General features: G+C 45.4%; 2 protein-coding genes and 3 non-coding genes across 11 annotated transcripts in view; 1 reads left to right on the forward strand and 4 right to left on the reverse strand.

The window, feature by feature from the left end:
- Positions 1–26,457: 26,457 nt before the first annotated feature.
- Positions 26,458–57,782, reverse strand: Etf1 (eukaryotic translation termination factor 1). Of its 5 annotated transcripts, XM_059245986.1 has the most exons (13): positions 50,750–50,828; positions 49,745–49,842; positions 45,732–45,894; positions 43,733–43,753; positions 35,914–36,089; positions 35,500–35,639; positions 32,101–32,239; positions 31,719–31,909; positions 31,257–31,386; positions 29,827–29,982; positions 29,414–29,478; positions 28,178–28,325; positions 26,458–27,056 (listed from the first exon to the last, which is right to left on the reverse strand). In XM_059245986.1, the coding sequence occupies exons 5-13, from the start codon at positions 36,074–36,076 to the stop codon at positions 26,974–26,976; spliced, it is 1,215 nt and encodes a 404-aa protein (XP_059101969.1). In that variant the 5' UTR covers positions 36,077–36,089; positions 43,733–43,753; positions 45,732–45,894; positions 49,745–49,842; positions 50,750–50,828; the 3' UTR covers positions 26,458–26,973. The 5 variants fall into 5 exon arrangements, with proteins under 5 accessions (XP_059101969.1, XP_059101970.1, XP_059101968.1 ...); XM_059245987.1 differs by lacking the exon at positions 43,733–43,753; XM_059245985.1 differs by lacking the exons at positions 43,733–43,753; positions 45,732–45,894; positions 49,745–49,842; positions 50,750–50,828 and adding exons at positions 57,330–57,433; positions 57,594–57,782.
- Positions 30,486–30,603, forward strand: LOC131896222 (small nucleolar RNA SNORA26). Its single transcript, XR_009375388.1, has one exon. It is a non-coding gene; the product is annotated as a small nucleolar RNA SNORA26 (small nucleolar RNA).
- A 5,605-nt stretch (positions 57,783–63,387) lies between the features above and the next one.
- Positions 63,388–70,948, reverse strand: part of Hspa9 (heat shock protein family A (Hsp70) member 9) — a 19,946-nt gene continuing 12,385 nt past the window's right edge. For all 3 annotated transcript variants that reach the window (XM_059245960.1, XM_059245961.1, XM_059245962.1), the window contains exons 10-17: positions 70,796–70,948; positions 69,202–69,429; positions 68,117–68,221; positions 67,197–67,314; positions 66,158–66,252; positions 65,595–65,687; positions 65,245–65,385; positions 63,388–65,085 (exon numbers count right to left, since the gene is read on the reverse strand). The exon at positions 70,796–70,948 is cut by the window's right edge and continues 57 nt beyond it. In XM_059245960.1, the coding sequence (XP_059101943.1) occupies positions 65,008–65,085; positions 65,245–65,385; positions 65,595–65,687; positions 66,158–66,252; positions 67,197–67,314; positions 68,117–68,221; positions 69,202–69,429; positions 70,796–70,948 (1,011 nt within the window). In that variant the 3' untranslated portion in view covers positions 63,388–65,007. The remainder of the gene's footprint in view (positions 65,086–65,244; positions 65,386–65,594; positions 65,688–66,157; positions 66,253–67,196; positions 67,315–68,116; positions 68,222–69,201; positions 69,430–70,795) is intronic.
- LOC131896261 (small nucleolar RNA SNORD63) lies at positions 68,512–68,584 on the reverse strand. The gene has a single exon (XR_009375420.1). It is a non-coding gene; the product is annotated as a small nucleolar RNA SNORD63 (small nucleolar RNA).
- On the reverse strand, positions 70,135–70,199 carry LOC131896262 (small nucleolar RNA SNORD63). The gene has a single exon (XR_009375421.1). It is a non-coding gene; the product is annotated as a small nucleolar RNA SNORD63 (small nucleolar RNA).

Genomic DNA, 70,948 nt, shown 5'->3' on the forward strand with positions numbered 1-70,948 from the left:
GTCCAACCCTGAGCACAGAAAGAGAAACAAGATAAGTAGTCCGGGGAAGCACAGAATCGGGTGGGGGGGATATTTGGAAAGAAATAATTACCAGACAGTGTGTGTATGAAAGGTGTGTACAGGACAAGGAGTGACTAATTCTGTCCAGGAGGAGGGATGCAGGAACAGGGTGGAGAAGGAAGCTTGGCGAGTGCACAGGAGAAGGTCCCACAGGCCAGGGAACAGTAAGAACACGGCAGGGCACCTCCAACTATGATGTTCAGTGAGTTAATGGTGGTGTGGCCAGCCAGGAAACAAGCGGAGGAGGGCAGGGAATGCAGCTGGAAAGGCAGGTTGGGGCCAGATTCGGAAGAGCCTCGTGATGCTCCAGTACAAGCAGGCGCTTCGTGTGTGTGAAAGGCTGCCTGCTTCCGGCCTTCTCAGAAGAGCCCAAGTGTCCGCCCTTGACCCAACAATTACAATAATGACAATAATTTAGACTAATCACTCCAGATTTCATGCATGCCTTTTATGTTATGAGTTCTAGGCCAGCCATGCTGAGGCTGAGATGCCTTTGCGTCTCAAGTGCTGGGATTTCAGCTGGGAGCCACTGGTTTAGTTTGCTTTCTATCAATGTGATAAAAGACCATGACCAAAAGCAGCTTGAGGAGGAAAGGGTTTATTTCATTGTACAGCTTGACGTCCATCATCCAGAGAAGTCAGGGCAGGAGCTCAAGACAGGGACGTAGAGGCAAGAACTGAAGCTGAGACCATGGAGGAATACTGCTGACTGGCTTGCTCCGCATGACTTGCTCAGACTACTGTCTTCTATACCCAGGACCCCCTGCCTCGGGGAGACATCATCACAATGGGCTGGGCCCTCCCACATCAACCATTAGTCAGGAAAATACTCTACAGACTTGCCCACAGGCCAATCTGGTGGAGGCATCTTCTCAATGGAGGTTCCTCTTCCCAGATGACTCTAGCTTGTGTCAAGTTGACAGAAAACTAACCAGGACTGGCTCTTTCATTCCTTTTAATATTTAGGTTTTGGTCAGTGAGAACCACTTTAGACTCAGTTATTCAACTTTTACTCGATTTTCTCTAAGTAAGATAGAATGTTTATGCATCTAACAAGCCAGGTGTGGTGGTGCAGGTCTTTCATCCCAGCACTTGGGAGGCAGAGACAAGCAGGTCTCTGTGAGTTCGAGGATAGCCTTCTCTACATAGTGAATTCCAGGACAGCCAGGGCTATATAGACAGACCCTGTCTCAAAACAAAACCAAAACCAAAACCAAACAAGAATATCTCTGCATTTAAATACACCCTAATTTCATGGACAGGTCAAGTCTCGAATCATAACACACACAGAGACATCATACACACACACACACACACACACACACACACACACACACACACACACACAGACATACACACTGTTCTCCTCAGTGTCAGGGATGGAAACTCCAAATGCCCCACCTCAGCCCAAAGCTTCATACTTTCTCTCTCTCTCCCTCTCTCTCTGGTTTTTTTTGAGACAAGGTTTCTCTGTGTAGCTTTGGAGCCCTTCCTGGAACTCACTCTGTAGACCAGGCTAGCCTCAAACTCACAGAGATCCACCTGCCTCTGTCTCCCAGGTGCTGGGATTAAAGGTATGGGCCGCCACCATCCGGGCCTTCATATGCTTTTTTATTTTATTTTTTTATTTTATTTTAAAGATTTATTTATTTATTATGTATACAGAAGAGGGTGCCAGATCTCATTACAGATGGTTGTGAGCCACCATGTGGTTGCTGGGAATTGAACTCAGGACCCCTGGAAGAGCAGTCAGTGCTCTTAACCTCTGAGCCATCTCTCCAGCCCTCATATGCCTTTTTAATCTCACAACTTTCCTATGAACTGGCTGTGTGACCCAAAGGCTGGGTCAGATCAATGTTTAGCCATGCTTTGTGCTTTCTAGTACAATGTAAGGAGTACATAATTTCTGGTTTTTCCTTTTTTTAATTTCCCAGATATGATTCCTAAAAGCTACAACGTAATTCATAAAACATTTTATTTTATTTTTTTAAAGATTTATCTATTTTACTTTATGTGCATAAGTGTTTGCCTGCATGTATGTATATGCAGCATGTGGTCTTGGTGCTCATGTCAGAAAAGGGTGTCAGACCCCCTGGAACTGGAGTTACAGAGTTGTGAGCCACCATGTGGGTGCTGGGAACCTACCCCAGGTTGTCTGCAGGGCAGTGAGCACTATTTAGACTCTGGAGCCATCTCTCATTTTAAATTGTTCTGTTGGTGGCGCATGCCTTTAGTCCCAGCACTGGGGAGGGAGGCAGAGGCAGGCGGATCTCTGTGAGTTCGAGGCCAGCCTGGTCTACAGGGTGAGATCCAGGACAGCCAGGCTGTTGCACAGAGAAATTGTTCTGTCGGGACATGGATGGGCTGAGTTGGCACAGTGCCCACTGAGCAGGCACAGGAAGTCCTGGGTTGGTCCTCAGTGATGCAGATGTGGTGGTGCACACTTGTAATAACCTGGCACTTGGGGGTAGAAGAGGGTGAGAAGTTCAAGGTCATATTCAACTATATCCTGAGTTCAAGGTCAGTCTATGCTATAAGAGACTGACTCAAAAAGCCTTACTGATGTAAAGAGCGCACACTCTACTGATTTTCAGTATATTTACAGTCTTGTAAGGTGACTGTCACTATCTAGAACACTAAAACCATCCTGAAGCTTTGTACCAGGTAGCTGTCCTGTCACGACCATTCCTTATCACCCACCAGCACCTGCCAACTGCTAACCTCATTTTCTGTCTCTCTAGATTTCCTTGTTCTGGAGCTTCCCTACAGAAGGAATCATACAGTATGTCCCATTTTGTCTGGTTTCGTTCACTTAGCATGAGGTTTTTCAGGCATCAGCCCGTACCTCAGTTCCTTCTTCTGGCTGAGTAATATTCCAGTAAATGATTATATCCCATCTTAATTATCCCATCATCAATTGGCGGGCATTTGGCTTGGTACCACTTTGGGCTATCATGAATAATACTGGTACTGTGAGCATCATATCCAGGCTTTCTCGTGAACATACGATTTCAATTCTCTTGCTGCTTGTCTATTTTTGTGGTGTTACAATTGTCGGGTTCAAGCACCACCAGATTATAGTGGTATAAAGAGCCTTTCTGCTCGCTTCTCCCTGATGGCTAAGGAACCTCCCCCGACCTAGCTTTTGTTGTTGTTATTGTTTTGTTTTTAGGGTTGGCTCTTCCTGTGTTGCATAGTTTGGTCTTGACTATCAGGGCTGAAATGATCCTCACCTCAGGTGCCCGAGTGCAGGTACTGGCTTCCCATTATTGAGGATTCTTGTCTAACCATGATCTCATTAGGTGTTGCAATGGTTCTTGTAGTTCTACCACTCTATTTGCATAATTAGTCAGGATTTTTCTAGACTGAGTCATAGATGGAAGAAGGTAAACTAAATGCTTTTTAAACATTCATCCTTTTCACTCATATTTATTGGTACTATTTTTAGTTCATTCTTTGAGAATTTCATGAATGCATACAGTGTATTTTGATCATATTCACTCCCCTTCCAATCCCTCCTGGATTGCTCTGCACCCACCTTTTTTTTTAAAAAAGACAGGGTCTCCTGTAGTCCGGGATGGCTTTGGACTGGTTGTGTAGCTGAGGTTGATCTTGAACTCCTGATCCTTCTGCCTCAGCATCCCAAGTGCTGGGATTACAGGCATGCATGACCATCCTCAGGAAGATAAATATCTGATTTTTTTTTTTCATTTATAAAATATTGAAGCTGGGCGGTGGTGGTGGTGGCGCAGGCCTTTAATCCCAGCACTTGGGAGGCAGAGCCAGGCGGATCTCTGTGAGTTCGAGGCCAGCCTGGGCTACAGAGCGAGATCCAGGACAGGCACCAAAACTACACAGGGAAACCCTGTCTCGAAAAAAAAAAAACAAAAAACAAAAAACAAAAAAACAACAACAACAACAACAACAACAAAAACCAACAAAACTCTATATAACTTTTAGGTATCTAAATGGCCAGGGCTCTCTATGGAGTTGCAAATCAAAGTTATGGGCTGTTGCAGCAATGTTCTAGCCATTGCTCAGCTGACTATCTCTTGTGGTGGACTCAAGACTCAATAAACCTGCTTTCTAAAAAAAAAAAAAAAAAAAGCCAGGCGGTGGTGGCACACGCCTTTAATGCCAGCGCCCAGGAGACAGAGGCAGGTGGATCTCTGTGAGTTTGAGGCCTGCCTGGTCTACAGAGCGAGCTTCAGGACAACCAGAGATACACAGAGAAACCCTGTCTCAAAAAACAAAACAACAGAGGTTGAAGAAAAAGAAATTCTTTCCCTTCTCTGCAGCCCTCACGTTTTTCTCACACAGGTGAGTGCCTCTCTCTGCTGAAGCCGCTCTCTTCCAATCGATCAGGCTCCTCATACCATTCTTTCACACTACACCCCAAGTACCCCTTATTCTGCACTATAACAGATCCAGGACTGAGGCCCCAAAGGCCAAACTCCAAGTGGGTGAGTGGGCACGGATTCTGAGCTGGACATCTTTTATGGATGGGTGAGAGATATTTTTTTTTAATGGAGAAACATAGTAACAATCTCATTGGCAGCACCGTGTTCTCTGCAATGAACATGCATTACCCACAGTGGAATAAAAAGTAAGTGTTTCAAAACTAAACAAAAGAGCCAGCCGGGAAGGAAGGAAACCGGGTATTCTCGCTCTCCAGTGCCCTTTCCTCTCCACAGACTGCATCCTTGACTTTCTGTTCCAGGGAGAATGGAACCTTTTCCCTGACTCAGAGTTTCAAGTGTTTCCCACCCCCTCAGGCTGCAGCAGGCGCGGGAGCAATGGAATCATGCCCCTGCACCAGTGCAGAGCAGTCTGCAAGAGCTCTGGGAACCAGTCCACCGACCTGCCTGAAGACGGGAATGTTAACTAGCAGTTGTGGTTAGTCTCTCGCAGACTAAACTCACCAGGCTTCCCATCGGGTCCCAAGAAACACTACTGTTCGGCTTAAACATATCTTATCTCTCAGGGAACTCTCAAGGGTGGGAGAGATAGTGGAGTCATCTCAAGGCTCCTTCCAGTCTCGGGGATCCGTGACTAACCGCAGCTCTTCAGGCCCAGGCGTCCAGTAAGGGTTCTGATGATGAAGCCGAGTGGATGCTGGTTAGATACTTACCTGTGTGGTAAGCACTATGAAGAGACTTGTGTCGTGCCCGCCTTCCAGAGCAGGCACCTCAGAAGAAGGAAGAAGCCTTCCTGAGGCAGAGCAGTCCCCCGCAGGTGCTCCGGAGTCCCACAGACCCGAATCTAACCTCTACTCTGCCACTTCTGGATTTGGTGATGGCAGGCATATTCTCTGAGACTTGTACATGAAAACAAGCTCTCTTCTATACTGGACGATGTCCCCATCTGAGCCTCATTTTAAAAAGTTTCACGTTACAGTTATTTCTTTGGTGTAGGTAGGTGTGCTACAGTGAACACATAGAGGTCAACTTGTGAGACTCGGTAGCAGGCTTGTCATTTTGGGAGGGAGACATACTTACAGTTGAATGCCATCAAGAGAGAGCAGCAGGAGGAGGAGATCTGGGGGCCTCTCCTTCCTGAGTCTCCACTCTTCAACCCAGGGACTTCCCACTAGCCCCTGCTGAGCCAGGCTCCGCCTCAGGCTCATTTTAGAGACTCCTGTATTCCCATGCGGATCAGCATCCATCTTCCCCCACCTACACTGGTGGCAGCCTGACACCAAGTTCTTCCTAGCCATTGAGAGAAGAAATGGAAGTTTCCTCCCTTCCTCGGGAGACTCTCTTCCCCTCCCTTTTGCGGGGGAGCCGACTGCGCTCTCTGGAGGGACTGAGGGAAGCCGGGCTAGCTCTAATGTGATTTTGCCTAGATGGAGCTGGCCGCTGGGAACCACTTTCCCCAGGCTTGCCCTCTGCTGGGGAAACTCCATGACAAGGCAGCTGGCTTGAGGGTGCTTTGGAGCCAGAAGGGACCACACAGGAACATTCAGGCCAGAGATAAATGCTGAGGCTACCTTTCTTTCCTGAGCGTTCCCTGGAAAGTCAGTGCTTTGGGGAAAAGGTGCGCTTGCTCAAAGCACAAAAGGAAATACAAAGGAGAAATAATAGGAGAGAGAGAGAGAGAGAGAGAGAGAGAGAGAGAGAGAGAGAGAGAGAGCGCAAATACAACAGAGCATAAGACTTCACTGGGCTCTGAAAGTTAAAGTCCTAACGCTGTGGTTAGGCCATGTGATTTTTTTTGGTCATGCCATTTATGATGTTTGCCCAATTTCTAAAACAAGTGTTCTAAGACCTCATAGAACTGCACACGGCCTTAGTTGATATACTCTGTGGAAAATTAGAATGCAGGAGAGAGTCGATTTTCATTTATTCCACAGATGTTTGAAGAGAAACAAAAATCACTGAATTCTGGAGTCTTTGTGAGTGATCAGTTTTATTCTTCAGCAATGGAAACCATAAGTGCCACTCAATTTGTTGGGTGCCTGATTGTGCAGTCAAATGTTTATCATTCACCAATGACACCCCAAAAAGGCTTCAGAACTGGTTTCTCTGGGTAGTTGAGGACTGACACATGATCCAATCTGCATCTCCTATGAGCCCCGGGCTCTCTGGGAACCAGTCTCTGGGAACTACAGCACCACATTTCTGTTCCCGGGGAGGCCTGGATGACAAGCTACATGTCACTCTGTGGCCCACAGAAGGAGCTGTGTCCCCGCTGGAATTGAAAATCATCCTTGAAAGCTGCAACTTTTACAGGGAAGGTTACCATGCCAACCACAGCCTCCTTGCCCAACAGGGATGAAAGGAAACAAGGCCCTGGGTGACAGGCAGCCATTGTGTGTTCACAGACTTGCCTGGAATCTATCAGTGGCTGCTAACTGCTGCTCAGCAGGACAGGGCAGGGAAATTCAGGTTAGATTTCAATGGGACTCCAGGACAGGCTGGCCTGGGAAATGCGCTTCTGAGAGTGATACCCATCTCTTGGTGAAATGTGTGGGTGTGGTACTGACAGCAGGTGTGGACGGGAGGGTGTCCTACATACCAGGATCAGGCTGTGGTGGGAACTCAGTTTCCTCTGGGTTCATTTTTGCCACCTTTGTCCTCTGGAGGAAGTACAGGACAGTAGGGCAGGTCACTGAAGCGGTGGCCGGAGAGAGTCAGGGCCACACACACACCTCAGCTAAAAGCAATACAATCTAACTGGGCCTGGTGGCACAGGCCTGTATCTCAGCTTCTCTGGAGACCGAGGCAGGAAGATGGCAAGTCTGTACTGCAGGAGTTCAAGGCCATCCTGTGCCACTGAGTGAGACCCTGTTTTAAAATGAAAAATACAAAAAGAGCTGGGGTTATAGGTCTGCGGGAGAGCCTTTGCCTAGCATGTACAAGACCTTGAGTTCCAGTTTAATATTTAAAGGACGCCGGAGTGGGGCAGCCTCACCACAACACACACACACACACACACACACACACACACACACTCTCTCTCTCTCTCTCTCTTTCATTTGATTACCACAAACCTGCAAAGCAGGACCCTAGCCCCCTTTCACAGAAGACCTGGAGCCTCTGAGAAGGTTTCTTTTCCAACATTAACCAGCGGGTAAGGAGAGAAGCTGGGATTAGACTTTCTCTGAGCCCTGGAGGGGAAACCCCACACCTTAGGGACGCTTTATTTTCTTCTAAGCATGTCTTCCGAAGCAGCTCCCTGTTCCATCTTTTAACCGGAGGAAGTTATGGGGACTCAGTCAGCAGACATCTGGGAAAACCTCTCAGCTCACAACAACCGGGTGGCCACTCTGGGCTGTGCCCGCGCCCAGGCATGCTTCACCCGCAAAACAGAGAAGGCGGGTTGCTCAAGGTTGCAGAGCGTGCGTGGTCACACTGGGATTCCGCGCCGGCTGGGGAATCCACCAGGCCCCGCGTCCCGGGACGAAGTGTGTGCAGTTCCTACGGGGAACTGCATGCTGCCCCCTCGGGGCCCCCGCGTCCCGGGATGGCGTGCACGCTGCTCCCTCCGGGCCCCGCGTCCTGGGACGGAGTGCATGCTGCTCCCTCCGGGCCCCCTGTCCCGGGATGGCCTGCATGCTGCTCCCTCCGGGCCCCGCGTCCTGGAACGGAGTGCATGCTGCCCCATCCGGGCCCCGCGTTCCGGGATGGCCTGCATGCTGCCCCCTCCGGGCCCCGCGTCTCGGGACGGCGTGCACGCTGCCCCCTCCGGGCCCCGCGTCCCGGGACGGAGTGCACGCTGCCCCCTCCGGGCCCCGCGTCCCGGGACGGAGTGCACGCTGCCCCCTCCGGGCCCCCTGTCCCGGGACGGAGTGTACGCTGCCCCCTCCGGGCCCCCTGTCCCGGGACGGAGTGCATGCTGCCCCCTCCGGGTCCCGCGTCCCGGGACGGAGTGCATGCTGCTCCCTCCGGGCCCCGCGTCCTGGAACGGAGTGCATGCTGCCCCCTCCGGGCCCCGCGTCCTGGGACCGGGGGCACGGCGCGGGCTCGGCGGCGGAAGTGCCTCGGTCCCGGGCTCCCCGCCCCCGCCCCGCCCCCGCCCCGCCCCCCGCCTCCCCGCGCCATGTATGGCGCTTCCTTCCCGAGCCCTACAAGGAGTTTCCTTTCCTGTCACCAGCCCATACATGGCGCTTCCTTCCCGGCGCAGCTGGCAGGCTGCCCGCGGGCTCGAGCACGGCCTCGGCGAGCAGCCCGCGGCGCCGTGACCCTGCCAAGGAGGGGAACGCCAGACAGGCCGGCCTCCGGAGCCCCTCGGGACAGCGCCGCCTGCCACCCCCGTCAGGTCAGAGGCGCCCACCGTCGCCGGCCGTTTCATCCGCCCCGCTCTTCTCCCCCTCGCGCGCACGCAGCACCCCATCGCTGGACATCCTTTAGCAGCTCGCAGCTCCTAAGCCGCCGCCACCCTCCGCCCTACCCCCGTCTCGCTGGGCGACTTGGTCTTTCGGGAGCATCTGGCTGCTCCCCGCTGCTCCTCGCCTTTACTCAAATGCCTTCCTCGCACCCCTGCGGTGGAGCGAAGGAAGGCTCCCAGCTCCCCCTAAGGTGGTTCAGGCTGATGGCCCGAGGGAAACCGTTCCTGTGCTCATCCCACAGGTCGGCTGACCATGCACCCAGCAGCTCTACGCCCCTTGGTTTGTCCAGACTGCAGTCTCGGTCTTCCTTGTTGTCGCGTTCCTAGTTCCCACCTCACATAACGATGCTATTTTTTGAGTGAAAGTAAAGCAGGAAAGGACCCTCTTATCAGGCCTCCGCAGCCCTCTTAGGTTTCCTGTGGCGTGGAGGCTCAGGAGCTCCAGACCCTGGCAGAGTGATCCAATATTGTAAGATGGAGGAGGGGTGGGGCGCGGGAGTAGCAACAGTACCCACGAGGTGTCCCCGACCCCCCTCCGGAGTGGCCTCTCTTCCTCTGCCTGACAGCTCTTCATGCTCTGTTGCAAGCACGGACGAGCCCCTGCAGGCCCTGCTACAGCAGCTGCCGGACTTAAACCTGGGCCAGACACGCAGGTACCCTGAGGTGATCTGCACTAAGGAGAGGTCAGAGAGAGAGAGAGACAGGCACCACAGTCATTGAAGTCCAGGCTTAGTGCTGGGTGGAGACAAGCAAGCCTCCATGTTGCCCGGTATCCATCTTGAGAGCCTTGCCGCCAGAGAAGGGGGTTTCTAGTGCCAGGCAGCCTGTGGGCTGTTGTTGTGTTTGTTTATTTTTACATTACATCTTATTTATTTATTTGTGTGTGTGTGTGTGTGTCTGTGTGCCGCAGCACGCATGTGGAGATCAGGGGACAATATGTAGGCGTCTGATCTACCATGGGTGTCCCAGGGCGCAAGCTCAGGTCATCGTGGGTCGGCAGCAGGTGCTTTCTGCAGAACTATCTTTTCGTCAGTGTTTCTTCCTCTTCCTCCTTCCAGACTTCCTTTTTCTGGTTTCGCTCTAGAAGGAACTGATTTTCAGGCTGCCAGTCTCCACCAGCTACCAAACACCCATGCCCTGTGGCTATAACTAAGGCCTTTCAGTTTCCCGTGTGTGCCCGGGTCATCTTGAGTGCCGGTGAATAGGGTGCTTGGAGAGGCTCTCCAAGGTCCAGGAGTTAGGTGCCCACACCCCTGTCCTGGGGTTCTCTTGCCTGGTTTCCCACCGCGGCTGCGGGCCCTGAGCATTGTCCTTAGCTTGGCTACCGTCTCTAGTGGGAGATCCGGGAAGACCAGGCTTCCTGCCATCCTTCCCGCCGGCCCCTCGCTACCTTTCGCCCTCTGCTGGCCGACGCCTCCCGGGCGAGGGCAGGGCAGGGTGTGGAGGCGGCGACTGCTGGTGAGGCTGAGAGATCCCGGGCTGGAAACCAGAGAGCTATTTATAACAGCCTGGTGGAGGACCGTGTCGAAGGTGTTGAACTCCGCTAGGATGCTACAGGCTTCGCGGGAACCCCATGCTTCTGCTTGGGCAGACCCAATTCTCGGTGAGGGAGCTGTGGGTCTCAGAAAACCCTACGAATTGGTAGCGGTCCTGAGTCCGCTATGAAAGCTCTGATGCCAGCTCTTCGGTTCCTTTCGAGGGTTGGATATTTGATCTGGGTTGAGAAGGTGAACCTTTTTGAAGAAATAAAAAAGCCACGTGACACTCAGTGTAACCGTCACCTGGGACTTCCAAGATCTTGTTTTGAGACAGGAACTGTGTGTGTGTGTGTGTGTGTGTGTGTGTGTGTGTGTGTTTTTCCGTCCATAGCACTGGCTGTCCTGAAACGCACTATGTAGACCAGCCTGGCCTCTGGAATCCCCAGAGATCTAGCTGTCTTAGCCTCCCAAGTGCTGAGATTAAAGGTATGTGCCACCACACCCGGCTCGTGCTTTTTTCTTACCTCAACCAAATCTCCACAGGAGAGAAAGAAAAAAAAAAGCCACCCACTGCTAATAGTACCAACCTCTCCCTACCTCAGCTGGATTGGATGCCTTTTTCTTTCTTTTTGAAGCAATATTAGAGTTTATTAGGATATTTTAGAGGTTTAAAATTACATTTATTTTGTGTGTGTGGGGGTGGAAATCTGACAGTGTACACATATGGATCCCTCTTGGGAGTTCCACCTTCTACCATGTGGGTCCCAGGGATTAAATTTAGACCATCAGGCTTGGCTAGTGCTTTTAACCCATTCATCCATGTCCACAACCCTTCGTAAGAAATTTTTAATATACATAATTTTCATGTGTACGAGTGCTGGCCTGCATGTATGTATGTGCACTGTGGGTGTGCCTGGTGTCACTGGAGGTCAGATGGGGTGTTGGAGTCTCTGGAATTGGCGTTATGGACAATTGTAAGCCACCCATGTGGGTACAGGGAACCAAATCCTGGTTAAGAGCAGTAAGAGCTTTCAACTGCTGGGCCATCTCTCCAGCCCCCCCCCCCCCGCAGATTTTAAAGAACATTTTATTGTTTTTAAATTCCGTGTTTATGTGTGTCTGTGTGAACATGTGAATGCAGGTGCCTGCAGAATCCAGAAGAGAGTGTCGGATCCCCTGGAGCTGGAGACATAGATGTGTGAGTTCTGGGAACGGAACTTGGGTCCTCTGCAAGAGCAGTGTGTGCTCTTTAACTGCCAAGCCTCCCTCCAGCTTTTATTAGAGATTTGTAATCACTGGGGTTGGGAGGAAGAAGGGTCTCGGGAAGAAAGTCCAGTGCTTTTGTCTGCCTCGTCCCGTGGACTCCTCTGCCCAGGGCCTTGTGCCTGTCGTTTGTCTGGGTTTTACTTCTAGAGCAGGCGTTCTTATTGACGTGTCTGCCGAGGTGACTGCTAGAGTCCCGCTGTCACATGAATACATTGAATAGATGGTTGCCAGCACTGTTTGTGGAATGATGGTTCATGCATACTTCATCACCATGCTGGCTTATGGTTTGGAAAGCAGCTTGGGGTGTTTCAGTCTTTCCCCCAAAGCTGTGACAAGTCCTGGCATCTGGCTGGCTTCTCAGTACTGTTCAGCCCTGACAGAACACGACAACACAAAGGACAGTCTGGCTAGCTGGGAACTCTGCAGTGTAGACCAGGCTAGCTTTAAACTTGGGGCCATCCTCGTGCCTCTGCCTCATAAGCGCTTTTATCTTTTCTTCTTCTCCCTGCCCGCACCCCTGGGATCAAAGCCATTGTCTTTCCCACACTGGGCAGCCATTCTGCAATGGAACCATATCTCCAGCACTTCCATATATGGTGCACTTCTGTATCTTTTTTTTTTATTTAAAGATTGATTTATTTATTATGTGTACAGTGTTCTGTGTGCATGTATCCCTGCAGGCCAGAAGAGGGCGCCAGATCTCATTACAGATGGTTATGAGCCACCATGTGGGTGCTGGGAATTGAACTCAGGACCTCTGGAAGAGCAGTCGGTGCTCTTAACCACTGAGCCATCTCTCCAGCCCCCACTTCTGTATCTTTAAAAAAAAATTATTTTTGGTTGGTTGTGGCACACATCTTTAATCCTAGGACTCGGGAGACAGAGGCAGGTGGATCTCTGTGAGTTAGAGGTCAGCCTGGTCTACAAAGCAAGTTTCAGGACAGCTAGGGCTGTTACACAGAGAAACCCTGCCTTGAAAAAACAAACAAAAAGCGTTTATTTTTCATTATGTGCATATGCATGTGATGGGTGTGTGCACTGGCCTGCAGGTGCTCTGAGAGGCCAGAAGAGGGTGTCAGACCCCCTGGAGCTGGGGTTGCAGGCAGCTTTGAGCCTGGGTCCTGGAAACTGAACTGGGGTCGTGTAAGAGCAGTATACACTCTTTGCTCTTCCACGTGCTTCGAATCTTCTCCAATTTCACACTCACAGGCTCGCTCTGTAGGTATCCTCTCCTTGGGTATGAAGTAGCTTTGGAGCTTCCTGATAATGGTCCAGCCTCTTTCTCCAAACTGCATTGTGCGCATAAGGACCTTTTGAAAAAGAGGTTTGAATTTATCACCTCCCTGCTTAAAGTACCTCAGCAGTTTTTCTTCAAATGAGTTGTAATCTTCGCCCCACTTTTCACACTCAGCTGGATCTGCTCCCTGGCTTGCTCCCCCCCCTCCCTCTCCCCCTCCCTCCCTCCCTCCCTCCCTCCCTTCTTCCTACTCTCCCTCTCTTCCTTTTGCAGTAAGTAGGGTCTCACATAGCTCAGGCAATCCTCAGATTTGCTCTGTATCTGAAACTGACCTGGTCCTCCTTCCACCTCCCACATGCTGGGAGGACAGAAGTGCATCCCAGGGCTCATCTTCCTGGTTTCTGGAGGTTCACCTTTTGTTACACTCCCCCTAGCTCAAAAGATTCCATTCACATCGGCCTCCTCAATGAGTTGTTCCGGACTAGGGATCCCTTTTCTCTGTCAGGTCAGGTTGCCCCATGATTTCACACATGGTCTCCTTCAGGATGTCACATCAGTTAGAGTGATTCACTAGTCCGAAAGTCTAGGGTTGTCTCTTTTGTTCATGAAATATTCCTGGAGCTGGCCCTTTGCTTGTCTAGAGTGTGTGAGAAACAACTTAGTACATTTAATAAAACCTTATTTCAAACTTGAGCCTGAGAGAAAGGCTAAGTAACATGTTCAAAGCCACCAAGCCTTTAAGTGGAATGCCACTGTTACCCTGGACAGCTGACTCCAATGTCCACCCCACAGCTGTTAAGTTCTTCTTGAAAGTAAACCTGCAGAGAAGGGGCTGGGCCTCAGGTTCGATCCCCAGCACCCACACACATGGCCACTCACAACTGTCTGTGACTCCACCAGTCCCAGGGGATCCAGTGTCCTTTTTGACCTATGGTGCACAGACATAAGGCAGGCAAATACCCATTCATTGAAAAAAAAAAACTTTTAAAAAAAGAATGAAAGAAAAGAAAAACCAGGGAAGAGGAGAAGGGAAGACGGAATCAGGGAAGAAAGCCAAGGAGCTGTTCTCTGTGATCACAAAATGCTGCAGAGTTGAGGTTAAGATCAGGGAAGACATTTGAATGGCTGATAAGCATATGAAAAGATGCTCCCCGCTATTAGTCATCAGAAAATGCAAATCAAAACCGTAGTGACACCAGCAATGAACAATCTGAAAAAGAAATTAAGAAGACAATTAATTCCATTTTCAACCACGAAGAAATGCCCAGGAATAAATTTAACTCGGGTTAGAAAGATTTATACAATGGAAATGATAAACCATTGCTGAAAGAAAAAATCTAAATAAGTAGACAGTCATTCTGTGTTCTTGGGTTGCAGGACTCTCTCTCTCTCTCTCTCTCTCTCTTTTTTTTTTTTTTTTTTTTTTTTTTTGAGACAGGGTTTCTCTGTGTAGCTTTGCGCCTTTCCTGGAACTCGCTCTATAGACCAGGCTGGCCACGAACTCACAGAGATCCACCTGCCTCTGCCTCCCGAGTGCTGGGATTAAAGATGTGCACCACTGTTACCTGGCAAGTTTTTGTTGTTGTTCTGTTTTGTTTTTAGTGAAAAATGAACAAAGGACAGGAACACAGTACTGCAAAAATGTCCAACAGTCACATGAATATGTGTTTGAATAAGATTCGTTAAGGACGTACAAATGAAAACCACGGTGAGTTTCTGCTTCCCACCCACTAAGGAGGGAGAACAAAGAAGTCAGACTAGCTGGGCAGTGGTGGTGCCTGCCTTTAGTCCCAGCAATGGGGAGGCAGAGGCAGGCAGATCTCTGAGTTCGAGGCCAGTCTGGTCTACAGAGTGAGTTCCAGGACAGCCAGTTACATAGAGAAACCCTGTCTGGAAAAACAAAACAAAACACCCCAACAACAACAAAAGAAGCAGACTAGAAGGCTGGCAGGGCAGTGGAGAGCTCAGAGTGCTTTGTCCACTGTTGGGAATGTAAAATGAACCCCCTGACAAGGGCTCTGTGAAGGCTTGTCAGGTGTTAAACATTCCGGTACAGTGGTGCATGCTGGGACCCATGCATTCAGGAGGCTGAGACAGGAGGATTATCACCCACCTGGGCCTTGCCTAATCCTCTTCTTTCCAAAAACAAAAACACCAACAAAGAACGAAACAAAATCCAGAAAAACAAACAAAACCCAAGATATACTATGTAACCCAAGATATACTATGTAACTCAAGATATACTATGTAACCCAGTGATTCTATTCTGAAATGTCGGCCTGACTGGCGGTTTGAATGAGAACGGCTCCCATAAACTCATGTGTTTGAATGGTTGGTCCCCAGTTGGTGGAACTGTTTTGGAAGGATTAGGAGTATGGCCTTGTTACCAGAGGTGCGTTACTGGGGGTGAGCTTTGAGGTTCCAAAAGCCCCATTTCATTCCCGATGTGCTGTTTCCTGTTTGTGGATGAAGATGTGAGCTCTCAGCAGCTGCTGCAGCACCACAGCAGCTTGCTGCCATGCTCCCTACCATGATGGATGGACTCCATCCCACTGGAACTGTAAGCCCCAAATAAACCCTTACTTCTACAAGTTTCCTTGGTCATGGTATTTTGTCACAGCACTAGAAAAGTAACTAAGACACTGAGAAGCCAGAACAGCCTGTGTGTGTACACATGTGCACACGTCAGATGTTGTCTATCCTTTTTTGCATGTGTGTGGATGCAGGTGCATGTGTCTGTGCTTTCCGGTGGATGGCTAAGGTTGGCCTGTCTAGTGTCTTCCTGCATCGCTCCCCACCTGGGATATTGAGACAAGGCTCTCACTGAGCTGGGAGCTCACCATTTTGGTTACTAGCCAGCTTGCTCTGGGTATCCCTGTCTCCTCCATCTCCAACTTGCTGGGATTTCAAGTGGGCTGCCCTGCTCCCCCATCTTTTATATGGACTCTAGGGATTGGAACTCCATTCTTCACCCTTACATGGCAGGTGCTTTTCCTGCTAAGCCTCTTTCTGTTTTGTTGATTTTTCGAGACAGGGTTTCTCTGTGTAGCCCTGGCTGTCCTAGAATTTCCTCTGTAGACCAGGCTGGCCTCAAACTCACAGAGATCTGCCGGCCTCTGCCTCCCGAGTGTCGGGACTAAAGGCGTGTGCCACCATGCCCATGCCTTTTTGTTTTTTAAAGTTACAGAAATTTGTATGGTTGTTACGTGGTTAAAATGGAACCTGGGTCCTCTGGAGGAACAGCCAGTGCGTTTAACTGCTGAGCTCTCTCCAGCTCCTCACTTGGTTTTTTGAAACAAGATCTCTCACTGACCTTGAGCTTACCAAGTAGTCTAGACTGGCTGCTGGCTGGTCATAGACCCCAGGGGTTTGCTCTGCTTCCCCGGCCCTAGTTTACAAGGTGCACCACCATGCCCAGCTCTCTGTGTGGTTCTGGGGTTCAAACTCAGATCCTCATACTTGCAAGGCAAGCATTTTATCAACTGAGCCATCTGCCAGTCGCTCAAAAGTTACCCAAAGACATATATGAATGCTAATGGTAACATTCCTTACCATAGCTAAAAAGTAGGAGTGACCCAGATCCACAGAGGAAGCAGTGACTGATACCATACAATGGTGTGCTGCTTCTTTGTGATTTTTACTTCAACACTCAACACCAAGTATGTGGGGTCTCTTCCCATACCAACCAATTCTCCATCTCCTCAGACACGAACTGGGTGTCCAACAGTTCAGTTCAATTTTGACAGGGGAAGTAAGTGCAGACACCATAGTTTAAAGGTTCGGTCCTCACAGGTGTGGTGGCACATGAGCCTGCAGCCCCTGAAGGCTAGGGCAGGAAGATCCCAGGCCAGCCTTGGCTATGTTGTGAATTCCAGGCTACCCTGGGATAAAGTATAAGACCATGCCTAGCTAGGCCGTGGTGGTGCACGACTTTAATCCGAGCACTTGGGAGGCAGAGGCAGGTGGAATTCTGTGAACTGGAGGCCAGCCTGGTCTACAGAGTGAGATCCAGGACAGCCAGGGCTACACAGAGAAACCCTGTCTCGAAAAACAAAAGACCATGCCTATGAAAAAAAAAAAAGAAAAAAAAAGAAAGAAAGAAAAAAAAAAAAAGAAAAATAGGCATAGCAGTGTACACTATGGGATCCTGGCAGAGGCAGACAGATCTCTGAGTTCAAAGCCAACCTGATCTATATAGCAAGTTCCGGGCCATCTGGGGCTACGTAGTGACACTGTCTCAAAAAATGAAATTAGTGTAACTTTTTTTTTTTTTAAAGATTTATTTTATTTATTATGTATACAGTGTTCTGCCTGCATGTGTCTTTGCAGGCCAGAAGAGGGCACCAGATCTCATTACAGATGGTTGTGAGCCACCATGTGGTTGCTGGGAATTGAACTAAGAAACCACTGGAAGAGCAGTCAGTGCTCTTAACCACTGAGCCATCTCTCCAGCCCTAGTGTGACTTTTATAGTCACCTATTTTAGGAGTGGTTTAAGGCAGAGTCTCCCTCTATGTAAACAATACCTTTATAAAGTTAATAAACAAATGAGAAATGATGAGTATAAAATATCAGTGTCCTGACATTTGAGTAACTTGTTTTTGAATCAAGTCAGGACTGACTCATCTCTCTTCCAACTCACAGTTCATCTCTGCAGCTGCCCCCTGTTCACGTGTAGGTCTAGAACTCCAAATGAGGAGGGGGCTGCTCTGAATCCTCCATATTCCTTAACACTCCCCACTCTTCATCGTTAACGCCTCATTAACTGTTTTTTTTTTTTTTTGCTTCCGGACAATAACCACTACGGACAGAGACGGGGTCTTCTGCTCTTTATTATCCACTCACCACTGCGCCTCAGCATCTTGCACAGGGCGCAGTGTGTAGGAAATGCCCGTGAATGCTTGCTGAGTGAAAGAGTAAGAGGTTAGCCCATGTCTAAGCATTGGGGAGGGGGGGGGCAGTAAGGTGTGTATGTAGACAGCAGGCTGGAGGAGTTGGGATCTGAGGCCCTTTGCTCAGGTCCCCAGGCTAGAATTAACATGTTGCCTCCCTTCAAAATCAGATTTGAAGGGGATGGGGAGCAAATCCAAGGGCTACCTGAGATACAAAGTTGAAGTGGGGCAAGGGAGGGTTCAGAGGCCTGAGCATGTGCTGAGGATCAACTCCAGGCCTCACACATGCACGGTAATACTCTGTCTCCATTGAGCTACTGTTATCCCAGCCAGTACAACAGTCTGAACTATGTGAAGGAACTTTCTTTCTTCCCCAGCTGCTGTCCTGTCTTCTAGAGCCTGCCCTGCATGCCCTCCAAGTGCTCTTTTCATCCCCATCACCCCCTCCCCAGGCCGGGAACTCGTTCAGTTTGGACAGCCATGAACAGGCTTGTGTCCTGGCATGAGTCCTGGTTTCTGTTCTTTCCGAGTTCTCCTTTGCCCCCAGAGACAAGAGTGTCTCCTTTGCCTCTCCCTCCCAAATCCTTGCTCCTTCTTGCTTGGAACCTATTTCCAAAGCTGCTGCTTGCTCTCTTTCCCTAGCCTCCCTAGGAATGGACCCTCTAGCTTCCCTTTTGAGTGGTCTTGGAGAGCCAAGCAGAAAGGACTAGGTACAGTCATGGAGGGTATCTCAGCAGAGTGGCAGAGGGTGCTGGAAGCCTGGGGCAGGAGAAGCAACTGAGTCATCCACTCAAGCCAACCCTGACTCATAGGGAAGTGACTTCAGAACACTTTCCTAACTACCTGGATGTTGGGCTCCCTTCCCCTCCCAGCCTTCTCTGGCTGACAGCCATTCACCTGCCCCCTCTTATAATCTGTTCTTTCATCCATAACATCGGAGAGAACAGGATTTAGGAGAAGAACAAGGTCACCTATTTGCTGAGAGCAAGACTTTAGAGTTGTTGGACATTTATGTTAACTCAGAGCTTGGCAAACCATTTATGGTGTTGCTCTCTGGTCTTCAGCTACCTTTTCTTGGTTGTAAAGGGAACAGGAGAAGATCCAAGGTTCTTGAGTGCTAAAGTTATGATTCTCAAAGATAGAACCAGGCATGGTGACACGTGCCTGTAATCCAGCTCTTGGGAGGTGGAGGCAGGAGGATCACTGTGAGTTTGTGACTGGCCTGGACTACATAGTAAACCCTGTCTCAAAAATTAAAGTATTGGGGGACTGGAGAGGTGGCTCAGTGGCTAAGAGCACCTGTTGCTCTTGTAGAGGACCTGGGTTCCGTTTCCAGCACCCACATCCAGGTACGTGGGTGGTGGGAATTGAACCCAGGTCCTCTGGAAGAGATTCCAGTGCTCTTACTGAGCCACCTCTCCCATCCCCAAACACTGTTTTTGAAAAGTGACAGTATTAGGTTACTGCAGTGAAGAGGGAACCCCTGTAGACCAAGAACAGACTCTTTCTTGAGCTCCACATCCTCAAGTAGCTGTGCTTCCTCACCACCTGCTACTTGGCTCGCATCAAAGGCCTCCTATTAGCCCTTGGTTTTTGAGACAGGGCTTCTCTCTGCAAACCAGGCTGGCCTTGAACTCACAGAGATCCGCCTGCCTCTGCCTCCCGAGTGCTGGGATTAAAGGTGTGCACCACCGATGCCCTGCTAGTCCATGTTCTTTAGCCTGCTTCATCTCCCTCAGTTCAAAGCCCGAGACTATCCCCAGTGCCCCAGAGAGCGGCTCCTGTGTCAGACCTGCCTCTGCTCTTTCCTAGCAATTCCTGGTTGACTTAGTGGGACTGACTGAGTCAAACCCAAATTGTGAGACCAAAGCAAACTTACACAAATAATCAAACCAGTTTGAGTACCTTCTGAACCAGTTAGGACTCCAACACCTGCCCTGTCATGGATGTTCACGTTGTCCCTAAATGATGCGTTACACGCTGCTGCTGTGGTTTGGTTTGAGATTGGGTGTGGAGTTCAGGTTGGTCTGGGACTCCTGGTAATCCCACTACCTCAGTCTCCTGAGTGCCGAGATCACAGGTGTGTGCCACCATGCCCAGTGATGTTATTTTTCCTCCAAGTTTCTGAAATTTCAAAGATGTCCTTAATAAGCCTCACCTATTATTTAAAAAATAATCCCTAACAAAACCACAGTAATTATAAAGCTATGATTTAACCATGGTAGTTTTTTCTATAGTTCACATCTCAGTGTTAAGTGTCCTATCAATGATTTAATTTGAAGAGCGGGGGCAGGGGGCAGGCAGGAGAGTTCAGTGTGACGGAGATGGAGAGAACCACCACCTACAGGCTGTCTTCTGATTTCCTCATATGCTGTGGCATGCACCTCTAAAAAATGTAAATAAAAATGTGGTAAAATTGAAAAACAAAACCTAGGTGGGGGCAAATTTGGCACAATACATGTACCTGCCCCCTTTGTGTCGCCAGCTACTTGTGATGCCAAGAAAGAAGGGCAAGAATGGTCACTTGAAGTAGGGGGGGAGGGACCCGACTTTAATCTCAGCACTCGGAGGCAGAGGCAGGAGGATCATTGTGTCTAAGGCCAGCCTAGTCTACAGAGTGAGTTCCAGGACAGGCGGGGCTATGTAGAGATCCTGTCTCAAAAAAACAAAAACAAAAAACAAACAAACAAACAAAAAACAGCAGGGCTGGAGGGATGGCTCAGAGTTTAAGAGCACTGGCTGCTCTTCCAGAGGTCTTGAGTTCGATTCCCAGCAACCACATGGTAGCTCACAACTATAATAGGATCTGATGCCCTCTTCTGGTGTGCAGGTATATATGCAGACAGAACATTCACACATAAAATATAAGTAAAATTTAAAAAACAAAAAATAAAAACAGCAACTACAGCCAGGTGGTGGTGGTGCACGGCCTTTAATCCCAGCACTCTGGAGGCAAAGGAAGGCGGATCTCTGAGTTCGAGGCCAGCATGGTCTACAAAGTGAGTTCCAGGACAGGCTCCAAAGCTACACAGAGAAACCTTGTCTCGAAAAAACAAAACAAAATCCCAGCAACTACAATAAAAATTACTTGAGACTGAAGAGTTTGTGGCACTCGAGGGTAGGTTAGCAAGACCTTCTTTGCTTCAAAAGGGGTGTGGTGGGTGGGAGATAACAATGTAGCTCAGTGGTAGAGTACACGCTTAGCCTATAGGTCAGTGTTCAATCCCAGAACTGGGATTAACTAATACAAGACTGTAGCATGAATAAAAGAGTTCTTATTAATAAAATCAGCCAGTTATTGGGGTGAAATGCTGGATGGTCAGAGAGACAGAACAAGCCACTAGATACAAAGGCTAGAAAATGGTGGCACTCACACCTTTAATCCTAGCACTCCAGAGGTAGAAATCCCTCTGGATCTCTGTGAGTTCAAGGCCACATTGGAAACAGCCAGGCATGGTGACACATGCCTCTGATCCCAGAAATCAAGCCTTTAATCCTAGGGAGTGGTGGTAGAAAGCAGAAAGGTATATAAGGCGTGAGGACCAGAAACTAGAAGCATTTGGCTATTTAAGTGTTCAGGCTTCTAGCAGCACAGTTCAGCTGAGAGCCATTGGGATGATAAGACAGAGGCTTCCAGTCTGAGGAAACAAGATCAGCTGAGAAGTTGGCCAGGTGAGGTTAGCTGTGGCTTGTTCTGTCTCTGACCCCAGATAAGTTTATTAGGGTGCACAATATTTTGGGGAACACAATACCACCACACAAGACCAAGGACAAACACTACTATTTGAAAAATCCTGTTTATTCTTCCATGAAGACCCTGGACAAATCGCTTCCTATCCCGAGAGACCGGATCCTTATGTAACCATGGCTGGCATTAAACAGTGTAGGATGACCTTGATCTTCCTGCCTCCATTTCCCAAGTGTTAGAATTTTAAGTGTGCCTCACCAAGGGCTGGCTGAGGATGCTGGAGAACTTCTAGGAGTCCCCTTCTGGAAGGTCATGGGACCCCTTTATTCATACTCAACTGTGTTGGGGGATAAGCTGGCTAGCCAGTCAAAATGTGTGTTGTGGGAAGGAAGAAGTGCTAATAGGTACTTACAGACACAACTCAGGCAGGCGGTCACCTTGGAAAGCATGCCAGAGGTTGGGCAGGGCATGCCCACTTAACCTGACTTGCCCCAACAACTTTCTTTTTTTCTTAATGCAAGAATGGCCTGCATTTCATGGCTTTGGAAACAAATAGACCTGAGTCCTAGATTGCCAAGTAATAGCTTGGACAGATAGAAACATCTGTCTCTGTGGGTTTTTTCTTTTAAAGGATTATATAATTTAACAAATGTCAGTGACCATAGTTATTTTACAGGTGACAGTTCGAATCTAGATTTTAGAGGGCAGAAACTGTGCAGAGGTGGAGTGAGCCTCCTGAGTTCTTCATACACTCGAACCCTCCTCCATTTGGTCGACTGCCCTATTCCTCCAGATCTCCCCCACAGGGTTTCTCAGTGTACCTACCCTTGGCTGTCCTCGAACTCACAGAGATCCGCCTGCCTCTGCCTCCTGAGCGCTGGGGTTAAAGGTGTGCATCACCACTGCCCAGTGTTTTCTCTAGATTTTAAGGACAAAGCAAGCTGTCCCAGACATCTGCTGATGCTGGGTCAGAAATGGGCCTTTTTAGATGAAGCAAGTTCCATCCGCAGTAGTGTAGCACCACCTTGTGGTCACCAGCAGAAAGTCACTCTGGACACTTGCATGGGGTGGAGGTTGGAAGCCAAGGAACCTTGATAGCAAGTCTCATCAAAGGCCCAGTCAGTTCCAGGTACAGCACTATGCACTTCACAGACCTTCATGAAATTCTTCGTCTGTAAGACAGGGTCTTTGCAGGTAAGAAGGCTGGCCTGGAAAACCCACCATGCTCCTGCCTCCAGAGTGCTCATGTTACAGGTGTAACATCACGTGTTGCCCAGGTCCAGGGGTCAAACCTAGTCTTCCCATATACTGGACAAACACTGCACTGAACTACAACCCCCAGTCCTTTGTTTTGAGACAGGATTTCATTAGTTTGTCCAGGCTGACTGCAGGGATTACAGGCAATTACTAATACCAAGCTGGTTCCTAGTTGAGCCCTGGTAAGGCTAAGCCTGCCATGTTTGGGATTCCTGGAGCTGGCTCTACCCTCCAGGGTAGTTCATGAGCTAGGATGTACACTTATTAGAACACCTTGGCTGTCTGCACGCACCTCTAGTTCTCATTCGGCCTCACGTCACCTGGGGGCATCCAAACAGTTGCAAGACAAGAAAGGGTCCTGTCTCACAAGCTCTAACGCCATGTTGCCATACCCCCTGGCCAGTCAGCTCCTCCATCCCTTGAGGTACAGTCCCATCAGGGTGGGACTTCGGCAGATGCAAATTCCAACTGGCACTCACTCAAGTTGGCTGCAGGGAGGACGCTGGCACGAGTCTTAAATTCCACCTTGGCATTCAGCCCTCCTCAGTCTAGTGGGCCTGGCTGGGAGTGTTGTGGTGTGGGAATGGAGCCGGAGAACAAAAGATGGTAAGCGCCGTGGCCCTGACAGGAGAGTGCGCAGCTTACACATCCTGCACTTCCAACAGCCTGACTTTAATTAAGAACACACCGAGGCATGCTGTAGGAGAAACGCCACCTTTGCTGTGCTGCATCACACGCCTGCCTCTTTGCAGAGGAAGACTGGTTTAATCCGAGTACCTTCTGGGCTGCACAAGAAAAGCACTGGGAAGGCCTGATGGGTAAGAAAAAGCACAGCTGCTGTTGGTCAGTGTTCTCTAAACTGAAATAGCAAGACACACACAAGCCGTTTCTCAACAGGGCTAAAGTGCTCAAAGAACCTCTAGGTTTCTAAACCTTTAAGGAGAAAAAAGAAATGTTAATTATTGAGTCAAGATCTGACCTAGAACTCAGAGATCACCTGCTGGGATTAAATATATGTGCCAGCCACCACACCATACCACATTTACTTTTTTCTAGACAGGGTTTCTCTGTGTAACAGCCCTGGCTGTCCTGGAACTCGATTTGTAGACCAGGCTGGCCTCAAACTCAGAGATCCACTGCCTCTGTCTCTCCAGTGCTGGGAATAAAGGCGTGTACCACCACCACCTGGCTCCAGATTCACTCTTAACGCTGCCTTGGAACCTTGCTCTTCTAGTCCGAAACAAGGGGTAAGGCCAGAAAAAGGGAAGTGCCAGGCTAGTTTCTGCTCTAATATGAGGATTTTGCCTGCCTGCATCTATGTGCACCTGTGTGCGCTGGGTGCCAGCGGAGGTCAGAAGGCACTGGATCCCCTAAGACTGGAGTTCCAGCCGTGTGAGCCACCACGTGGGTGCTGGTAACTGAACCCACGCACTTGCATACAGCTAGTGCCCTGTCCCTCCCATTTTCCAAGACAGGGTTTCCCTGTGTAGCCCTGGCTCTGCCTCCCGTGCTGGGATTCGAGGCACGCCACACTCTGCCTGGCTTGCAGTCAGTCCCCTCAACGGCTGAGCCAACTGTGCAGCCCCCTGGACTAGTTATTCTTTCATTTATTTTTTGAGACAGAATCTTGCTATGAAGCCAAGACTAGCCTCAAACTTGCGACCTTCCCACCTCTGCTTGAGTTTATGCACCACCACACTGGACTATGAGCACTTTTATAGGACTCAAAGGCAAGTGGACATAGGATTAACTTAGGAATTGAGACTGGGATGAAATTTTGATTTCATCCCCGAAAAGCTGCTAATGAAACCCTTCTTACCTGTTAGAAAGTGGCACCACTTGTCCCTATGGAGTATAGGTAGGTTTGAAATATCTTAAACAAAAATCCAAAGCCAAACACATGCAAATTCCCTTCCGGCATACCCCTGGGTCGTAACCTCAGCTATCCTACACAGACAGATACAGTGGGATACTCTAAGGCAGAACATTCATTAGAACGGCTAATCTGACAAACAGGAGGAGTCAGTCTCTGTAGTTCAGGCTTCTCTAGGAACATTCCTAAAAAATCTCAAGCACACAAAATATATTCTTAAATATGGTTTAATACTCTTCTCCATTTCTGTACATCACAACACCGAGATTCTGCTCTTAGGGTCTCTCTGCAGAGGCTAGGGAGTGCAGGGCTACGGTTTTACCCTCACTTATGTGTGTTTGTATGCGTAAGTGGAACACATATCGGTATATATTGATACACACATCAATATATAATGCAATATATATCACCAAGGAGAACACATTGATTAAAGAAATACAAAAATTTGGCATCATTTCCAAACTTAAATAGTAAAAATAAAAACTACAAAAGGAGCTGCATACCCTAAATGTATCATGTGAAACAACAAGCATATTCAAAAATGTAAATTTACATCCAATTTCTCTGGTCTTGTCATATCACATTAGACCCATTTACAATGGCAAAACCCTAAGGTACTGCTGGGAAGAGTGTGTTTGCTCCTGGGTGTTCTGCAAACGAACAGCAGAGCCCAAAGCAAAAGCCTGTTCTGGTGAAGCCTCCCATGTTGGTGAACACCAAAGACTCGACTCTTCTCCCCGGGGGTTGAGACATCAGGTTACACGACAGACAGTCATTTGGACCTCAGAGTACAGTGTGAGAATCAGCTTTACATTGCAGACATACTCCCTCCATTCAAGTGAAACAGGATTATTGGAACGATAGGCAGGTCTGTAACCTGGGAACAAGGAGCTGGTTCAGACCAATAAAGCTACAAGTGACTGAGTCAAGTCAGTGAAGAACAGCAGTCAGGCACTAAAGTGTTAAAAGTACCCAATTTGATACCCAATGTACCCCACCACCCTGGTGAGTGTGGGTGATACCAATCGACTTCAAAAACCTTTGGTCCTAAAAGTCCACTTGGTACACTTCCCCATTGCTACCACTGGGCACATCCTACACTCCGTTTGCTGTTGCACCTTGAGCACACCATGACCTTGTACTTCAACTGGGTTCAAATCCAACGTACAGCCCAGCTGTGAAGCATAAGCTTCAGGTTTCGGCCGACTTTTGGATCTAACATGGTTTAATCCATGGCGCCAGAAGCCGTGTCCCATCCCCCCCCACCCCTGCCCTCCCCACCCTCCTCCCACACTTTCTCATCTGAGAGGGGCTTCTAAGTCCCACTTTTGAAAAAGATGCTCCAGCCCCACCAGGGGTTTGAGAAACATGCACAGTCATACATGTCTTGTCTGTCGTTCCTGTGAAAAATCTTGCAGTTCATTTGAAAGAAAAAAAAAAAATCAAAACATTCACATAATCTCATGCCATCCAACACAAGGAAACACGACCACCTCCCTTCATCAAGAATAGATCCAAGCAAAATCACCTTTGAATTTTTTTTTGGTTCCACTAAAATTGCATGTTTTATTTCTCCCAATCCCAGCAATAGCACAGAAGCCCCATCGTGTCCATCCCCAACTGGTTTCTAGTAGGCTGAGATCACAGGAGCTTCATTAACGTCAGTGACACCAAGGGCCCCCAAATGCTTGGCACAGATGTGCCTCCAAATAGATGGAAGTCAGGAGTGCACTGCCCCAGTGTATCAGCACTCAGTCTGACTTTGCATCAACCTGCACCTTTGAAACAGTCTGGGAGTGGGAAGTGAGGGAGTGAGGCCGAAATGGCCTCCTGTCAGCTCACCCTTTCAACATTAAACAGAGACCAAGAGAGAAACAGTTCCAATATTTCACCACATATATTTCTGCTTGTGCAGTCTAGTCTGAGAATGCCATGTAAATGGGTCACTGCGAAATGCAGCAATCGAGTTATTCTCCGATCAAAATAAGAACAAACCAGTATGATCTCACTTCTACTAACTTTTGAAGGTTTACAGCAGTTAAAGTATTTTTGCTTCTATGTATGAAGGTTAAAAAAATCATTTTTTTCATAAAATACAAGAGCAACCAATTTTACCATCAAGTAAAAGTAAAAAGTGGGATTCTTTTTTCAATTAGTCCGGAGTGGCATTTAGGAACTTAGTCGTAGGCTGCTACGCTGACACCATGACAAACCAAAGTGTAGGGTTGGGTCTGCTTTTGTTTCGCTTTGCTTTTCAGTATCCAATGCTCACGGATTAAGTTCTGGAAAAGTTCCAATTGTAAGGCAGGGATCTGTTTGGACTCCACCACGGGTGTGCTCCTTGGGTTGAATGCTGGAGGGTGAGGCACATGTTGCCGGACCCATGTCGACTACCTAGTAGTCATCAAGGTCAAAAAATTCATCGTCTCCTCCTTGGTATTCCATTCCCTGGAAATCTACTCGGTACCGCAAGATACCTGGAGAAGCAAAGCAGAGTGAGTAACCTGGGTTCTTGAAGCAGGAAGGGATTGTTCTTCCAAGAGAAGCCCATCCTCTTCCAGAATTACAAAATGGTACTATCAGCTGCAGGCATGTGACTCAGAAATAAAAACCTCAGTACTCAGGAGGTCAAGGCACAAGCATTGCCCAGCTGGAGGCCAATTTGGGCGTACAGTGGGTCCTAGGCCAGCCCCCCACTCCAAAAACCACAATGGGGGGGGGAAGGAGAGATGGGGTAGAGAATGAAAATAGTGTCTGTGCTAGGCCTGATGACCCTTCCATTTCTGGAACCCACATGATGGAAAGAGAATAGACTCCTAGTTATCCTCTGACACAAAACTATACTCCCTCAAACAAAACACAGGCCCAGCAAGATGGTTCTGCAGGTAAAGGCACTTGCTGCACAACCAGACTCCCATGGTAGAAGGAACCAACCCCTGCAAGCTGTCTGATCGCCATATGCATTATGTATACAGCATGCGTGAAGAGGGCACCAGATCTCATTACGGATGGTTGTGAGCCACCATGTGGTTGCTGGGAATTGAACTCAGGACCTCTGGGAGAGCAGTCAGTGCTCTTAACCTCTGAGCCATCTCTCCAGCCCCGCCATGGCACTCTTGTGCCGACATAGAAACACACAAAACAACAAAATCTCAGAGATTAAATATGACTAAAATACATTATGTATATGCATTACAAAAAAAAAAAAAAAAAAAGTATCGTTGTGGTGGCACATGCCTTAGTTCCATTAGTCCCAGCACTCAGGAAACAGAGGCAGGTGGATCTGAGTCCAAGGCCAGCCCAGACTACAAAGTAAGTTCCAGCACAGCCAGAGCTACACAGAGAAACCCCGTCTTGAAAAACTGAAACAAACAAACAACACACACATATCTACACAAAGAACCCCCTCAGGAGATCATTATTACACATAAATACATGCTAATAAAAACCATGAAAGATAAGCAAAGTGGTTCAAACTAAGGAATGTGCTGCCACTTGCTGCTGTCCACACCTCTTCCAAGTCGAGCGAGCATATGCCAGCCTGAAGTAACTTCTTTCAGGCCCTGGTAAGAAACCCTGTTTGGAGTTGGCTACTCACCTCCAATTCCACCAAATCCTTTCACAAACTGTGATCCTTCTTGTGACTTATCTGTGACAATTTCTAGTGTAGCTCCAAATTTTTTATAGTTGTTAGCAAACCATTCCAAGAGGGGCATGCTCTCAATCAGTTCATGTTCCTGTCCAGTCTATAGGGCAGTCACGACACAGAAACACTGGGATTAGAATACAAACCTGTAGCCTGACCCTCTCAATGCCCCTGCCCGTCATTACTCATCCTCCTAACCATTTTGAGTACTAGAAATGTATGATCCTAAATATATCCTGGTTCTTGGGTAGATAAACTGATTATTTCAGTATCTGCCCTCAAGCTGTAGCCTCAGCAACAAAACGTCAAACCATACTTAGTTGTCAACTTATGATTCCTATTGTTGATTCCACAAAGTAGGTTGTTGTAGTTTCTCTTCATTCAACAGCCCAGAAGAGACAGAGCAACTCAAAAAAAAAAAAAAAAAGAGTACACCACATGTGTGCCTGGTGCCCATGAACTGGAGTAAGAAACAGTTGTGAGCTGCCATGATGATGATGATGATGATGATGATGATGATGATGATGTCACCGTGAGATGTCCTCTGGAAGGACAAGTGCTCTCAGCCCCACTTTTGAAAAGACAGCATTCAGTGTTGCACATATTTGGCCTATACATGCCATAAGGAGACAAACTCCTGGAGTCAGTCCTCAGGCAGCATGTGCCTTCTCCTCACCGGCCCTTCAGAACTGAAGGCAGCTACCATTACAACTGTCTTGTTTAGGAAGGCAGTGTTCATTATAAATCATGAGATGCATTAAACCGAGCTAAGTACAAAGGAAAAGCTGATAAAATGCTAATAAAGCAACATTGGTCTCACAGGGCCAGATAATGCAAATCTATGTTATTTCAAGGATAATAATGTTTTCCTGCTTTCCCAACTTTTTTTTTTATTTTTTATTTTTGGAGATAGGGTCCTATTATGTAGTTCTAGCTGGCCTTGAACCCACAAGTGCCTGCTTCAGCCTCCTAAGTGCTGGGATTAAAGGCGTGTAACCCGCGCCCCCCCCCCCCCCACTTCCTTGACTACTTTAGAAGTTTATACAACCATGATCTCCTCCTCCCTGGAATCAGATCAGTGTGTGGCAGTTAGAGGAGAATAGGACTTTGTTTCCCAAGGCTGATACTCTATGTTACCAGTGCTCTAAATGCTTTTTGTATGTTATCATTAAATAAAAAATAACATACCTCTTTGTCTGTGAAGTGAGATTTATCCTTCTCTTGTTCTGGAGTTAAATAGAGAATTTTCTCCTCTGTAGTATTAAAAGTTAAAAAAGAAAAAAAAGTGTTAATCTGGCCATCACAATACTAATAGATATAAATAATAAGAGGAGATTGGATAAGAAAAGGACTCCTAGACTAACTCTAGCAAGCTGTCCCAAGAACAGCATATGCCCCTGGTACCCTGCTCCTATAAGGAAACATTCCTTGGCAAATTTAACTGGTAACAGACATCAACTAGCTGGGGGCGGGGTGGGGGGCAGGGACACATAACCCTAGACCCTATGCAGTTTTATATTCCCGTCTAACTATGCCTGAAACCAAGGCTTCCTGAACACAGGAAATGTAATAGACAGCAACAATATTTTCTTCTTTTTTACCTTCTGTGCCTTGGCAATGAAGAACGTATCTCATTATATCCAGATTTTCATAGACTATTAGAATTTCTACAGCTCCCATTTCCAAAGCCTTTAGTGTATCTTCAACTCCAAAACAGTACTTGCCTGTGTCCTGGCTAATTTCATCAAAGTATCGCCCTGTGGATTAGGGATATAACAATAAAATATATGGTGGTTCTTGATAACCATGAACTTAATCAACTATGGATTAAACATTCAGAAAAGTAAGCACAGCATGCCAAGGTGTACTATGGAGCTAGTCCTGTGATGGTTATATTTGAATACACACAGACCTTTACTTGTCATCGTAACCTAAATGATAGCATACCATTATTTACATAATATTTACAATGTGCTAGGTATTACAAGTAATCAAGAGATAATTTAAAGTACACGGGAGGGTGTACATAGGTTATATGCAAATACTACACAATTTCTCTAAGGGTCTTGCACAGCTGTGGATTTTATAACTCACAAGATTATGAAATCAGTCCACTATTCCTGATCATTATAAAGAGAATCCTACTTTCAGGCCCATGCTTGACAGATACTCCACCAGAGCCTGTTCCCAGTGCCTAGCTGCAGGCCCACGTGGCTGAGGAGACCAAGGGTTCCTGGCCCATCTCTGTTGAGCTCCTAGGTCATCCTTTTAAGGTTGGTGCTGTACTTTAAGAGGCTAACAGAGCAGTGTAAAGGACTCCATAAGATCCAGGGAAAGACTGGAAGCCTCCCCTTTGGATCCTGTCTAGAGTTACAGCTGGGGGAAGAAAAAAAGATTCCATGCAGGTTTTTGTTTTCTGCAGCCCAGGCTGACTTCCCGTTTGTTATATAGTTAAGGATGACCTTGAACTTCTGATCTTCCTGCCTCTAGCATCCAGAGTGCTGGGATTACAGGCTCCCCACCAGTATATCATACTGGTGCTGTGGACAGCCCCGAGGGGCCTTGTGAATGCTATTCCAGCACTCTATCTACTGAACCACTTCCCCACTGGCCCCACCCTCACCCCAGGGTCTCCCCGAAAGATCAAGCTGGCTGCAACTTGCGGCAATACCACTCCCTCAGCTTCCTGAGTGCTGCGATTACACAGGCACGTGCCACCTACGGCCAGCTGATACCTCCTTTCCCTCAGTGAAAATGTTTAGTTTTCCATTCTTTTACTCTCTCTTACTTTAGTTTTGTTTGAGACAGTCTCATATAACCCAGGCTGGCCTAAAAGCTTTTGTGGCCAAGGATGACCTTGAACTCCTGACATAACTTCAGCCACCCTAGTGTGGGGGATTACTAGTATACTATACTATTACTAGTATGACTACTACCCCTAGCCTTTCTTTATACCTTTTCAGTGTCTTACTTCAGACATACACCAAAAACATTTCACAGAACAAGCAAAATAGTAGCATTTCAGTGATACCTATTAATTTCTTCTCTTGGATGAACTTCACGTTGGAGAGAACTTCAGTAGATAATTCAATGGCTTGGTTGAATCCATTTTCACCACCATAGGATATATCAACTAATTTTAAAACTTTTGATTGCAACCTCTGGCACAAATAGAAACAAAAACATTAGGATCTCAAATACCTTTACTAAAATCCCACTCTCTTTCTCTTAAAAAACAAAGACAAAATGTTACTGGATCCCCCAGGAGCTGGAGTTATAGGTATTTGTGAGCCATCTAATAATGTGGGTGCTGGGACCAAATTTAGGTCCTCTGCATAAGCTGTGCGCACCTTTAACCACTGAGCCATCTCTCCGCCCAGAGATTTTTTTAACCTAGGGAATTTATGGCTAGGAATGCAAACACATGCATAATATGCTGAGGATGAATGTATCCCATACTAGACTCCCGAAATGGCAGTTCCTTATCTCTTACCTGATCAAACATGTCAGATTGACTTAGTTCAGTTTTAAAGTCAGCTGATCCAGCTAAAACCAGACCAGCCACATTCACTTTGTCTCCAGAAATAAACAGCTGCACAGCAGTCTCTGCTACTTTCCGAACATAGTTATGTCGCTTTTCCATTCTTAAACGGGCAAAACGCAAGGCTGATTGACCTCCTCTGCCTTCGACAGAAAAGTGGTGGGGAAGACAGGGGTAACTACTGAAGAGTACAACATGCCATGAAGTCAAAACAAAACAACCAGTCAAGCTAAACACAGAAACCCACCACCTCCGTTAACTGTTTAGCACAAACTGATGCTTAATGAGTACTGTTAGAGGTAAGTAAAAGAGCTCGAGCAGCCCTCCTATATACCGTGTTTCTTTGGGAGATCCACAGTGAATTTGTGCAGGACTTCTCTGGTGTTTCCTTGGAGCGTGCCAAAAAGAGCACCACTGCCGTCTATGACAATAAAACCAAACTTGCTGTCATCCGAAAGCAGTGCTGTAAGAGCCTAAAAAACAAACACAACAAACCCTGCATGATCAACTCCAGGGCTCTGCCAGGGCGGGGACACATGCACAGTGACACACCGACTTTACCCCACTCAACATGGTATGCCACTATGGAGGGAATGGAGTCATTTAGAGACCTCAGCTATAAACATGTAGAATGGTGTTTTCCACTCTGCAGGGAAGAAAGGGAATATTTACTGTTTACAGTTAGTTCTGGAAATAAGACAGTGACGGTACACACTGAACCGCACAACTGAAAGCAGCTAAGGTGATGTATCTGGATTTTACCACAGTAAAACCAAGGAGAAACAAAATACCTCAAAATCTCAACTTGGGCAGGCAAGATGGCTCAGCAAGTAAAGGTGCCTGGTGACTATACCTGGTCCCCAAAACCAATGTGGAAGGGACAGAATCAACCAAGTTGTCCTGACCTCCACAAGCCACAGTGTCTGTCCCCTTTTGCCTTCCCCCAATGCACACAACACAAACTTAAGGTGGACACAGTGGCATTCTATAACTCCAGCACCAGAGAGGCAGACACAGGAGGATTTTAAGTTCAAAGCCAACCTGAGCTGCATAGTGAGAGACCATCTCCAAACCAGCTACCAACCAATCAAACAAATGTCAGTAGGAAATTGTAGTCTCTTTATTTTCCTTTTCATCATTTTATTTATAGACGGTATATAAATTGTAACGTCCAAATTAAAGATGAATTTCAAAATTTGGTTCCTGGTTTTCTAGAGTAGTTCTCTGAAGTGCATGCACCCAGGGAGTCTCCTGCACTCTGAGCTAGTCACTCCCAGCCAACCTAACTTCTGTTAACTATCAATGACCCCAGCATTACTAGACAGCACTACCACAGCAAAAGACTTTTGTAAATCAATTCTATAGTAACAAGTAAAGGAAAACAGACACGTCTGAAAAGACTTTAGTTTTGGAATGTTTCTCTCAATTTTAAAGAGTACCCACCTCCAACAGGGTTTCTCTATGTAGCCCAGGCTACAAACTCAGAGTGCCTCTGCCTCCTGAGTGCTGCTGGGATTAGAGATTTTTGCTTTTTAAATGTGCATTGATGTTTTGCATGTATGTCTATGTGAGGGTGTCAGATCCCCTGGAACAGGAATTAACAGATAGGTGTGAGCTGCCATGTGGGTATTCTGGAAGAGCAGTCAGTGCTATTAACTGATGAGCCATCTCTCCAGCCCCGGGATTAGAGTTTTATAGGAGAACTACTGAGTTACATACTATTTCTGTATCTCTGCCTCTCCTGAGAGGTATGTAAGTAGCCCTGGGGCCCACAGAGACATATTTTCTGTGATGGACTGAGACTTATATAGATAGCCTTGAACATCATTAATTGCCAGATTCTGATCTCTTTAGAACTGAGAAATCATTTATTCTATTTTAATTAAAGAATAAGAAACCTTCTTTATAAAAAGGTCTAGAATGCAAGCTACTCAATTAGCGATCTATCTTTAGACAAATGAAACTTAGTAGTAAGTTTGGTGTGGTGACATGCCTATAATGCCAGCACTTGGGAAGCAGAGGCATTGAGCACTGAGTCCAAATTGTAGCCTAGCCAGACAGCAAGACCCTGTCTTAAAACAAGAAAATCGGGTGTGGTGGGATTCCCTTGCAATCCCAAGCACTCAGGTAGTCAGAAGGATCAGAAGTTCAAGGTCATCCTTGGTTATATAACAATTTTAAGAACAGCCTGTCTCAACAAAATAAACTCCAATAGGGGCTGAGAAAGTGGCTTGGTAGGTGCTTGCTATGCATGAGGACCCAAGTTTGGATCCATGTAAAAAACTAGGTATGGGGGAATGCTGGGTGCTTGGGGTATTAGAATCTTCACCCTTAGCTCTACTAGTCATTTGAATCATTGGAAGAAAAGTAAAAGTCAATTATGCTAATATAATAACTGAGCTAAAAAGCCAGACAATACAACTACTGGGTCCTTTTTAAATCAGAAATCTCCAAAGTCTGCTTTCATCAAAGTTGATATAAGCAAATCCGTCAGCCAGAATGGCTGACAGTCTCAAGAGGCCTTTGCCAGGACACTGGAGGCTGAGGAAGCTAAACTAGATCACCATCCAGTCAACCAAGCTTCAACTGGGATTGGACTTCCTGTCAAGTTAGCAAAAGTCACCCACTGGACACTGTGGACAAATTGTCAGCTCTAATTCCACTGCGGAGGGTTTTCTCTAGGTTGACGAGAGGCAAGGGACTAAAGGAGGGCCAGCTGTGAATTCCTGATTGCTTCCTGTTGACTGATTTAGGTCAGTCTAATGAGATTTCTTTTCCACTATTAATGTTCATCACAGTTAGCTCTGTCACTCAGGTCTCATAAGAACAGGAAAAGAGAGAAACAAACAAACAAACAACCAAAAACCCTACCATTAAATGCATTTTATTTGCTTATTTTTCAACAATTTGTGAGCTTAGGACTAAGGTGCAAGAATATAGGCAAGCATCACTGGTAAAGAGTGAGAGGTAACCAATCAATCAGGAGCCAATCACCCGCCTCTAATTAGTTCTCCAAATCCAACTTAGCACTTTCCTCAAACATCCTAATGAGCAGTATCGTAATAACATACGTTATTTTGAAAACAGTTGTGATGGAGGATGCCCAGATGAAGTGCCCAGCTGGTGGAGGCAGGAGGACTAGGAATTTAAAATTAGCCTCAGCAACATGGACCTTGTCCTCCTCCTCCTCCTCCACCAGCACCCCCCTCACACACATAAAAGAATGAAGGAAAACAACAACAACAACAACAAAAAAAAAACAAACAACTATGTAAAAGGTTACAGTTGCCTATAGTTTAGAAAAGTGACTTCTCAAAGGATTAACTATGATTACTAGCTGAGCTACCAATTCTATTTCTACATATATAATCTACAAAAATAAAAGCAAATGGTTACGAACAAATCCCTGTGCATGAATGTTTACAGTGACATCGTTCATGAAAGCCAGACAGTGAAAAACAACCCAAAGATATCAATTTCTGAACACATAAATAATGTGTCTTATCTAACAGCACGGAGTACTCAATGAGGAAGTGGTAGAATAGTAGAGAACTAGGTGAGCACACAAACAGTCTTGAAAAGGGATAAAGAAAAAGGCTAGACTACAGGATCCACTCTCCATTAACAGACAGTAGATTAGTGGTGGCCTGGGGCTGGGGAAACTGAGGGAAGAAGGGTAGCTGCTCATGGGCTCGGGGCTTCTTTAGCTGGGAATGCTCTGTGCTCATCTTACCTCTGTATGAAACTTGTTGTCACACAAATACAATGATGTATTAATTGGTTTGAAAGGTTCAAAGTCAATGTTGACTTTCTTTTCCTTTCCTTCTTCTGTTACAATTGTTCCACAGTAAACAACCAGACCATTTGGAGGTACTGCAAAGAACATAAACAATTTCTCTACTTTAATTGTTCCCATAGCCACAATTTACATCAAACAGAAAAACCCTTAGACTCATAGGCAAAATTCTCACCCCAATTGCAAAACTTCCTTGGAGATGTTTCAATAGGATTTATTCCTTAAGTACAGCAAACACTACTTAGTGCTCAATGAAAACAAAAAGCTAAAGACCAATGACGCCAGCTGGCCGAAGACCCAGGAAGAAAGCACCATGGCAGGAGCAGGGCGGACAGAGAGGGAAATGGTTACCTTTGTTATAAAGTTTGAGTCTCTGTTGTACAGATGTGATGGCTCCCAGGACTGAAAGGCGGTTTACTCGTGACTTAATGTTAGATGCAGTTCCAAACTCGTCTGCTAACATTTTTGCCACTCGTGAAATCTGGTCTTTAGGAGGAATGATCAGCGATATCATGCTCGTGCCATTGCTGGAGAGAGAAACACACTAGTTTAAATTCATGTTTACCATCAGTAAACTGAGCTCCAGCGAGACGTTCCAGAAATCATAAAAACACACTGTCTGAACAGTACCAGAAGGCAGTAAGTAACCACACAGGAGCATTTTCCAAAGGAAGCCTAACGAGGGTCAGCAGACAGTAGGCGCTCCATGACTTCAGTACTGAGATCAGCCATGTAATGAAGGCACTCAGAGGGAAAGGCTTCATTCTAAGGATGAAGAGAGAAGGCTGCTACGCAGGACCAACAAGCTGGAGTCAGATTCTGGTGGCTCTTCAGTGGGAGAAGCTATGCCAGGACAATGCAACCAGTCTTCCAAAGTCCAGACAAATATTCCACTTAATACCATCCTTTTCTCCTTAAATTCTAGGCTTGCCACGAATATCCTCAAATACTAATTAATTCAGCACACCCAATGCTTTCTTGATAGGAGAGTAATGCAATTCATAAATATCCCAGTTATGAAACAATTTGTAACTCAAGAAAATACACACACACACACACACACACACACACACACACACACACACACACTCACATATACATAGAGAGAGAGATAGGGAGATAGGGTCCGTCTCTATAGTTCGGGAGCTATGTAGACTACACAGATCCTCCTGTCTCTGCCTCCCAGAGTGCTGGGATTAAAGGGATATGCCACCAAGTATGTGTTTGGATTACATTGATTTGACTAAAAACCTTTGCAAGAGCCATATGGGGGCTAGAGATGGCTGGGTAACCGAAAGCACCTGTTTCACAATCACAAGAGCCTGGAGTTGGGGGTCCCAGAACCCTTCAACAAGTCAGGTGAGTTCTGAACACGCCTAGTAACACCAGCTCCAAGGGGGTAGAAAATAAAGTCAACAATCTGTGTGTGCAAACACACAAATTAAATATTTTTAAAAGAGTAATGCACCAAGAGCCTGATTAAGTATCCAAACAAATTCAAATATCTAGAACCAAAAGATGAGGCTAAGGATGACCCAGGAGAATACCACCTTTAACCCGTTCTTTTTTTTTTTTTTTTCTCGAGACAGGGTTTCTCTGTGTAGCTTTGCGCCTTTTCCTGGAACTCACTTGGTAGCCCAGGCTGGCCTCGAACTCACAGAGATCTGCCTGGCTCTGCCTCCCGAGTGCTGGGATTAAAGGCATGCGCCACCACCGCCCGGCTAACCCGTTCTTTTAAAACCACCAGCAGTGGCTAAACACCTGGTTCCAGTATTTCTAGTTCTGTTTTTGTCTAGCATGCATGAGGTCACAGGTTCAAACTCTAACACCAAGGAGGACAGAGCATGTCAGCAGCAATAATAACCAGTTTTGTAAGTTGAAAAGCGTTCTGAAGGCTGGTTTACAACACGAACACACTCATCTTTATTTAATGACATACACAAAGTTGGTTGAGATGACTGACGCTAGAGAGAAGCCTCAGGAGGGAAAGGCATCTGCCACATGCCTGTAATCTTAGCACTAGGGAGACATAGATTCACAGGTTCAAGTGCAGACCATCTCAAAACCCAAGTGGAGAGGGATAAAGGAAACTACCTGATGCCAGCCTCTGGTTTCCACACAGGTGCATCCATGTGTGTAACATACACAAGATAACACATAAGATAGAAGACAATGCGTGAAAATCACGTGGTACAATTTCTGTAAAGACTATGTAGAACATGTAAACAACTCCCAGCACTCAACAAGTGGGTGTGGGGGGGTGGTTGTTGTGGGTTTTGGACTGGGAATAGGGGCATGTGCAGGCAGATGATCTGAGTAGGGGCCGCCTTGTCTCAAAACAAGTCTTAAACAAACGTCAACAAGAAGCAAGCAAAGGACATAGGTCAGTGGCAAAGTGTTTACCAAGCAAACATAAGGCTCTAGGTTCAGTCACCAATACAAAAACTAAACAAAATAAAACTGGGCAAAGGGCTTGAATAGACATTTTTGTAAAGACCACAGAAAGGCACTTTGGTCTGTCATGGGCTCCCTATCTGGGGTAAGTAAAGCTGTGTGTGTTGCATCTCCCCGGGAAAAGCTTTGTTATACAACACGGGGCTGGAGAAATGACTCCTGAAGAGGACCCAGGCTGGTTCGGTTCTCAGCACCCGCATGGCAACTCACAACTGTCTGTAACTCCAGTTCAAGGCAGGATCTGATGCCCTGTTCTGACCTCTGTGGGCACTGCAACCACACGATTCACTAACATACATTCGTAAACACTCATACATATAAAATCTTGAGTGATAAGACATCCAATGTTGGCCTCTGGTCTCCATATACACAAGTGAACACGGGGTAAAATGGGATGACTCCAGGAGGAAGGGGTCACTGGGTAAAGGCCTGAGTCTGACTTGTGGGACTTACATGGTGTAAGGAGAGAGCCAACACCCTTAGGCCATCCTCTTACCCCATAGGTATGCTGTTGCATATACAATACAATACAACCCACATATACAATTAAAATAAAAATAAATTTTAAGAAAGACTGAGACACATATGAATTTAAATTATAGCAAATAAAATCAGTCATAAATGACCACATGTTGTCTAGCTAGTTCTACTTACATGAAATGTTCATCCAGGAAACAATCTATAGATAGGTAGATAGATATGGGATGCAGAGGACTCTGACTATGAAAATGTAGGGAAGTGGCTGTAAGCATGCATGCATTTCTTCTGTTCTTGACTGCAGACATGACTAGCTGCCCCAAGAAATTCCTGCATAACTTTCCCAAAATGATGGCCCACAGCCTGGAACTGCTGCTCAAGTAAACTCTTACTCCCTGAGCTGCTTTTTGTCAGGGTGCATTATCACAGCAATGGACAACTAGGACACAAGTCTGAGTTATAACTTTTAAAGGGGGCATATTGTATGGTATGTAAATTGCATTTTAAATTAGAAAATCAGTTAGGGCCAGGATATAACTCAGTTAGTGGAGCGCTGGCTGAGCATGCATGAGACCCTGGGTTCCATCTCCAGCACAGCTGAAGGCAGGGGGATCAGAAATTCAAGGTCATCCTTAGTGCATGTGTTCCTACAAACAACCATAACAAAACTCACTGGGACCAAAGGATAGACCAATGCACCCACGCAAAGGGGGCCAGCTAGGAAAAGGAAGCAGAGCAGCAGGAGAGAAGTAAGAAATAGTGATGGCATGTCCACCAAGTCTCAGGCATTTGAATGCTCCAGTTGGTGACACTGTTTAGGAGGTGTGACCTTGCTGAAAGAAATATGTCACTGGGGGCAGGCTTTGAGGTTTCCAAGACTGGCTGCTATTTCCAGTTTGTTCTGCTTCTTGCTTATGGTTGGAGATGTGAACTCTCAGCTGATTCCACTCCATGATGGACTCAACCTTTTGGAACCATAAGCCCAAAGAAACTCTTTTTTAAGTTGCTTTGGTGGTGTTTTATCACAGTAACAGAAAATTAACCTAAGTCATAAAACAGACACACAGGCACACACCATACACATAAGAAAGTGAACAGAAGATCGCCCCTCTTAAGGCTATAAAATCAAGTAATTACTAGTGTCTCAGGAGTGGGTGGTATCAAATAAACTGAGAACAATATGAACCTTACCCCTGCTACTGAGCCCGTGCATGTTCACAAGAGCCTCAAGCCAGTGCTTTTCTGTTTGTTTTAAAGACAGTGTGTGTACACATACAGACAACTTTGTAGAGTCAGTTTTCTCCCTCCACTTTTATATGCGTTTTAGAACTCAAACTCAGGTTGCTATGCTTGTGTGCTTCAGATGCCTCTACCTGTGGTGCTACCATGCTGGCCCTAGACAGGTAAAGTTAACCAAAAACAAAGAGAAAGAGAGAGAGAGAGAGAGAGAGAGAGAGAGAGAGAGAGAGAGAGAGAGAGAGAGAGAGCAGAGACAGAGACAGAGACAGCAAAGGCAAGCGGGGCATGGTAGTGCACGCCTTTAATCCCAATACTCAGGAGGGAGAGGCCAGCCTGGTCTATAGTATGAGTTCCAGGATAGCCAGGGATACACACAGAGAAATCTGTCTAGAACCATCCCCCAAACCAAATAAAACAAACAAAGCTATTTAATTTCTAAGTATATGGCGTTTTGTCTGTACACAAGCCTGTCTTGTCTGCACTACTGCATGCCTGGTGTCCTCAGAGACCAGGAGAGGGCAGTGAATGCCCTGGAACCTAGGCTCTCTCTCCAAGAGAAATCAGGGCTCTTAACTACTGAGCCACCTCTCCAGCCCCAAGACAAGTCAGTTTAAATATAAACTACTTTCTGTGAGGTTTTTTTTCTGATGAACAATTTTCAAGGACACATATACCGTCACTTTAGAGGCTCCCAGAATCTTTAGGGTCATAGGAATTCTCTTAAAGGGCCCAGTTCTAAGCAAATACACTAGTTTACAGAGTAGTTTCCTAAGAGATGGATTTGACAAAGGAGTAGAATGAGGAGGGGCTCTGAGAACAGCAGAGATGATGGCATAGGAACCCAAACCCAAAGGACTGTACAATCTGAAGTTAAAGAAAGAGGATATCAGGACAAACTGAGTAAACTCAAAATACCTCAAAGCCAGAAAATGATGTGCAGTACAAAGTAATAACCTTGAGGTAAGCTGCTACCATCTACTTTCCACAAAGCTAGGTTAAGATGATAAACGTTCATTAAGCAATTTTGCTCTAAGAACAGCAGGGTAACCTTGCATCCCCACCTATCTAACATTCCAGAGAAGATAAAGCAGTGAATGCATTTAGTGATAGGATGTGATCTTGTTCCTGGAATCCACTGTTTAAAAGGCTCATAAGTAGAGCAGGGTGTGGTGGTGCACTCCATTAATCCAGCATTAAAACTGAAACAGACAAACAAACACATTCAGAGGTATAGCTTGCCAGGTTTTTTTTTTTTTTTTTTGAGGCAGGGGTGGTGGGGTGGGGGTGGGGTACATTTCTACCAAGTTGCTAAATGTGAAACATAAAGCTTAAGACTGCTCTGAAGAGATGGCTCTATAGGTATATGCTTGCATGAGGACATGAGTTCAGATCCCAGAACCTACATAAAAAAACATGTGCTTGTAACCCTGGGGCTGGAGGTAAAGACTCGGCTACTGGGACCCTGTCTCAGGAAATAAGGACAAAGTGACAGAGCAGGACGCCTGAAGCCTTCTCTGGTGCTCTTACCCAAAGACACATTGTGTCCATCTCCTACCCAACCCCTACATTTTAGGGACAAAACTACCTTTCTCCAGTTTCCATGTATAACTCTCCCCATGCTATCGGGGAAACAAATTTCTGAACTCACCTTTCTAAGACACTTGACTAGAAAAGGCTGAAATCTAAATTTTGAAAACATAGCCTGTAGGGTGCTGCATGCCTGTATCCCAGTACTCCAAAGCTGAGGAAGGAATAGTTTAGGCTACTAAAGCTGCCTGATAATTTTTATGTTGGCTTGAACACTAGCAGATTAAAGGCCTCTGCCAGGAAAGTTTCGGAGCAGATACCTTCATTTATTCCACAGGCAAGCCAAAGCTGTTAGACCAGTTTGTATAAACACAAGAATAGATCAAGGAAGTTGAGTATTTCATGTGTACACACAGCAAATACCTCTTAAAAGGAAAATGAGTGCCCGGCATGGTGGTGCATGCCTTTAATCTCAGCACTTGGGAGGCAGAGACAGGCAGGCCTCTGTGAGTTTGAGACCAGCCTGGTCTACAGAGTGAGTTCCAGGACGGGCTCCAAAGCTACAGGGAAACCTGGAGACTGAGAAATAAAACTCTTGCAGCAGGGGGATGTAGCAGCTCAGTGATCAAAGTACTTGCTTGGCATGTGCAAGGCCCAGAGTCAGATCTTCAGACACTAGAAAAAGTTCTCACTTGAGAAGCTGCTAGCTATACAGGCCAAGCTACAGACTGGTCTCACTCTCACCACCGACCTCCTCATCTCAGAGACAAGGTCTCACTATGGCTCCTTGGCGGGCCTGGAACTCAGACCTGCCTGCCCAGGCTCCCCAGTGCTGGGATTAAGGCTGTGTGCCATACATTCTGTTTGCCTCCTCCTCTAATTCTAATCATTTGTTTGTTTTTGTTTTTCCACCTTCTCTGCTGTCACTATATCTCCTTTCCAAAAGGTCCAAAAGACCCCAATTAAGAAGAGCCAGTGAGGGCACTGGAGAGATGATTGGCAGTTAAGAGTAACAGCTGCTCTTCCAGAAGACCCAGGGTTTGATTCCAACTATCTACATGGTGGCTCACATGGCAGCCAGTTCTAGGGGGTCTAATGCCCCTTTCTGGAGGGCACCAGGCATTCATGTGGCACTCAGACAAACATCTACACACAAAAAAGAGAAAAGAAAAAAAAAAAAGCCAATGAATACACATTTGTAATCCCAGCTCTTGGAAAGGCAATACAGAAAGAGCCCAAGACAGCCTTGGCTACATGATAAGACCTCGCCCCCAAACCAACCAACCAACCAACCAACCAACCAAATAAATAAATAGAAGAAATAGGAGACGTTCCAGTCAAAAAGAGCTTGGTCTCTGGAAGCATGGGGATTTAAACCAGATCCACAGCACTCATAAAAAGCTAGGCGTGGCGATGCATACCTGAAAAAACCCAGAACTAAGGAGGCAGAGACAGGAGATCCCCAGGGCTTCCTGGTTAGCCAGTGGGTGGGGAGATGGTTAGCGAAGTAGACATTTGCCCTACAAGCTGGAGCCTGACTTCCCAGACCCCAGTCAAAAGAAAAACAAACATCATCATCATCATCAACAACAACAACAACAGCAACAACACTATCTCAAGATGGAAAGGAGGACTCCCACAAGCTCAATGGCCAGCTACTTGAACAGGAAGCAAAACAAAGAAACTGTCTCCAACAAGGTGGAACCAACACACCTGATATTGTCCCCTGACCTACGCACGCACGCACGCACGCACGCACGCATGAGGAGGAAGAGGACAAAGAGGACAAAAAGAAGTCACTATACAGCATGCTGGGGTTGGGAATGCATGCCTGGAATCCCATATTTTAGGAGGCAGAGCCAGTATGGCCCTAAGTTTGAGGCCAGCTAATCTATATTGAGAGTTCCAGGCCAGCTGGGAACAAAGCATGACCCTGTCTGGCAACAAGAGCCAGTGAGGGGCTCAGCAGGTGAAGACACTTCAACCCCTGGAAGCCACATGATAGAAGGGGAGAACAGACTGCTGACCCCACCCCCATCCCAAAAATTAATGTAACTGAAAAGGGGGGGGGCAGTGAATCATGCTGTATGGCAATGACTCATATACAGGTCTTAAAAACATACAAAGCAAGATACAACATAGAACAGTGACTAACACAAAGCTCCCAAGGCCCTCTGTCCTCCTCATGCTCACCAGGATACTTTCCATTATCAAAGAATTATCTTCAATGATTTACCCGGAGGATTAGTTTCTGGGAGTCACAGGGAAGGAATACTTGTAAATCGAGTAAATACACAGAGCAAACACAACTACGCCAAATTAAAGCTGCATACACAAGGCAGGAAGGAAAGACTGAGTCAGTCAGTAGCTTTCCCTTTCCTCCCTCCTTCCCTCCCTCCCTCCCTCAAGAACTGTTGACAGGGAAGTTTCTCTACCTAGGTCAACAGAACAGGATAGGAGCAGCAATACTCACCTAAGGATTCAGTCCCCAGTACTGTGGACAGGAAAGCATTTATGTGGTAACTTTACCAGGAGATATAACATAAACATTGAAGGTAATCAGTGAATCTTGGCTTGCACAGTATGCATGTGTTTGGTCAACTTCAGGCCAACAATACCAAAGCATCCTTTCACCTGTAAAAGTCTTACTAAGGCTTGGTTTACTAGCAAGTTCCAGACGTCATCTCAAACACAAAACAATCACTGTGTCTACCTTGTGTATTTCCAAGCAGGACCACCTTCTGGTTAGCTGAAGGCAAAGCACCTCCACAGTGCAAGCCTAAATTCAAGAACAAAAATCCAAAGAGCCCACATGCTGCATTGCCCTATGCTGTGCCTCAACATGTGTTGGAAATTCAACCTTACCTGCATAGGGAGTTTGAGGACAATCTGGGTCATCCAATATTCTGTCTCAAAACAAACAGTTTCAGCCTGCCCAGGGGCAGCAGTGCTTCTCTGAAGAAACCCATGCACAGGTACAAGGACACTCCACAAAGTTGTCCTCTGACCCCCACATACGCAGTGGCACATGCATACCCACAGATGCACATGGGCACACACAAGGAAACACACAGATAACAAATGCATATACAATGAGATTTCAAAAAGAAAAACAAAACAGCAAAGACATGTTTATGTGTATGGCCTTTCTGTCATATGAAAATTGGTATTCCTCCTGGAGGATGCAGCAGTCAAGTAAATCTTGGGGGTGCTTATCAGACACTGAAACTAACAAGTCACACTTCCTTAGACACTGTCCAGCAGCATCTGCAGTATTCCGCTTTAGCAGCACAGACAGACTTTTTAAGCTATCCTACTTAAATAACCACACCATAACCCAACTCTGACCAGACAGAACGCCCACACTTCGTCAGTCATTTTGTCAGACAGGTCACAACTCTCACTACAACCATTTTCTATTTTCAGGGCTGGACCAGAACAGTATGGAGATGCTGCCCAAGCTGAGGTTGAGCATAGCTTCCTTAAGACTCTTTCAGCTCAATGTTCAACGGTTAGGTGCTTCCTAGGATGTTAGTGACCCAGGTTATCATGCTCTCTGCTAAGACCATATCTACTCCATCTCAGAAAGTTCAACTTAGACCTAGATCATTTCTGGGAAAGATGCTAAGCTAACAACATTATAGGGATTACTACCTGAGAAATCAGCCAATTCCTCTCCAATTTTTACACCATTTTTCAAAACTGTCCTTATTGGACTCACTCACTATAGGACTTCAATTCTTGCTTCTTTTCCTAGATGTACAAAACTAAACAACTTTTAAAAGTGGGTTGGAGAGAGAGCTCTGTGGTTAAAGTACGTGCCATGCAAGTGAGAGAGCAAGTTCAAATCCCTAGAAGATGGACATAGGGGCTATCTGTAATCTCAGTGCTACTACAACAAGATGGGAGGCAGAGAACAGGGGGTCCCAAAAGCTTGCCCAAGGCCAGGGAGCCTGATGTGCACAGCGGCCAACTGTAAGAGGCCCAAGACCAACACCCAAAGTTGACTTCTGACCTTTAGTGTGGGATGGCATATCCATGCCCTCCTCTCCCCAACAGAAGAAAAAATAGCTGATCTTAGGACTTTGAGTGCAGGTTTGGAATCACGGACATCGAGGCTCAGCCTCTAGTCTGTTATTAAGCTATCTGACCCAAAACAAATTACACAAATTCTTGTGAATCTTGGTTTGTTTACTTCACAAGGTCAGGATGATTCTGTAGGATAATGTTAAGTACAGTCTGAACAGCAGAGAGTAAGTAATCACTAGATGACGACTAGATGGAGCTCTAGCTCTTTGTCATTCTGATGGCCCCTCCCCACAGAAACAGGAGAGCACTTGAAACACCACGAAAGCATTATTTGAACTTGGCTATGTCCACACAGAGGCAGAGTGGACTTTGGTAAGTGGCAACCACTTTTCTAGGATGATGGCACAAGATTCAACACCATTTAAAACATTAAACAGTCGTACCATATAAAGTGGGAATGGCCATAGCCTACATCTGCAGCGTAAGTTCCATCGGGGTACAAGTCACTTCAAAGAGGCCTGCTATCTTGCCACAGGTTGGTGCTCTCGAGGGTAGAGATCATTGCAGCACATGGTGGTGGTCAAATACTTGAGGAATCAATAGTCTCTGATAACAAAAACAAGGTCTTCCTTATACTATATCTTAATTACATTTATTTATCTGCATGTGAGTACATGTTTGGAGGTCAGAGGTGGAGTCATCTTGCCAGCTCATTTATTTATCTGTTATTGTGCCACAATGTACATGTGGAGGTAAAAACAGAATACAAAACCCCAACTTCTGGAAGTCAGTTCTCTCACTGTGACAAGGTTTGGAAGATCCAACTCGGGTGAGCAAGGGAGCACTTTTACCTGCTGAGTCATTTTACGGGGCCACAATAGACCTTTTTGCATTTGTTTTTGATTTTCAAGACATACCCGCCTTTCCAGGAACTCACTCTGTAGACCAGGCTGGCCTCAAATTCAGAGGTCTGCCTGTGTGCTTCAAGAGTGCTAGGATTAAAGGTGAGGGCCACTGTACCTGGTGTCAACACACTTTCTTATAAACAGACATCAGATATTTATTCTAAACAGCTGTAGAAAATATCAACTAAACATTTTCTACTCCAAGGTGGATATGATGATCTACATCTGTAACTCCTTGGAACACTTAGGTGGGAGAATAATGCTTTTGAGGCCAGTCTGGGCAACATAGTGAGATCCAGTCTTAATAAAGTCACTCCTTAGAGAGGAAGAACACATGCTATCTTAAAATAACTAACTGTCTCTCAGCTTTCCCCTCACTAGAAAGCTCAACCTGCCAGGCATGGTGGATCTCTTTGAACTTAAAGCCAGCATGGTCTGTCTACACAGTAAGTTCCAGGCTGGCCTCAAACTCAAGAGATTCACCTGCCTCTGTCTCCCAAGGGCTAGGATTAAAGGAGGACTGAGAAACCTTATCTTGAAAAACAAAAAACAGGGCTGGAAAGATGGCTTAGTGGTTAAGTGGCTGCTCTTCCAGAGGACCCAGGTTCAAGTCCCAAGAGTCACATGGCAGCTAACAACTGTCTCTAACTCCAGGGGATCCAACACCCCCATACAGACATACATTCAGGAAAAATACCAAGTCACATAAAATAAAAACAAACAAATCATTAAAAAAATGCTCAAGCTAGCATATTATTTTACCATAATAAATCCTACAGTTTCAGCTGGGCGGTGGTGGTGCGTACCTTTAATCCCAGCACTCGGGAGGCAGAGCCAGGTGGATCTCTGTGAGTTTTAGGCTAGCCTGGGCTAAAGTGAGTTCCAGGAAAGGTGCCAAAGCTACACAGAGAAACCCTGTCTCAATGCCCCCCCCCCCCACCATCCCAGTTTCCTCATTTGATTTTGATCTCACCTTAATGCCACCATCTATGCCGCAGGTGAGGAGACAGAACCTGGTCAAGATATAACACTAGAATGTTAGCGAAAGGGCTGGGAACGTAACTAGGTTGGTAGTATGCTTGACCAGCCAGCATATGTGAGGCCCTGGGTTTGATCTCTAGCATCACATAAACAGGGTGTGGTGGCAGAAAGATCAGCTGTATAGGGCCTACTTTGAGACCTTGTCTACAAAAAAAAAGGGGGGGACTACAAGATTGCTTGGGTTAAAGTCATTTTCTGTTAAGTCTAATGACCTGAGATCAACTCCTAAAGCCCACCTGGTGAAAGGAAAGAATTGACTCCCACAAGTAATCCTGACAGGCAGGAATGCGTGTGCCTGCAGATGCATGCATACAACCTATGTTTTTAAGTATAGAACAATTTAAATGTGCCAGCCATTTTCCAGTAGTTTACAAAGATCATCTTAGCATTTTATCACCAAAAGCAGACTACTCAATCCTCTAAAACAAGAACACACTTGGTAATAGCTACCCTCACTAAAGAACATCCCAACATTATCTATTGGAATATTCCACCAGGAAGCAGCAGAAGCTGGAAATTTTCTCTAGTTTTGTCAAAACAACGCACTACAAGGAGATATCAATCTCAACCAGCGTTAGGATCTCACTATCAGTGCTCTGGCCAGAAAATTATAAAAAAAAAAATTCCCCTTGCTTGACCAGTGTGGAAGTATTTTGAAATAAAGCAAAAGCCACAACTCTCCCATGAATTGTCTTTTTGTTACACACTTGTTTCCCTCATCACCAATGTTCATTAAGAACAAACATGTTGAGGCTGGATAAGAGCACTTGCTGCTCTCCCAGAGGACCCGAGTTCAATCCCTCAAACCCACACCAGGCAGCTCACAACTGCCTCTCACTCCAGGGTAATCTGACTCTGGCCTCTTCATGCACCTGCACACACATATTAATTAATTAATTGAAATAAATTAAATCTAAACAACAAGTAAATTTTAGGGCCCAAGAATGTGTAGCTCAGTGGAAGAGCACTTGCCTAGCATTTAAGAGGTCATGGGTTCAATTTCCAATACCATGAAAAGATTCTAACTGGTTCAGTCCCCAGCACAATACAAGAATGAACCACACCAGCTATGGGATACATGGGAAGTAGAGACAGGAGGGCCAGTTTCAGAGATCTTATCTCCAAACAATGAACCATCACCATGACAATTGTAAAAATGCAGTCATAGCTTTAGTCTACCAAGCCAAAGAGTCTCCAGCCACATAATACAACACTAATGCCCAAACCAACTTTTCTGCTGTGCCTGGCACATACTAGGAAAACACAAAGTAATCTTTTCTTTCTCTTTTGAGAAAAGGTCTCATTGCTCAGGTTGGCCTTGAACTTGTGATCCTCCAGCATCAGCCTCCCCACTACAGGGATCACAAATGTGGGCTTGGCTACTTTATTACTTGGCTTGCAAAGTAACAATCCTTAAAAAAAGGAAACAAAAAGAAAAACCCAGCTTCTAACTGCTGAGCCATTTATTTCTCCAGCCCTGCAAAGTAACATTGTTTTAAAACATCTACCTTACTAAGATACTTTCTAATTTTTGTCCAAGTAGTTAACCTACTTCTTTTTGGATAGCATCCAATATGTCATTTAAGACTATAAATTGGAGGCCGGGTGGCAGTGGTGGCCCACGCCTTTAATCCCAGCACTCGGGAGGCAGAGTCAGGTGGATTTCTGTGAGTTTGAGGCAAGCCTGGTCTACAGAGCGAGATCCAAGACAGGCACCAAAGCTACACAGAGAAATCCTGTCTCAAAAAACAAAACACAACAAAGACTGTAAGTTGGGCTTGGTGACTACTGCCTGAAATCACAGAACTTGGAAGGTTAAGGCACAAGGATTCCTATGAACTCTGGGCTAGCCTGGGCTACAGAATGATACCTTGTCTCAAAAAGCAAAATAAAGATCACCGCCTATACTAACTCCCCAAACTATGTTAGTCTGTACTTAACTTGGGGCTGAAAATGGCTGTGTTACCACTCCAGGGATGACTAGCAGACCATGTTCTCATTTTTTAAAAAGGAAACTTACCCAGGTAGTGTCACACCCCTTTAATCCCAGCACTCAGGAGATAGGTGGATCTCTGAGTTCGAGACCAGCCTGGTCTACATCGAGTTCCAAGACAGATAGGACTATACAGAGAAACCCCATCTCCAAAACACTAAAAACAAACAAACAAAACAAAACCCCAAAACAAAACACAACTTTTATTACATGTATTTGTGTGTATACACACACATGTGCGCAAGCGCGGCCATGGCCATGACACTTATGTGAAGGTCAGAGGACAATCTGTAGGTTTCCAGAATAGAATTTAGGTTCTGATGTTTAGCAGCACCTTTATTGAGCCATCACATGAGCCCCCACCTTCTCACTTTATTATGTACATTTTTCTTAAATATCTGTCTACCTCACAACAGATGGTTTGATAAACTTGTCACTTGACTGGTTAACAGTCAAAATGCATTTGTGGATTTAAATTTTGATGTGTGGAGAAAATTGTAACTTGAAGGTCACAGACCTGGTGGAATGGAGCTAGGGTAGGTCAGTGGTAGAAATCCTTGTGCAGCATGGGCTAGGTCCTGGAGTTGATCCCCAAGCAGCACCACAAAAAACAAACTAAAAGACACAGTAGGAAAAAGACAAAACCTTTGACAAGGGTCATCCCCCAAAGGCTGTTTCAGAAGATCAATGGCAATGTGGTGACAGTAAACCACAGTCCTGGCCAGGTACATGTCTGCAGGCCCAGCCACTCAGGAGGCTCAAATGGAAGACCCTTAACTCACAAGCTTAACCAGCCTAGTCAGCCTGGTGCACACCTTTAATCTAGCACTCAAGAGGCAGAGGCAGGTGGATCTCTGAGTTTGAGGCCAGCCTGGTCTACAGAATGAATTCCCGGGTAGCCAGGGCTACACAGAGAAACCCTGTTTTGGGGGGTGGGAGGAGGTAGACACACACTAGCCTGGCCTAGACAACACAAATAAGAGGGGGAACTCTTTTCTTCCACCAACTCAAGACACCAGACATGAAAGCAAAGTTAATCCCAGAACTCAGGAGGCAGAGGCAGGCAGATCTCTGAGACTGAGGTCAGCCTGGTCTACAGAGTGAGTTCCAGGACAGCCATGGCTACACAGAGGAAACCCTGTCTGAAAAACCAAAACCAAACAACAACAACAACAAAAAAATCAAGAAAGCATTAAAGGATCAATGTTAGACACTTATACTCCTGCACCTGGGAGGTGGAGGCAGAAGGATTTTGAGAGTTCAAGACTACTCTGGAGCAAAACCCTGTCTTAAAACACCAAGTATAGTCAGGCCAATGGCCTCAGGTTATCAGCACAACTAGAAAGAGTTGCCAGGAACCCAAAAATGCCAAGTCCTTTGAAGCTAGTAGGAAGGGCTGTAACAAGAATAAAGACAGTAGCCAAGGGTCCCAAGTATGTCAGATGGCAATGGCAAAGCCTGCTATTAGAGGCAGTCTCACTGAGCTCTCAGGGCCTGAGTGGGAAGCCACATAATTTCTAACCTGACGGAAAAAAGCTTCGAACCTTCCTACCCCCTTTTACTCCCTCTTAAGATAGCAGGCTGCTAAAGAATGAGAAGACACCTACAGAATGTATCCTAGGAGAAGATTCTATTCTGAGATTCCTGGAGAATAGGCTGGACTCAGAATCTCCGCTGGAGACGATCTACTGGACAGACAGACCTGATAATGGGCAGGCAAAAAGTTCCTTCCCACTCTTCAAGCACTCTAAGACCATTAAAAACCCTGCTACAAAGCTAGTAATTTTAGTTTTCTCACAAGCAAGTATCTTACCAGAACTGGTATGCAAGTACTCTCTCAAGCCCTAAGTTCAAAGAAAAAGAGTCCTCCTGTAAAAGGGTCCAACTGGTCTAAGTGGTGTGGCAGGAAGGACAGGAAAACCTTACTACACGCTGCCGTAAATGCATTCTAACACTTGCTTTCTGAAGAGTGTGTCTAGAGACTCTCCCTTCTCCTACCACAATGTGTGTGTCAAGACTTGAAACTCAAAGTCACTGTTCATTAGATCCATAGTACATAGTACTTTTGTGCAGAATACTACAGTTCTGAATTAAGACACTTGGAGGGGTATCTGAGGAAGACTACCACATCCTATTATGGGCGTGCTCATCACTTCCCTTCCTCTCTCTGACCACTTTTTTCTATGTGCAGGTGCATGTAGAGGCCAGAGGTTAACAATGGTCTTTCTCAATTACTCTCGTATTTTTTGCGACAGTCTCACCCTGAACATCTTAGGCAAGTACCCTATCACTGAATGATATCACAAGACTACTTTTACATTTTGAGTCAGGATGTCATTTAGTTACCCAGGCAGACTTTGAACATGCAACTTCCTGCCTCAGCTTCACAGGTAGCTAAAATTAGTCCAGTACTACTAGACTACTAGACCTAGCTCCTCTAAGATATTTCTAAAGGATCAATGTTTGTGTATATAACAGGAAAGCACTAACCTATGCATTCAGGAAGAGTGGTACATGCTTAAAATCCCAGCACTCCAAAGGCTGAGGCAAGTGGATAACCAGTTGGAGGGGAACTTAGGCTATACAGCATACAGTGCTAGACATTTTGACTTATTATGCCAAACATCACCACTAACAATCTAAGACACACTCACACACACACACACACACACACACACACACACACACACACACCCGTTTTTTGAGACAGTTTCTCTGTGTAACAGCCCTGGCTGTCCTTGAACTCACAGAGAACTGTCTGCCTCTGCCTCCCAAGTTCTGGGATTAAAGGCATGTACCACCACAGCCCAGCACAATCCAAGATTTCTATTCACAGTTACATATATATAACCTGTTATATGTCAAACAAGTCTCTGCAATTTGTTTTACATTCATCTCTCCCCTGAATGGAAAATATTCTGATTCTTTTCTCTTTTTCTTTTTAATTTCAGATGGGGGCATGGCACACACAAAGGGATGAATACAAGCTCTCTCTCTTTCGGAGCCTGAATCTTTAATGGTTTAGGTGGCTATAGGAAAGCCTATGAAGATAGCCACCAAGCCTGAGACAAGCCAGTGGTAAAAATTGAGTGTGACTGTTTCTTAACTCCCAAAGACTCTTGAGGGCTGAGGTTGTGGCTTAGTAACAGGATGACAGCCTAGAACGGACAGACCTTGGGTTCAATTACTAGGAGCAAAACCAGTATCTTTCAAAATGGCTCGGAAGGTTCACTCAGTGCTCGCTTGCAACTCTGAGTTCAATCTCCAGTACTCTTCCTCCCAATACATATTTGCAAATGCAGAGTATGCAAAATAGGAAGGAGTAGAGGGAGGGGTGGAAAAGGGATGAACGAGGAGAAAGCCCACCCGACTGGAAGGTCTCACTTCTGAAAACCGTATCACTAGCTTCAGAACTGTGCCCTCAAGTGAGAGCCCTGGCCAATGCACAACCACCCCTTCCAGACTATGAAGAGCTACTTTCTCACACTCTTCCTTAAGACGCCAATAACAGGGGCTGGAGAGATGGCTCAGCAATTAAGAGCACTGACTGCTCTTCCAGAGGACCGGGGTTCAATTCCCAGCACCTACATGGCAGCTTACAACTGTCTGTAACTCTAGTTCCAGAGGACCTGACACCTTCACACCAACGCACACAAAATAAAGTGAAGTAAATTAAAAAAAAAAAAAAAAAAAAAAAGAAGCCAATACCACTTTCTGGGTGTGTCTTATTTTCTTCTAAGTAACATATTCTCTTAATCCTCATGCTTAAACCTCATTAAAATATCTTTAAAACCCACATTTTGCTTCATTTAAAAAATAATATTGAGAAATGAATAACACCAAAACTACCTGAAATTCACTAGTTTGAAAATGTTCTGCTAGGTGGAGTTTGAAGTGAGCCTGGTCTACAGAAAGTTCCAGGACAGTAAGGGCTACACAGAGAAACCCTGTCTCCAAAAACCAAAAGAAAAGGAAAATGTTTCTTTTATTAAGAGGAGAAAGATGTGTATCTCCTGTAGCCAACTGACCCTGAACTCAGGACCATTCCTTTTCCCAAAAGCTGGAGTGATGAACTGGTCATGGTGCCTCATTCCTATAATCCCAGCACTTGGGAGACTGAGGCAGAAAGATCAAGCATTCAAACTCATCCAAGAACACAGGAGACCTTATCTCAAAAAAGAAAAACAAAAAGACCTAGAAACCTGCTGTAAGTTCCTTATTTGAAACCAAATGTGGTTCAACTCATGTGGCATTAGATCCAGTTTTGGCTGTGTGCATGTTTTTCCTTATAAGTCAACTGTGGGGACTATACCAAGAGCAATCATAAAGAGGTAAAATCATATACAGCCAAGTATTAAGAGAGACATACATAAGAAAACAACTGGCTGGTTATCTATGAGCACATATAAATTTAAATATTCAACCTCACTTAAATGAAAACAAAACAGGTACAGGCCAACCAGCTTAAAAACCAGGTGTTATAAAACAGGGTCACCAAGTTTCTCCTTTAGTCTTTGTAGGTGCGATTCCACAAACAATACAGTCTGCGGGACTTGGAGTAATTTTTACGACTAGTCTTGCAGATTTTGGTTCACAAATTACAATGTGGATATTTGGATTACAGCGCACAGTTACACGTGTGGAAACCAGGCTTAGAACAAACCATCACAGGTCACGGAGGCCTCCACAGTTTGTTTTTGCTCCATCTTGCCTCACATTTTTACACTGTGACATTCAGGACAATGGGTTATCTAAACTCTCAGCCTCAGCTGCTTCTGTGTATCAAACGGTGACATTTATTGATGTGAATGTTAAATGACAATGTATCGCTCCAAAGCATCTATGACAAAATGCTCAATTATTTTGTGGTTACTTCATCCTGTCAATGTATTTGAACTACTGAGTCCATTTTTGTGGGTAGTTCTTTTTAAGATACACTACATTTGGTTATATACCAAAAGATAACCACACACAGACTGAGTAAACTTCAAAACTACTTATTCAGGGAAATTTTAGAAAGTAGTGTTTAGGCTGATTACGGTGAAAGTACATATGAGCAGAGACACACACATCTCTGGGAGCTGGAGGCCATCCTCAGCTATATGTTGAATTCCAGGCCAGCCAGGGCTACATAGTGAGAACCTGAACTCAAGGGGGGGGGGGGGGGAGCCGCTGGGTGGTGGGGCATGCTTTTAATCCCAGCCCTCGGGAGGTGGAGCCAGGTGGATATCTGTGAGTTCGAAGCCAGCCTGGTCTACAGAGCAAGATCCAGGACAGGGACCCAAACTATACCGAAAAACCCTATCTCAAAAAGACAAACAACCAAAAAAAGTCTTGGGCCCTGATGACCTGAGTTCCAGCCTCAGAACTTGATTTAACGTAGAAGGAGAAAATCAACTAATGCCCTAATGCCACAAAGTTCTCCTTTGACCTCTACAAACATCCACTCGTACACACAAAGAAGTTGAAAGAAAGCTAACGGGACAGAGGGAAGCAGACCCACATTTTACCCCTGCCCACAAGTTCCTATTCATTTCTGAGACAATTCTAGGTACCCATCACTACCTTCTGTCTTGTGCTAGCTGCATCGACTATAAACCTTAGTTAGTTTCTACTGACATTAACTGGAGCACCCCCAAATACTGACACATATGGATCCACTTGCCATTTAATTTGTCTTTAAGGTTCATCACAATTATCACAAGAATATTTTAGTATTAGTAGCTCATCCTATAACCTCAGCACTTGGGGGATGGAAGCAGATCAGGCCAAGCCAGCTTCAGGCAGCCACATAATGAGTTGGAGGCCAGCTGACTTACAAACACATTAAAAAAAATTTGGGGGGGAGGTGTTACATAAAACACTATGAAAATTTAAAGTGTAATACATCTCAGCAATGAAAACTAAATCTTGCCATTTCCCAAAAGAAACTGGTATGTACTGTACCCAGAAAGTTCTGAGCCACATACAATAAAACTTTGGATTCCCAGATCAACATCTGAGATAGACAGGATCTTAACATTTCCATGTGCTCAAGGTGCAACCAAACCCTGGCTAAATTATTAAGCAAAATAGGACAAGATTATAAACTACATTATTTGTTTAGAGGAAGAGTCTAGCTATTTTAGACAGCATAATCCTGTCTAAAATATTGTTTAGCATCCTTCAAACTTTACTGAACTTTTCTAAACTAGCAAGTAAAGTTTCCAAAGGCTTTTAAGAGAGCCTTAAAACTTTCAAGTCATTAGGAACTCTGGCTTGGAGGAGAAAGAAAAGTAACTTATTAAGCAGTGTTGTCTTCAATGTTAACTTCACTCAAACAAGCAAATTAGTAAAGAATTCATAGTCGAACTGCTTCAGAGAGTGCACTACATCCAAATTCTAATAAATGGACCAGCCTAAATGAAAGCACTGAGACAAGGAACAAGTTCAAGTCCAACTTGAAACAATGTAACAGCAGTAATCCATAAGTGTCAATACCCCACCAAGAGCTTTAAGGTAGCCCACTGAAACAATAGTACCTGGCTAATTCTTGGCATCATAATGAACCATGACCTCTATTAACGTTCCTCTAAGGTATTTTTACATTTGGGATTATTTATTTTCACTCTCCACATGGTACAAGTTCCTATGAGTAAGTCTTTATATTCCATTAAATTAAAAAAAAAAACACCTTAAGAAATAACATTAAAAGCATCCACCTTCAACTCAAGTGTTTACACTACATCAAAGAGATGAGTAACACACCAAATAGAACCAAACTTTCAGAAGTCTAATCCTAAACAGAAATTAGTGCTGCTCATTTATTAAGAATGAAACACCAAAGCAAAAGCACCCTGCTTTAAAAACCATGGACTTAAGTAGAATCAGGCCAAATCCATTTCAAAAAGTTAATGAACTTGGTGCCAAAGGTGGTCCTCATATCACTGTCAAGCTATCCATCAGCGACAAACCCGGGCTGAAAAACAGAATGTCTCATTTGTGTGCTGAAATCAACTTCCCACATGGCCTGGAAGAAAGCCACTCTGTTGTAAGAATGCTCTGGAGTGCAGGAATATATAATGTTCCACTTTTAGGGTGGGGACACCCCAAGTAGTAAAAAGTTTCTCTAATTGGGAAAGTAACAAAATACAGCAATAAATGGAAGAAACACAAATACCTCTGGCACACTCTGACACAAAACATATGGCTACTTTCAACCTAGCTTATTCACCCAGGAATGGGCATACCTACAAATTCCTATAAAACTTACATGAGACCGAAACCTCACTTTAAGTCAGTTTTGAATTTCCACAGCATTATTAGTCCATCAGGCAACTCTATTCCCAAGAAACTCCACAGGAAAGCCAACAAGGACTCTGTTATTATGGTTCCTATCAAACAGTCCCATTACCTGGAATTCTCTTGAATATGCACACAACAGAAAACCACCACCACCCCATCCCGCACACGTTGGCATTTTCGGTTTATAGGCGGGTCTTGGAACAGCTAAAACCAGGAAGCTCCGGGGTAATTAGAAAACTTAGGGGAAGTCATCTTCGGAGAGGTCTAAGACCCAGAGAAATAAAGGTGAGCCAGGAAGATCTCTCTTGGCCAACCCTCCTTTACCCGCCCTCCCCACTAAAACTTCACCCACACGGGACTTGTAAGTCCAAGTGGGGGAGGCCATTTTAATGAGGCCTGGCTGAGGAACGTGAAGCGAGAGGAAGAGAGAAAATCAGGGTAGGGCGTTCGGAAAGGAACGCCAAGTACTTTCCCCCAACAGCACCCAAGTCGGGTGGCAGCACCCGGAGCCCGAAAAGTGAGGAGCTGAATTCAAGGGCTCGAGGGAGGTTCAGAAGTAGAAGTGGCTTTCTCCAGAGAGGGGGCCGAGTGATCTGAGCCGTGGGAGCCAGACTCCTTACCCCCAACAGGGGGAAGGACTTCTTTCCCGGCCAGCCGCGCCGACCCTCGCCCTCCAGTCAGAGGCTACTACCCAGAGGTCCAGAAGGCGGGAGTTGGCTAGTGCCGGGTTCTCCTCATCCGGCCATGCGGCGCGGGGGCGGCCATCCTGAGGGGTCCGGGATCCAAGAGGGCACGGGGGGGCCGGACGCGGCGCTCACCCGCGGGCCGCCTCCAAGCTCTTAATGAGCTTCTTGATCTTCCAGATCTCCACGTTCCTATCGGCAGCACTGGGGTCGTCCGCCATCTTCTCGCCTCCTCCTCCCTAGAGCGGCCCGGCGGGGCCCGGAGACACCAAGACCACAGAGTTAGCGCCGCCGCTGGGGCAGAGCGGCCCCCTTCTTCGCCACCCCCCGAGCTGCCCTCTTCTCCCCGCCCCGACGGCCCGCCGCATAGGACGCCGGCCTTTCCTACGCCCGCTTTACCTAAGGGCCCAGTCCTGGGCGGTAGCGGCTGCTCCTCCCCGGCGGCGGCTCCGCGGCGGCGGCGGCTCTGACGTAGGACACCGGCTCCCTCTCTCCAGGCAGCTGCATGTGTTGCAATCCGCTCACATGGGGCCTCTGATCTCACTTCCTCCGCCAGGGGCGGAGTGGAAGGCGGCGGGCGGAAGGGAGGGGGCCGGTGCGACGAAGAGAGGCTCTGCGCGCGCCGCGACTTCCCATTGGCTCGCCGCGCCTCTGCTTACAAGAGGCTCGCTGATTGGCTGCCTCGGCGGCCGCGCTGCCTTGTGAGGTATAGGCCGGGAAGCGGGAGGTACCGCCTTCCTTCCGGACCGGCTAGCCTGGAGGAGGAAGCGGGCCGAATCCGGGGGCTCTCGCGAGCATTTTCTCGGCTTCTACGGCCTGGAATGGGGGTGGCTCTTAAAGGGGCGCGAGAGAGTGGTCGTTGTCTTTCGTTCTTCCCCCTTAACCTGCATGGACATCCGAAGCTCTGCGACGCAGAGTCTAGCTTCTCAGTCCGACACGTATGTACGTGCGTGCGGTCAGTGGCGTTTGAAAAGCATGGAGGACACATCTCTACGCGCTTCACCTTTGTCGCTGACCAAGTGCATGTGTGCATGGTGGCTTCGCGAACCAAAGTTCAGAATCCTGGTCTCTAGGTCGGGATTAGGAACTTGGCCGAGGCTGGAACCGATCGGCTGCGCAGGGGTGAAGGAGGGTTTCCTATCGTTTTGGTGCTACCTACTATGGGTTCACTTTGGATTAGGGACTTTTGGGGTTGAAGGATGAAAGGGTTGCCTGAGGTTGGAGATCTGAGAGCATGCATGTTTTGTTAACTGGTGAGCGTGGAGGTGGGGGAGAATGTTGGAAACATTAGAACTGTTACGAGTTAAGCTTTCCAATTGTCTGTCTCCCTTCGCTTCCCTTGTGTGCATTCAAATATTTGAACTCCGAGCAAGTGCTAGATCTCGTTTTTCTGGAAATAAAGGTGAACCGAGTAAGTAATGCAACTCTAATGGAGCTCATAGTCTAGTTGAGTTTATAATTTTTGAGTTCATAATTTTTTTTTTTTTAAAGACGTGGTTTCTGTGTAGCCCTGGCTGTCCTGGAACTCGTTCTGTAGACCAGGCTGGCCTTAAACTCAGAGCCGATTGCTGGGTAAAGGCGTGCGCCACCGCTGCCTGGCAACCGTTCGTAATTTTTATAGTTTTATTTGAGGCAAGATTTTAGTGTTGGCCTCAAAATCCGGGCAATACGCCTGCCTCAGCCTTCCGAATGGATGGTGTTACAGGTGTGAGCCACTAAACCCAGCTGGCTTTTATATTTGTATGTTAATATATATATATATATATATATATATATATATATATATATATATATATATATATTTTCGAGACAGGGTTTCTCTGTGTAGCTTTGCGCCTTTTCCTGGTACTCACTTGGTAGCCCAGGCTGGCCTCGAACTCACAGGGATCCGCCTGGCTCTGCCTCCCGAGTGCTGGGATTAAAGGCGTGTGCCACCAACACTCGGCTAATTGCACGAATATTATGAGAGTGTATGACAAGGAGTTTATTCTGAAATGAGGTATGAAGGATGAAAAAATTTATCTGTGGAGGCCTGATATATTTGAGGAGCTACAAAAAGGTCAGTGTGCTGCAGCAGCAGGGGGAAGAGGTAGTTGAAAGCCAAGCAAAGCATTTGAAAGACGTGTAGGTCTTTCATATGCAATAGCAAGAACAAGAAGAGACACAAGTCCAGGGCTCAGGACCCTCCTAGACTTTATTCCATGTATCCCTCATCAGGATGTTATTCTGTATCTTTTGTAACATCCTTTGGAGTGGATAAAGTGTTTCCTTGAGTTCTGTGAGCCATCTAGCAAGTTATCAAACCCAGCAAGAAGGATCCCCAGATTGTCAGATGCACAGGTTTCAACCTGGAACTCTTACTAGGCATCCAAAGTGGGGTTAGGCCTAGAGACTGCTCTTGTGGGATCTAGTGCTAACTCAGGGTAGTGTGGATTGAACACCCAGCTGGTGCCTAGTATGGAAAAAACACAGGCATATGGCCAGACGTTGAATGTAAACAATTCATCATTAAGTATGTTAATAAAATGAATGCCTATTACCTTGGCTCTGAGGATGCTAGGAAGCACTCTACCACCTGCTGTATGTGCTGTATCCGCAACCCTTCCTGAGGTTACATGTTTGGTTTTTTTTTTTTTTTCCTGCCCCAACTAGAGTCCCATAATAGGGATATACCTCAGTTGTAGAACACTTGTCTTGCATGAGCAAAACTCTGGATTTGAACTGTATCACAGTGGGGGTGGGAAAAAAAAAAAAAGAAACTGGCTTGGTGGTGTATACCTGTAGTTTAGCTGGTCTATAGCCAGTCACAGCTGCACTGGTACTGTATGAGAGTTGAGGGTGGAGAACATAGATTCCTATCTCAAACAAGGAAACCAAAAATTGTGCTTGGGTGGCAAGGGGAGGGTAGGATCATACATGGCCTAAATTCTCTATTCTTCAAAGAATGAGGCAGGAGGATCTTGAGTTCAAGGGCTGCCCAAGCTGCAGAGTAAGTTTAAGGCAGCCTGGGTTATGTGAGACCCTGTCTCTAATGAATAAATAAAAAGTCCAGTGGGCCCAGGGCAGTTGGTGGCACACGCCTTTGATGCCAGCACTCAGGAGGCGGAGGCAGGTGGATCTCTAAGTTTGAGGCCAGCCTGGTCTACAGTTAGTTCCAGGACAGCTAGGGCTATGCAGAGAAACTGTCTCCAAAAATGTTCAGTGCCCAAGGACTGGCTGAAGTCCACTTTGCAGTTTTCCATCTTACAGACCACTATGTTGTTTCTAATCTCCACCTTCTGAGTCAAAAATTTAAAGAACTTCAGATGGAGTTTCCTTTGGGATTGATGTGGTCCTATGCTCTATCAAAGGGATTGCTTTTATTGTTTTCAAGACAGGTTCTAACTGTGGTCAATGCTGGCTCCAAACTTGGGCAATTCTCCAGCTCCAGCCTCTTAGGTGCTGGGATTTCAGGTGTGAGCCACATGCTTGGTGGGAGTTTTAATATGGATAAAGTGTTTTGTCAATGATAATTTTCCTTATCTTGGTAATTGTGGGGATCATGCACAATGCATGATGAAATACTTAGGGTTAAGCATCAGGTGTGGGATGTGCAAGGTAACAAAATCTTAATCAAATCTGTATGACAAGTGTTCCACTATACTGTTTCGTGAGTTTTGTTCTCTAAGAGATTTGAAGATTTTAAAGTTGAAGGAATATTAATCCATTCATGTAAACAGCATAATAGAGAAACCTAGAAAGATTCCTTAATTGCCTAGGAAGTTTGAGTGCTATGGCTTGAATAGATCTCCCACCTGTTGAGTCTTTGAGGTAGGACCTAAAGGGGGATCCGGGTTATAGCCTCCTGAATGGACCAAAGCTAATATAAAAGGGCTTGAGCCTGCAAGCTCAGTCCCTTGTTACTCTGCCGATTTATTTGGGATGATGCAACAAGAAGAAATGTGGTGGCTGTTAGACCCTCAATTCTTGGGCTCCAGACAGACCATCAGAGCAGCACCAAACAGACCAACAGGATTGCTACTTATCCTGGCCATTCAAATTATGTTGCTGAGGAAACATCACCCATGCTTTTGGTTTTAATTTCTCTTTATATTCCTTTTCTAGTTAAGAACTATTCTCCTAAACCAGGTGGTGACGGCTCATGCTCTTTGGCAGAGGTAGGTGCGTCTCTGAATTTGAGGCCAGTCTACTCCACAGAGTGAGTTCCAGGATAGCTAGAGCTAGAGAAAACCCTGTCGTAGGGGTTACAAAACAAACAACAGCAACCAAAACAAACAAACAAAAAACCCCTTTGATCTTTCTGAACATGGTGTTGTGTGCACTTGAGATGTATTTGGGGTACTGAAGCAGGAAGACCACTTAAACCCTTGAGTTCAGGTAGCTGGGAACTTTAATAATGGCCCTCTTACCTGTCTTCTCAAGAAACACAAAGGCTGGGCTGGAGAGATGGCTCAGAGGTTAAGAGCACCAACTGCTCTTCCAGAGAGAGGTCCTGAGTTCAATTCCCAGCACCCACATGGTGGCTCACAACCATCTGTAATGAGATCTGGCACCCTCTTCTGTGTACATAATAAATAAATTTAAAAAAAAAAAAAAAGAATTGTTAAAAAAAAAAAAAAAACACAAAGGCTGAGGATGTAGCGAGGCTGGGCTCAATCTCCAGTACCCCATAAACTAGGTGATCACTTGGGAGGCTAAGGCTGGGAGATCAGAAATTCAAGGCCATCCTTCACTGCACAGCTGTCCCTCAAACAAAACACATACCAACAAAAAAACTGTTGTCTTAGTTGGGCTGTCAATAAAACGTGCCCAAGGCAAAGTGGAGTTTGATCCTTAGCAACACACACACAATACCTTTATGTGCTGGAAGATTTACTTCTAGTAGTTTGAAGCCCTGGGTTCAATCTCTAAAGACAACAAAATAAATTCAGGCAGGTGTGATTACATGCTTATAACCTTAGCAATCAGGAGGCTAAGCAAGATTTTTTTTTTTTTTTCCAAGTGTGAGGCCAGCATGAGCTAAAGCAAGACTGTCAAAACTTACTTTCTGGGTTTGATAGTTGTACCCACTCCCACAGATGGGTTAATCGCTACAATCTGTGTGCATGTGGTTTTGCCTGTATGTATTAAAAGAGCCTCATGCATTCCTGGTGTCTGAGGTAGCCAGAGGGTGCCTGATCTCCTGGAATTGTGGTTATGGATGGTTGTGTCAGTGTGGGCACTGGCAATCAAAACCTAGGTCCTCTGGAAAAGTAGCCAGTGAACAAAATGGCAATCTTAAAAAAAAAAAAAAAAAAAAAAAAAAAAAAAAAAAAACCACTAAGACAAAGGTCACAGTTTAAAACAAAGTGAAATCTAGGGGCTGGTCAAGAGCACTTGTTCTTGCCAGAGGACCTAGATTCTGTTCCCAGCATCCACATGATGGCTCATAACCTTCACAACTCCAGTTTCAGGGAATCTGGTAACTCCTGACCTGAGCACCAGAGCCACTTACCTGGTGCAAACATATATTTGGGCAGAAGACAAACCTAAAATGAATTTAAATTATTTAAAAAAAAAAAAAAAGCAGCCAGATTACGTAAAGCCTGTAGACATTTCTAACAGCTTTGAACAGGGCGATCGTGTAACATCTGACTGCTGTGGAAAAAGGCTGAGATAGTATAGCAATCGATATAAGATTGAATCTGGACTAATCCAACAAGATGATTCAGCAGGTAAAGGTTTTTGCTACCAACACTGATCTGAGTTCCATCCCTGGAAATCCACATGGTTGAATCAACTCCCATAAGGTGTGCTATGGCATGTACACACCCACAGACATAAATGTAAAACTTATTTTTTTTTTAATTTAAGACTTAGGACAATCCAAGTGGTAGCTTAGAAAGAACATGAATCTGTATGTACTTTGCTAACATTTTTTACTAAAAAAGTTTGAGTTGAACAACCTGACGTTTTAGCATTACCTTGCTGTAAAACCAAGCCTAGAAAGATTAGAGGAAGAGGGTCTAACCAAGCACTTTAGAAAGGGGGAAACCTTACAATAAAATAGTTTACATTCCAACATGGGTATGAATCATTCAGCAACCTAAGGGGCTCCAACAGAACATGGAAATTGGAATTCCTTGCTTCAGCTGGGGCATTTACCTTTCAATCTTGGACTGAAACACCACTGGCTGTTTTGTCTACATCTTTGTTTTGTTTTTTTTCCAGACAGGGTTTCTCTGTATAGTTTTGGTGCCTGTCTTGGATCTCACTCTGTAGACCATGCTGGCCTCAAACTCAGAGATCCACCTGCCTCTGCCTCCTGAGTGCTGGCATTAAAAGTGTGTACCACCATTGCCCGGCCTTTTCCTTTTTTTTCTGTCTACATCTTAATGACACTGAGTTGTGTGTGGGATTTCTGTTAATTCCTTACAGCATACCTAGCTGTATGTACTGTTATTTTTCTGTCTTGGAAACCCTAATATCCTCATCCCTGTCTCAAAATGTTTTTGAAAGTAGATGGGTTTGGTGGTACAGGCCTTTAATCCCAGGACTCTACATAGACCCTGTCTCAAAAAATAAAGGGGTTTATATAGAAAAAGATCAACAGCACATACAGCTCTTTGTAGCACGACTGTTAAGGCTCAGCTGCCTATAGCTCCATGGGGTCAGCACTTGTGTACATACATAACTGCAGACACACACAAAAAAAGTATACAAAGTGATCTTTCTCAGAAGGACAGAGCTGTGAGAACACATCAAGGATAGGAAAGCAGAAAGAACAACTTTGGGCACCTGTTCCAAGTCTCAGAAACCAGACATGAGGATGTAATACTAATGACTGTTGCCTTTAAACCAACTGCAATTTTGTTAAAGCTGCAAACAGCACTTGCTCAGTATTTTTCCTAGCTAGATGACTACGACTAGATTTGTTTGTGCCAGTCCTTTGAGACAGGGTCTCACTTTGTAGCCCTGGGTGTGCTTCAGCATACATGCCAATATATTGTATTAGACCCTCCACATCTTCAGTGTGTCCACACTTTTAGCCAATGTTAGAAAGTCATTTTCATTTCTCCCTGCAAACTGATAGTGTAGTTATGGTCCTGAAGCTACTGACATTTACAAAGGAAATCAAGATGCTGTTGGAATTTTATTATTATTTTTTTTTTTAAAAAAAATCCAGAATGGATGAAAAGAACAATCATCAAGGATATAGGTGCCAGACATAGGCCAGCCAAGAGGATAGCTAGAAACGTATGCTTTAGGACCATGAGAGACTTCACTCTCCTGTATCTAAGTTATGGCTAACAGAGCTGTTATCCATTGACCTAGCTTCTGCACCTACAAACCATGGCACAGGTAGCTTAGTCTTACAAGGCCTCAGTTGAAGGACCACCCACATACACATAGGCCATTCTTTATAGCAGTACTCTTGGCCAACAAGGATCTACATATAGTCTCAATCAAGGTCCATGACAGACTACCTCCACTGGATGTGAAATGGGTTTTACACCTTGAGAACATGGCCACTTCAGCACAAACAAGATATACCTTAATAATGATTGGTACACAGCCCCATCCCACCCCTTCACATGCGGCTGAAAATAACAGGCTAGTGACAGAACAGTATGAACCTGCTACTGCTGAGTTAATCACCCATTAAATGAGTTAGCTAATTGTCACTAAACTTACATATTAAGGAAATTATATATAGAATACTGCAAAAACACAGTAAAAAGACTGAAGTTTGCCCCTTTTCTGCTCAGGAAGTCCCTTTACTCCCAAGCTTCATGGTATGTTGTACTTCTGGCTCCACAATGCGCTGCCACTATTACTGTTTCTCCTCCTTCTGATCTTCCTTCTGTTCCCCGGTACCGGAACTTCCAGAACCTTCCCGCTCAGATGCCATCTGTTGAGAAAGTATTTGAGAACCACATTAGGCCTAACAGTTTGCTCTGTTCAACACACCTCATCTTGTATTTATCATTCTCTCCCCTGCCTTGCACACCATGGGATTCCTTTGCCTTTCCCTGTAACGTGGACCAAAATAGCCCTCCAGCCCTTGTACCTTTTTATATGCCATCTCAAAGAGTTTCAATGATGCCTGCTGAAGTGAAGATGCTGCCTGTCTAATGTTTTCTCCTGTTTCACTGTCCTTTCGAGCAAGGAGTTCTCTCATTTTGGAAATCTCTTCCTTTAGCTTGTTGCACTGGAAAAGGCAAAACACAATAAAATAAAAATCCTTTTTCTAAATTCTGTCTCATTACATGTAGTTCACTATTCAAACTTTTAAACTTTTGCCCTCCCACCTCTACCCTTTATTCATATTTTTAAAAAAACGAATCACTATCAAACCCAAAGAAAAACCAGCTTCAATGAATTGGTGAATATTCTCTTCAATTATTTCAAACAACTTACCTCATCAGCAGGTAACTGGTCCTTGAATTCTTCCATCTTGGTTTCTGTGTCATGAATAATTCCTTCAGCCATATTAACTGCTTCAACACGTTCCTTAGAAAAATTATGAGTTTAATGTAACTGACTTTCCAATCACCAAGTTTCCTTAACTTCTATAGCAAGTGAGACAGTAAGTTACTTGCCACACAGATAACAGTAAAACAACAATGACTGTTCTCAGAAGCATTCGTGATAACCAAGAGTAGACTTGGCCTTTTTTTTTTGGAGCTGAGGACCAAACGCAGGGCCTTGCAAGCACTCTACCACTGAGCTAAATCCCTAACCCCATTGACTTGGTTGGCCTTTGTGACGGGAATTTTGACAGTGTAAGAGAACAATCCAAACCCAGTATGTGCCCTTAATCCCAGGTCCTAGGGAGGCTGAGAAACGGTAAGGTTGTGGAATCATCCTGACTACATGGTGTATCTCATATTAAACAAATTATAAATTAAAAGAGAAACTCAAGATCAGTGACCTGCCCATGGTCTACTGTCAGCTTTACCAAGTTCAGCAGAGATAATCACCTTCTTTCTCCGGTCTTCCTCAGCATATTTCTCTGCGTTTTTAACCATATTTTCAATATCATCTTTGCTTAGTCCACCGGAAGACTGGATTACAACTGGAGTTAATGAAAAGAAAACTCTCTTTACTGCACTGAGAAGTAACAGTACACTGGGCATGGTGCACACCTTTAATCCCAACACTCAGGAAGCCGGCATCTGAGTTTAAGCCCAGCCATGGCTACAAAATAAGACCCAGACCCAGTCATTCCCCCTGCAACACCCCCCCCCAAAAAAAACCCCCACCATTTAAGTAATCTGAATGATTCAAATTATGAACGTTAATCATTCATTGTCTTGTAAGTAAATCGTATAAAAAGACTAAGCGGTCAGCAATCTATAAGGTCAGGCTTGCCCGTTTGTCCTCTCCTAATGTTAACTTATAAAAATATAATTCAGAGATCTATCCCAGCATTGGAAGGGACATGCAGATCTCATTGTTTGAGGCCAGCCTTGTCTATGCAGCAAGTTCTAGGCCAACCAGGGATACAAAGTGAGACCCTGTCTCAAAAACAAACAAAAACCCCAGAAATTCACTTCTGCAAGTATAAGGTTTAAAAGGGACAGCTATCCTTACCAAAAAAAAAAAAAAAAAAAAGTAAGGAGGGGCTGGAGGGGGATGGTTCAGCGCTTAAAAGCACTTGTTCTGCAAGAACAAGTTCAAGATTCCTAGCATCCACATGGCAGATCATAACTGTCCATAATTCCAGTCCCAGGGCATCAGACATGCATGAGGTACAAGAAATACATGCAAGCAAAACACCCATACACATAAACAAAGGCAGCTAGCTCTAACACCTGGAAATAGGGGCAGTGTGGTAGCAACCTCCTTAAATAGGGTAGAAGAGGCATACAAACAGAGAGTATGTACTTCCCAATAACGGCCACCTTAGTTTTCCTTGATGGTAACTAAACCCAGGGCATCACATATGCTAGAAGGAACTCCATACCTGGACTAAGTCCTCAGCCTCATACCTCATTCATATAGCTGGTAAATACTTACTCTGTTGCTCACGTCCTGTTCCTTTATCTTTGGCAGAAACATGTACGATCCCATTGGCATCAATGTCAAATGTAACTTCAATTTGAGGGACTCCACGAGGGGCTGGGGGAATTCCAATCTAAAATAAATATCCAGAGTGAGCTCCTTTCAGAGGCTTGTGTGCTCCCATTTCCAAACAGACAACCAACCACTTGCTTCCTAAAACAAGTGCTATCTTTACTTAATGTACAAACAACTTGAGATTTTAGGTGATGTAGTTTTAGTGTTTTCTGAAATCAACTGGGCTTCAAGGAGTAAATAACTGTAATAGCTGTATGTGCCTAGAGTTGACAGTAAATGAGGAAACTTCTCCACTGTAGCAGTGCTGACCCAAAACTATTAGCTATCAAGTGTTTTTGAAACGATTAATCATGCCACGACTAATTTCTGAGTTAGCATTGCTTCTGAATCTGAACATTTCCATGGCTTTTATAAATTTAAAGTATTGAAAGCATAAAGCACTTTCAGGTAAAAACTGAATGTGGGGGTTTCATAATTCACCTATGAAAACTGTTTTTTGAAAATAACAACAATATGGGCTGGGGAGATGGCTCTGTGGTTAAGAGCACTGGCTGCTCTTCCAGAGGACCCAAGTTGAATTCCCAGCATCCACATGGCAGCCAAGTGTCTGTAAGTCCAATTCCAGGAGATCTGACAACCTCTTCTAGCCTTAGAAGGTACTGTCTGTACTTGGTGCACATACACGCAAACAAAAACACCCATATGATTAAGATGAAACCTTAGTAAATAGTTTTAAAACAACAACAACAAAAAACCCCCCCCAGTATTCCTGTATGTCAGCAGTTTGGAGAGGTTAGAATACTGTCAGCTTTGCAAGCTATAGGACCAAAAAGCATGGTATTCAGATTCAAAATACCTACCAAAGTAAATTGTCCTAGAAGTTTGTTGTCTCCAGCCATCTCTCGCTCTCCCTGACAGACTTTAATCTCTACCTGAGTTTGTCCATCAGCAGCGGTAGAAAATACCTAGGGAGGAAGAAAACCTCCTTAGTTGGTAATCTAATCTAATTATACAGAAATGGGTAACCAGAGAAATTCACATTCTAATACTGGATGGTTCCTAATGTCTATTACTCTCAGAACAAAGCCGTATATACCTCTACAAAGGCAGGAATAGGATTAGTATAAAAGAGCACACTTGTTTCAGCTAAACAAGTATGTTGTACACAATGACACTTTAAAGTTTAAGGCATCAAAACAAGGGTTTAAAATACTGGTTTGCTAGTCCAGGGAAACAGGATCAGAGACAGGTATCATGTGCTCAGTCATAAGAAGTCATCACATACCTTTTTCAGAATGATGTGTTGACAAATAAATACATCACTGCACAAATACCACTGATAGTTTTCGAGACATGGTCAAACTACATGGTCCAAGCAGTTCTCAAACTCAAATTTTCATACCTCAACTTCCCCAGTGTTGGGATGACCCAATCCACAAGAAGTAATTTTTCATCTAAGACCATGCCATGTCCCTATATTCCCGCTTGGTAATAGACAATCCAGCCCCTATCACTCACTCTGAAATCAAGCCTACTTAGTCCCATGTCTCTAGCCACTTGGCTTTTTTTTTTTTTTTTTTTTTTTTTTTGGTTTTTCAAGACAGGGTTTCTCTGTGTAGCTGTGCGCCTTTTCCTGGAACTCACTTGGTAGCCCAGGCTGGCCTCGAACTCACAGAGATCCGCCTGGCTCTGCCTCCCGAGTGCTGGGATTAAAGGCGTGCGCCACCACCGCCCGGCGCCACTTGGCTTTTTATAGTTTGCTTTTGATAATAGAAGAATAATACAGAGAATTCAGTAGCAAAACAAAACCCCAAAACATGGGGTTCTCAAGCCACCCACAGCAAGTGTGGATTTAGAAACAAAGTTTTAAAAAGTTCATAAAGTGGCTGCAAGCATATCACTCATAGAACTTTAAACTTCTGTTACGAGGGAGGATGGCTCTTACCTGGCTCTTTTTGGTTGGAATGGTGGTGTTCCTATTAATAAGTTTGGTAAAGACACCTCCTAGAGTCTCAATACCCAGAGAGAGGGGAGTGACATCTAGGAGTAGCACATCTGTGACATCACCAGCCAACACACCTCCCTGAATGGCAGCTCCGATAGCTACAGCCTCATCAGGATTCACAGCTTTACTTGGGGCTCTGCCAAAAAGATCTTGCACAGTCTGCTGAACCTATACACCGAGGAGAAAGAACCTGTTAGCCAACACCTGCGGCAACTGCTGGAGTGAGACAGAGCACTAAGATGCCAGCCAGATCACAATCCGATGGACTCAGATCCAAGAATGTGGACTTCCTGTTCATGTTGGACAACTTCGAGTATCTCACTCACTGTCCACTTAGAGAAGCGTTTGCTTCAATTATATGGCTTCCCAGAGGACATTAATCATTTGAAACAGAAGGCACAAGGCAAGGGATTATAAAATACAGTCTAAGGCAGATCTCTGTGAATTCGAGGCCAGCCTGGTCTAAAAAATGAGTTCCAGGACAGCCAGGACTGTTTCACAGAGAAACCCTGTCTCAGAAAACAAAAAAAAAAAAAAAAAAATAGTCTACATATTTCAGATAATTAATTGAAGACCAATTTGAAGGAAGTAGTAATATTGATTCTGTGGCTGATCTGAGGGATAGTTTTTGATCTATGTTTTAGAGCTAACACAAGTACACAACATCTTGGGATGATTTGTTAATATCAATGTATCCTCCAGACCAGAGTCCTAGGTCTAAATTTATTCTGTACCCATATTCCAATATCCCAGCATTTCAACAGAGAAACAAAACCACCCACCAACCACCACCAAAAGCAGTAACCACATCATTAACTTGAGCCCAAGATAATTCTATCCAGCTACCAAGGAGCAACTGCACCTTCAACGGTCTGTGCTCAGTCACTACTTCTCTACACATGTTTTCAGAATGATGTGTTCATAATGCATCATCGCACAAACCATTGTTGAAGAAATGCAAGTAGCCCCAAGTACTATGCTAGGAAGATGTGTCTGAAACATCTCCTAAAGAATGACTATCATCAAGGCTTGACAACATTATCTTTATAAGCAAAACTGGGTTTAAGATTCCCCCTGCTATTCTTGCATCTTTTAATTAAAATAAACTAGCCAGGCAGTGGTGGCACACACCTTTAATCCCAGCTGGCCTACAGAGTGAGGAGTTCAGGAATGGCTCCAAAGCTACACAGAGAAACCCTGTCTCAAAACAAACAAACAAAAACAAAAGTCCCAAAAAAACCCCAAACCCCCACAAAACTAAGAAGGTTTCTTGGTGGGACAGAGTGTCACTCTAGCTGAGTCTTGCCTGGAACAACACCATCCTCCTGCCTCTTAGGTGCTGAGATTACATACAGGAGTGAGCCACTAAACCCAACTAAAAGCACTTTTTGATGAGGTTAGTCTCATTCCCTTTCAAGTAACCAGGTAGAATGGATCATATTCATGTCCATACACAACATAAACTATCTGCCAAGAATGCATTATGTACTGATTTTTCCTTTTTTTCCCTATAAGGAATACCATGAGTACATACCTTGGGCATCCTCGTCATGCCACCAACCAGAATCACTTCTCCTATGTCACTCTTGCTGACTTCTGCATCCTGCATAGCTTTCTGGCATGGAGCAATAGTCCTCTTGATTAGATCTGTGACAATGCCTTCAAACTGAGCTCGAGTCAGCTTCAT

The sequence above is a fragment of the Peromyscus eremicus genome, chromosome 19 (genome assembly GCF_949786415.1).
Source record: "Peromyscus eremicus chromosome 19, PerEre_H2_v1, whole genome shotgun sequence".
NCBI lineage: Eukaryota > Metazoa > Chordata > Mammalia > Rodentia > Cricetidae > Peromyscus > Peromyscus eremicus.

What these genes read in the sequence shown, in the direction of transcription:
- Etf1 (XM_059245985.1), bottom strand. Translation starts at nt 57,415, where the DNA reads ATGGCGGACGACCCCAGTGCTGCCGATAGGAACGTGGAGATCTGGAAG. An exon ending in AGCTTGGAGGCGGCCCGCGG is followed by an intron (nt 36,090 to 57,329) that starts GTGAGCGCCGCG and finishes TTCTCTCTCCAG; the next exon opens with CAATGGCACGAGCATGATAT. An exon ending in CCAAGAGAAGAAATTAATAG is followed by an intron (nt 29,983 to 31,256) that starts GTATCACTGAAA and finishes CCTAATCCACAG; the next exon opens with GGCGATACTTTGATGAAATT.